The 67,340-nt window shown below is 30.1% G+C and overlaps 2 protein-coding genes across 3 annotated transcripts; both read left to right on the top strand.

The window, feature by feature from the left end:
• The first annotated feature begins 17,776 nt into the window (after positions 1-17,776).
• On the top strand, positions 17,777-36,381 carry LOC129906734 (uncharacterized). Its single transcript, XM_055982627.1, has 4 exons — positions 17,777-17,886; positions 35,719-35,850; positions 35,930-36,064; positions 36,159-36,381. The coding sequence occupies exons 1-4, from the start codon at positions 17,866-17,868 to the stop codon at positions 36,282-36,284; spliced, it is 414 nt and encodes a 137-aa protein (XP_055838602.1). The 5' UTR covers positions 17,777-17,865; the 3' UTR covers positions 36,285-36,381.
• Positions 36,382-56,781: 20,400 nt separating this feature from the next.
• On the top strand, positions 56,782-61,870 carry LOC129921465 (uncharacterized). 2 transcript variants are annotated; one of them, XM_056003300.1, is made up of 6 exons: positions 56,782-57,187; positions 60,303-60,471; positions 60,630-60,886; positions 60,965-61,126; positions 61,530-61,649; positions 61,712-61,870. In XM_056003300.1, exons 1-6 carry the CDS (start codon positions 57,128-57,130, stop codon positions 61,790-61,792), a joined length of 849 nt encoding a protein of 282 aa, XP_055859275.1. In that variant the 5' UTR covers positions 56,782-57,127; the 3' UTR covers positions 61,793-61,870. The 2 variants fall into 2 exon arrangements, with proteins under 2 accessions (XP_055859275.1, XP_055859276.1); XM_056003301.1 differs by lacking the exon at positions 60,965-61,126 and having other exon boundaries at positions 56,784-57,187.
• Positions 61,871-67,340: the final 5,470 nt, after the last annotated feature.

The raw sequence follows: 67,340 nt of genomic DNA, 5'->3' as shown, positions 1-67,340 counted from the left end.
TATCTGCTTGGTGGTAGTCCACCACTCTACCCACTCGGCTATCCTTGTATATTCAATAATGAAATCAAAAACTTTATCAATCCAAAAAGCAAAAAAATGTCAGAGTTTAATTATTCAATGTCAAAACCAAAAAGTGTCCGAGCTAAATTATTTAATATTAAAACCAAAAATCAAATACAAAACTTGGTAATTTCTGTAAAGCTTATATAAATTCATTAATCAGGCTTATCCGAAAAACAAGCTTTCTTCGGTTAAGTTGCTTTAACAGTATTTAAACAACTTTTTAGAAGTTGTTAAACAAGTCCGAACTTCTGTAAGCAGTTAAATTCTGAAGCAAGCTCAATACAAGCTGTATAAAAAGTAGAACCTGTAAAATTTCAATTTACAGAAGCTGTTGTTCTAGTTGGGCAGTTATATTAGAATAACTTTGAAGGCTTTTATCTGAGAGGTACCAGAGCATAAGGAAATATTAGAATTATTTGCCTTTTTGGATTAGATGGAATTTATTAAAAAAAAAAATTCGCCAATTTCCTCAGATTTTGCTTAAACTTAGTTTTTTTTCCAGAGAGATATTAAAAGTTCTGAAATATTTTTGACTACAGTAATATGTTTTTAATTTTTAGTCAGTGAATGGTCAATAAAAACCAATTCGTTCCACTATTAAGTCCAAAATTTAATAAATGAAATCTGAGGGTCACTGTGGCGTATGTGTAACTTTATGAGAAAAAAATTGATGACTTAGTATTGATCTATTCTTAAGTAATTGAATAGACAAGTTGGCATTTGTTAACCATTCTTTAAACGTATAAATGGTTTGATCGGAAGGTTCGCACTTGGACGCAGTACACAGAGAAAAATATGACCCGCTAAAAACTAACAGATTGCCATATTGTTTTACCGTCCATACATTTCATAAGGAAATCTTATTAAAATCAACGATTAATAAGGTTTTTTTAAGGAGATTTCTTATCAATATTTTCATGGCAGGTTGGTTCAGGTGGTAAGGTGGGCGACTAATGATTTGAAGTCTCCTCCAGTTCGATTCCCAGCCTGGTCATCGTTTTTTTTTATTTTTTTGCAGATTTTAAAACAATAAGGAAAACCCGATTGTTTTAATAAGGTTTCCTTCTTGGATGAAAACCATAGAGAAATCTTATTGTTTTTGTTCTATTTTATGTGGTCTATTTTTCTCTGTGTACTTAAGTTTGTGCAAAATATAATTTAACCTAAGACCAGCAATATTTGAAGGTTAATGAAGTCGTTAATTTTCTAAAAAGATATAAATAAAATATTAGAATAATCTTTTTTAAATGTCTTTGATTGTATTTACTAAAATAAGATTTATTGAAAAATAGTTACATATTAAAAAATTAATTTTCAAAACACAATTTTTTTTAAAAGAAATAGTTGAAATTATTTTTTGTTCAAAATTACCTCATTAAGGACTAATTTCTGCTAGAAAAAATAATTTTCAAACTATATCTTATTTAAAATCTTCCAGGATTCTGCCAATTTTATTAAAAGCAAATTTAAATTTCTTTTACTAAGTGACTCACAATAATAGAACAACAGAATATATTACTTTTCACCATTACTTATTATTTGTTTGGAACAACTATTTGATTGGTACAATTTACGGGTCAACGTTTTTCTTAGAAGTATCTTTATGGATCCATTTTTTTCATATTTTGAGGTATTTAAGAGTTTGCTTTTTTAAGTTTTTAAAAATGTAGCTAAATGTTAGGGAATGCAGGCATTACCTGCATTTCACATTTATAAAAATTAAATTAAATTTACAAAATTCTCAAAGAAAATTAACGGTTTTTTACCCTTAATGGTTGGGTTAGGTTTACCCTTAAGTCCATTATACCACTTTATAATCCAGTCAAATAGTTAGTAGAAATTTTTTTTGCTCAATATCTTCCTTTTGCCATTCTATAACATAACTCAAAAGTCTAGAAAAATCTCATGTCCGCTTGTCGCGATTTCAAGGTCAAATCGCGAAATGGAGATTTTCAAAATTAGCCAAAATAGGCTATGGTATAATATACACATATGATACATGAATTCAAGGTATTTTTTAATGCTGATTCCAAAAAATCTAAAATCAAAAAAGTTATACCTGTTTTTTATCTTTCAACCCATATTATTATAACAGTTGCTAACTTACTACCGAAAAACCCTTAAAAGTAATGGTAGCGGAATCATATTTTGCATGAGGGTTTTCATATCCATTATCATTAAGAATCAAAACAATGCAATGCAAAAAAACATTTATATCTATGACAAAATGGTATTTTTTGAGAAAAGGGGAAATTTTGGGATGTGCACTAAAAAACATCCTGGTACAATCTTATAATTAGTGCTGATAGGCTAATTTTTTTGTTTGTATCTTTGTTTGGATATTCTATAACTTATGTCAAAAATCAAAAAAAAAAATTTTTGTAATCAGCATTAAAAAATGCCTCGAAGTTATGTAATTCTTGAAATTCTAATTTTGAAAATCTCCATTTCGCGATTTGAGCTTGAAAATCTCGACTTGCAGACATGAGATTTTTCTAGACTTTTGAGGTATGTTATGGAATCCCAAAACGAAGGTTTTGAGCAAAAAAAATTCTATTAGCATTCATTCCGAGGTGAAACCCTTATTTGAATGGATTATCAAATTTTAGTAGCGATTGCAAGTGATTGAAAGGAGTTCGAGACACATAAGATTTTGTTTTTAAAAACATTTTTTTACTATTTGACGCAAAAAACCCGTGCCAATAACTGAAAAAAACAGTGGCATGCATACAACATATGTACATATCGCCTGGGAAAGCAAAATTATTGTAACTCCATATAGTATCTGTTAAGGACATAATATCATTTTGCTTTCCGCTGAAAATTTATGTTGCTATACCTTAATAATTGGAAAAGGTTAACACATTACAAAGCCAAAAATTGAAAATAAATACAAGAAAAATGCGGAACGAAGTCCGCCGGGTCAGCTAGTTAATAATAAAAATTATAAAAAATTAAAAACTTAAACATATAAGTCCATTTTCTGTATAGAAATCGTTTTACTATAATTGGATTTATTAAGTGATAAAAATAGAAATATATTAAAATCAACTTATTTTCATGAATAATCACATTTTCGTTGACCATCTTTCGAATGTTTTTAAGCCATACTCATCAAATGCGACTGAAAATAGCTTACAGTTTGTTGATAAGATAGATGTAAGTGAAATACCAATTTTAAGACTAAAAGAAATAAAAAGTATGTGTTTACATCAACTATCAAAAAAAAAATCACCAGGTTACGACCTAATTACTGCTCATGTTATGAAAGAAATACCATTGAAAGCCTTCATAAAACTCCAATACATAAGAAATGCATGCCGTAAGCACCGGTATGTCCCACACCATTGGAAAATTGCTGAAGTAATTGTCATACCAAAGCAAGGTAAACCACCTACAGAAGTGACGTCTTACAGACCAATATCGCTTATACCAATTATGGCAAAAGTTTTTGAAAAACTGCTTCTGAAGAGACTTAGCAAAATCATAGAAGAAAGAAGGTTAATCCCAAATCATCAGTTTGGCTTTAGCAATGAACATACCACGATAGACCAAGTTCATAGAATAACGGATGTTATAGAAAAAGCATTAGAAGAAAAACAAGTATGTTCAGCTATTTTCTTAGATGTTGCTCAAGCTTTTGATAAGGTTTGGCATGAGGGACTTGAGTACAAACTGCAAAGGGATCTTCCCAGACAGTACTATGAAATATTAAAATCGTACATCTCAGACCGATTGTTTAGAGTAAGGTACGATCAAGAATATTCGGAATTGAAGAAAATAGAAGCCAGTGTACCACAAGGAAGTGTTCTAGGTCCTACCCTGTATTTACTATACACAAGGGATATCCCAGTTGGTAATCACACCATAATGGCTACTTTTGCTGATGATACCGCAATTTTGGTACCCGACAAATTTGTCTCTAAGGCAGCAGTAAAACTACAAAATGCCGTCGACACAGTGCGAGCTTGGACCGAAAAATGGTGTATCAAACTTAATGAAACAAAATCTTCAGATATAAACTTTACAAATAAAAAGATAAACAATATTCCAATATTTATTAATAATCAAGCTGTACCTTACGTCAATGCGGCCAAATACCTTGGAATGACTTTGGATGCAAAGAGCACATCAAAAAGAAAAGAGAAGAGCTAAACTTGAAATATAGAAAAATGTATACTGGTTACTTGGTAACAACTCTGATTTATCAACCCAAAACAAAATAATGCTGTATAATCAAGTACTAAAGCCCGTTTGGGCCTATGAAATCCAATTATGGGGCAAAGTACAAAGAAAACAAATACCGAAATCATCCAAAAATTCCAAAACAAAGTCCTTCGTGGAATAGTTAATGCACCTTGGTACATAAGAAATAGCGATCTACATCGTGACCTACAAATAGAAACGGTTACAGAAGTTGTTAAAAAATACGCTGTATCGCATAATCAGAGACTGCAAAGTCATACCAATTCTGAAATGGTGTCCGTCTTGAATACAAGAAACCATGTTCGGAGATTAAGAAGAACCAAGCCTCATGAGCTTATGGTCTAAAAAAACATGGGAAAGTATTAAAAGTTTAAACTTCTCCCAAAGTGATTGTACAAAGTTAAGAAGAAAAATCTGATGTCGATCTTTCAAGATTGGTCCTGATTAAGAGGTGGTTTTAGTGGTTAAGAGTCCCACACTATTTGGTGTCGAATACTGCCAAGTGTCTTTTGAAGATTTCCTCCTGTCAAAAAAAAATTTAAATTAGACTTCTTAAAAATAAAAATATTAATAATAATGCTGTTTTGGGCAAATAAATAAGATAGTAAGAGAGTGGAAATATCTATCTAAATTGATCATTAACTAATTTTTTTTTCCAAAAGTGGACTTTCAGTAAAAACGGCTGAATTGTTGATGAGTCGGTTTCAAACAACAACTTGTACATTAATAAATGCCTGTGTCATTTATAGAGAAAGAGCTGAACCTATTAAACTTCAGTAATCTCAAAAAAAAAAAAAAATGTTTCTGTTTAATAGCTCATTTAAAATAGAGCCCACCTGTAGACTAAGAACAAGATCCAGAAGATAAATGACTAAAAATGTTCCAATCTTCTCTATCTATGTATGTACCTTAAACATATTTCTTACCATCAACAAACAAGAAAGAAACAAACCATTTGGTCATAATGGCGTATGTATATGACAACAAAAAGACTGACATTTTTTGGTGAGGGACAGTAGTTGTTATGTTCATCATTCATTTGTCTCTGTCACTTTTTCCAAAACCATTCTCACCAACCCTGCCTAAGTTTATTCAAAAATTTAAACATAAAACTATTTAAAAGTCGTATACAAAAACCTTATCAAAATCTTGTTATGCAACTATAACAATAAGTATAAGGACCAAGTGAAAGATTGTATAAATGGAGAACAAATCAAATGTCTCTCTGAGTGCATGATGCAAAAAAACCCCAAGTAGATATCTACTCTGCTGTCTCCATTACACATTATCATCACCACAAACACAGCTCAAGACCTATAGGAGGGTGCCAGGACTAATAACAAATATTTTCCATGTAAAGAAGGGTGTCGTGTCTTGTGTGTATATCCATGTGTCTTTTAAGGTGCTCTCGAAGAGAGGGGGGTTTATAAGGTGTAGATTTTTGTCTGTATATAGTTTTCGTGGCAGAAAAACAATATTCCCACAACCAGAGAGTCCATTCTTCATCATAGAAAAGATAAATTACCTCCCGAGAATTTATCCCTATCAACTGGCATGGCCACATGGGAGTATCATCGTGATGCTCGGTTCCAGAACTAAAAGAACAAACGAGGAGTGTTTCTGTTTACCCCCCCCCCAAAAAACGGAAAAGAGTCATACATGTTTCAGAGAGCTACTTGTTACCGAATAAAAGGAGATAGGTTTTCCCACCCTTCTCAACATCCTGTAAGATTGTATATAGCCACTATCATAGCTCGACTATCTGCTGCTAAACAAAGCGAATTTACGAGTATAGCTGAAATGGCGTCTATTTCAATAAATAAGTAAAACCGTCACTTTGAGTAATGAATATATGCTGTAGTAGTGTTGGATTTTTGGGGGATAAAACAAGGAACCTTTACCAGACCACATTCTGCTCGATGGTAGTACCAAATAAGGAACAAGATGGAACAAGAGGACACAACATCACAATTCTAGTTTGGTGTCGTTGCACAGGAAATCCATGCAATGTTGAAGTGTCTTCCGGTTTTTTGAGGGGGCTTCTGGCTTGGCAATGGAATAAGAATGACATTGGTACTTCCTTTGGCGTAGCCTTTCTTCTCCGTTGTTCATGGTTGTCTCTGCCCAGTATTGTGTCACTTTTCGTTTTCTCTATAGTTTTGTAGGTAGAGGAGGGATATATGTTCTGAGATTAGACACTCAACCAGCTGTCAGCGCAATGGACGTTGTGAGTATGATTTATCAGACCTCAAGTTAATTGAGTGGATGGTTAAGAAGAGTGAAACGAATAGTTTCAGCATTAGTTTCAGAGCCAGTAGAAGCAGGAAGGAGGAACTGACGAAGAAGAAGAAGAATTGTTTAAATGAAATTGAGTTCGGTATTTGGTTTGTTTGGTATACAAGAGAGGAAAAGGAAGACAATTTCTACAAGTCTTCACTTTCACATATTCTCATAGAAAACTTGATATGTGAACTAGGAAAGACTTCTTGCAAAATAAACGATTTGGTCAGAAATAAGAGCAAAATAAATACATTTTAATTGTTGAATTGCAAATAGTATTATGTCAAAGGACAAATATATTTCAATAAATAATTTAAGAAAATGTAGGACTTAGGTCCAATTTATTCACACTCCATTAAATTTAAAGTCGCCATTAAAAAAGGGAAATTTTAAAATTTGTATGCGATTTGACAGTTTTATAATTTTTAATGGAGCCTTTAAAAATAATGGAGAGTGAATAAATTGGGCCTTATAACATATAAGTGTCATTGGGTTCATTTGAAAATTGGAGATATTCTACACATAGCTACAACGTTTTGTCGGAGGTATTTAAAATTCCATTCATGAACAAAATTTTACTTTTACTGTGGTTCAATTTGGATGATTTTTTTAAAGTATTTATTAACATAACCAAACATTTATACTCGTTTGGAATGTACTTTGCATGTTTTTTGTTGAATTTGTTGTTAATTTTTGATGTGATAACGTCTTATAAATCGATGAACCATGGCAGCCACCACAAAAAAGTGACGCCATTTTCTAACGTTACACTCTCGCACTTTCGCAGTGCACCAATTGATTTGAAAGATAATAACCTAAAACTTAATTCAAATGAAGGATTTTTAAAAATTCCTCATTTAATAGGGTAAACAGGGGTAAAACGGAAAGATGAAATTTGGGCTAAAATCAAAACGCGAAGTCGTAGAGAATTTATTTTGTTTGCTATAGATAGATGAGATTAATTTAAGAATAACTGCATTTAAGAAAAAATTCTAAAAAATTTTGAAACTAAGCTATAACGTTTTGTTTGAACGTTGTACACGTGATGGGGCTATGACAAAATGATGATTTTGGGTAAAGGAAATTTTGTTTGACAATTCTAAAGATGCCAGGTGAAAGATGAGAGAAAAAAAGATTAGGGGTCTGATACGGATTTTTTTCCAACACTCTGCGTTCCGAAATATGAATTTTTGAAAAACACCTTGTTTTTAGGGGTATTTTTGGGTAATTTTTGATGTTTAGCTTTTTTTGGAGCGCTCAAAAAATCTTAATCTCAAAATTTCAAACTGGATAACGGAAGAAACAAGTTTTAAAAAAACACGTTTTTTGACCGTTTTTAACCGATTTTCATCGTTTTTTATTTTTATCTTTTTTTCTTTAATAGATACAGGAATAAAGTATATGGAGTAATGATAGTCCATGACTACGAATATGTGTGTCCGAAGTTTCAATTATTTTCGTAAGCACAATTTTGAGATAACGGTAAAATAAAATTTTAGAACAGGTTATAACTTTTGACCAAGAGCAGATAGAAATTTTATTAAACTTTTATGAGCATAATTACCTTTCATTTGGTATATAACACATAACGGTAGACTGACTACAAGCTACACAATGTTAAATCAAGAAACTTGCGAAAAACCTCAAAACACCAGTGGAGATCTGTTGCCCCCCGAACAGCCACCAGTGTGGGAAGTACCGTAATCTCAGTCTGGAAATTCGACATGGTTGACTTTAAAAAATTCTAACTTTTCTTGTAGGTCTCTTTCAAATGATACGTCATATGAAAGGTGAAATAATAAGCTTTCACATGGTATATATTTTGTATAGGTTGTCAAACAAAAAAATTGATTCCATAGCCTGAGAACATAAAAATAAATGTTTTTTTGTTTTTTTTTTTTAATGAAATTTGATCGAGTTCAAAAAATTCTAGCTCTTTTTGTAGATGTCTCATAGACCTGATCGATATATATATTTCTATAGGTTGTTAGTAAAAAAAAATGGAATTAATGACGTGAGAAGATAAAAATTCATGTTTTTTTGCTTTTTTTTGATGAAAATGATTTTTTTCAATAAAATATTTTTATACTTTTTGCGCATTGTAAAAATTTAAGAATGGTTTTTTTATTAAGAAGAAATACTTGGCTTTTAAATTGCATATTTTTTTTTTGTAAGATTTTAAAATAAAAAAATTAATATAATGAGAAAATAAAAATGTATTTTTTTTTTAGCTTTTTCTTGTAAATTATGATTGTTTGAAAAAAGTAAACGCTTCAATTGACTCATTTTAAACAAAAGCACACAACCTGTTTTCTGACGAAGTTATCACGTAAAATCATCGTCCGTCAACCGGCTTTACAGACAACCTCTTTTTTTTTGTAATTAAACAGAATAAAACAATAATTTAACTCTGCCCAATTTATTGACTCTCCATTAAATTTAAAATCGTCATTAAAAAATCGAATTTTAAAATTAAAAACACATTTAATTTATTCAGTCTCTTTTAGAGATTTTTTCGAAGTTTGACATCATTAACTAATTGAGCATTAAATTTAAAAGTCCTTTTAGATAAAACGCCAAATTCGACCTTTAAAGAGGGATTTTTAGAGCAAGGAGGTTTTAAACAGGATTTCTATTTATTCACTCTTCGTTAGCGTCACATGTCATCTGTCATCTATTTTATTATTTCTTTATTATTTTATTTGAAAAATGTTTGTTCGTCAAGGAATCATGAAAACAAAAACAAAATTATGCATAATCTAGACTAGAATATTTTTGTAGGTATACAGGGTGTCCGGTAAAGAATGGATAAGATTGAAATGGCTGACTGAAAACATTTCTATCGCAACCAGTTTAGAAAATATTAGCTTTTTTTCGTTCAGTGTATTTTAAATTTCATCATCTTACGTTTTCGTTCACTTTAACCACGAATGAATGAATTTTATAAATTTCTTTTTTTTTTATAGTTTTTCTACAATAATTGACACATTACATTAGAGGTTAAAAGTTTTTTTAACTATTGCACCTTTTCTTTAAAAAAAATTTGAAATTAGTTTTTCAATGCAAAATGTCAAAAAAAAATATCTTATGAAAAATTTTAACACCTGTGGTATAAAGCAATATATAGAAACGTAGATGGCAAACTTTTTAAAAAATATGCGCGTCAAAAGGAATTTCAGATTGGTAATAGTTTTAATCATATCTAGAGTTGGTAGGAAGTAATTGGCATTTTGGCTATAAAATACCTACACCTAAAAAAAACACCCTTTCACATGAAAAAAAAAATGTATAAACTTGTTTTATTCGTAATTCCTATGGTAAAGACAACATTTTTAACAAATTTCGTAAGGGTACCATTTATACCTCTGATTTTATCGGACTTATCGCGGATTTTCCCTATTTCCCAAAAAAAAACACCCTTTAACCTAAAATATTTTTATAGACTTTTTGGGTTCTTGGTTTCTTTTATAAATGAAACATTTTTACCTATTTGCATTAGTGTAACAATTTTTTCCCACTTTTTGTTGGAATTTCATCATTTCTTAAAAAAAAAACACCCTTTTACTCAAAATAATTTTGTACACTTTATAGATTCTTAATTCTTACTACAAACAAAATCTTTTCACCAAGTTTTAAAAGTTAATAAAATTCAAGTCAGCAATTATGATATCTTTCTCATACATGACTCAACCCATCAAAAAAACACCCTCTCACCAAAAATATTTTTAAGAACTTAATGAATCCTTCATCCCGAATTTCGTCAATGTAGCATGTTTTTAACATGGGTTTCAGTTATATTTTACCTGTTGAAGTCGAAAAACAAGCACCCTTGTTATTAATCGACAATAACTTTTCTTATGGCAATCGTATTGACTTTATTTTTATGTCAGCATAAAAAATACCTTAAAAACATGTATAATATGATGATATTTCACAAACAATTTTGTTCACTATATTTTTGACCTTCACCCCCTCCCTCTTGTCCCCGAAAAAACACCCTTCCAACCAACTTTTTCTTATAGACTATTTTTATGCTTGGTTCTTATCAAAAAAAAAAAAAACTTTTTGCCAAGTTTCATGAGTGTAACAATTTTTTTTTTATTTGTTGATTTAATGTACTATTTTGCCTGTACTAAATGGAAACTCAATAAATTGGCCCTAAATAAAATTATTATTTTAACAATTTAATTTTTTTTTTCTAAAAATTCTTTCTTATACAAGAAATAAAATTGCATGATTCGATTTGTGGTCAATCATTTAAAACGGTGTTTAAGTAATTATAAATGTTCCTTTGGGACATTTATCTACTGCCTAGTACTTAAAGGTGCTTTGAACTACTTTTTCAATAGAGTTATAGTAGTAAATTTAAATATTGTGTGCGTGCAACCAATAAAATTTTAAGTTAAATATCATAAATATAAAAATAAAAAAGATTTTACCTGCACTTTTTTACTATGTTTTGTTGATGAAGTGTGTTTTCAATGTTTATCGACTAACATATGTTTTTTTAACCTTGTAAGATTTCCAAAACCGCAAAATATGGGTAATTTACCGTAGGAAAATCAAATAAACTTAATTTTTGTATCATTTGCATTTTACATAAAAACCCCAACTACGTACCTATGCATAGGGATTTTCCGAAACGAGCTTTTTTTTTTGTAAATAAACTTGGAAACGGAGCTAACAATCCTCTGTTAACCTGTACCTATTTCTATTTCTCTATATTTTAAAGTTAAAGTTCTTGGGTCAATATTTCTAGAAAATCTTAATTACTTAGCTTTAATGTATTTTTTTTTTATTGAAGCACATTTTATTTAATATGTAAATAAGCAATTTCAATGTACTTGCTTTAATAATTTACCAGTACTAGAACTATTATTTGTTTTACTGATCAAATTAAAAACCAATAAAGAAAACAGCTATCACAATAAACTAAACATGCCTCAAGAGCAACAGCCTCCCATATCGATGCAGCAGTATAAACAGAAAAGTTACCTTTTACATGAGTCACTTGCATACAAAATATGACAAAAAGGTATGAAGTGAATGCCAGGCTACACAAGTTTAAGTGACTTGAAAATCTGAAACTATCATAATAACACTGATCGCCTTCATATTACAATTTTAACAGTAAAATATTGATGAAATATAGAAGTATTCTTCAGGATGTAACATTTTACTAAGGCTTAATTTATTCATAGCAGCAGTGTCTTTAAAAGTTAAACATACAATCCACATGCATATATAATAAAAGTTCGGTCACTGGGGTGTATACGTAACCTTTTTTTCTTTCGTTCATTTAATGACTTCCAAAATTCAAACAATTGATTCTAATTTTTTTTTCAATTCAAATTGGCCTTGAAGGTATAGGACAAAATTCCCAAATACGACATTTTGCTTATTCGATTAAATTTCCTTTGTAACTATTCAAAAAAAAGTTTACATCTTGAGTACTTTAAAAAAAAAGTAATTTTTCCAAATCACCTTCAGACAGACAATCATCGTGTCTATTGCTTAATTTTTTTTCTTCTTTAAATTACTCTACTCAATGATGCACATAATTTTTGTCGAAAGCCAACTGTGTCTGGTAGTACTTTATACGTAAAGAGACAAAAGCAAAAATAGACACACCAATACTTAATTCACTGTCCATTAAAGGTCCTAAGCTCTTTCACAGCCATCTGGCCATTTGGTTTAATATATTAATGCCTCATTTAGTCCCCGTAGGATCCAGACACACCAAAAGGACAAAACGTTAAACCTAAGGACCAAGAATTGAAAAATACAAAAAAAAAAGAAAAATGAAAAAAAAAAAATAAAACTGAAGGCCCCCAACTGGCAAATAAATGCAAGCATAATTTAACGTCCTGTGCCTTTTAGTCGCATCTCCGTTTTCCTTCTTTTTTTTTGAGAATTCTGTTTTTTTTTTTTTTTTTTTTTTTGCCTTCAGTAGTGGTAGCATAGCCACAATTGTCCCTGACACTTTTGGAGAATTTATATCCTTTGAAGAGTGTTTTAACCTACCACATTTCTAACTAGCTTTCGAGCAGCTGTGTGCATAGCAAGGTTCGACACCGCACAATGTTTCTCTCACTCTTTGCCTCTCTTTGTATATATATTTCTGTCTCATTCTTTAGTTCTCAAGAAATGTTTTTAGCTTTGTTAATTTTAATTTTTCAAATCAATTAAATCTCAAGCGGCAACACCAAGAGAGAAAGGATATTTATTTGGTTGCCTCTGCCAGGCTGTTTGTTAGGTTTTTAAGTTTTTTTGAAATTCGTCCAAGACACCATAGTTGTAGTATATGCATGTTGAGTTTGAGACATAAAAAGTCTTAAGAGAGTAAATTAGGAAATGCTTTTGGAATTAAGAATAAAAAAGAAGTTAAAAAACAGAATCATAGGTATTGTTGCTCTCTGTTCCTTGAACAGAGAATCTCCTCATTGCCAAAAACAAATTAATTCAACTTGGCAAAGGAAATACGATTGCGGAAATTTATTTGACAGATTAAGTATTTAGTGGTAGAGGATTAAACAATGAATTATTGATTTGGCAAACAAGTTTAATGCTCATTGTTGGTTAGTTAACTGCATTGTATATGTTGCCAAAAAATTAAAATTCCTTTCTTTGAAAAGTGCCTACAAGATCTATTCCTTTAATTCAAATTAAATCAAAATACTTGAGTCGTTGAATTTTACGAATAATTAAATTTGGTCACATAACCGTTTATTATGCTAGACTATTACTTTTTTTCTAAAGACATTTTTATTCAATAACCATTTTTATTGGCTTTTAATTTGAGCTGTTAAATAAATCATAGATCTAGTACTGGTAATTTATGCAGCAATTGACTTGTAAGTTTTAAATAAATCTACTTTATTTGAAAAAGCACATGACATGTTAACTTATAAAGTTAATTGAGAAACGTTGACCCAAGAACTTCAGGGAGAAAATATAGTGAGATGAAAATAGGTTCATGAATAATGTTAGCTTGGTTTCCAAGCTAATATTTGCAATGAAAAGCTAGATTAGGAAAATCCATTGTTGGGTATTTTATGCGGGATGGCAAATGGTAGAATAAGGTAGATCCAAATGACTGGATTTTTTTTTAATGTGAAAAATATTTTAGCAACATTTTGATGTTGAATTCTGTTTACATATTTATTTAATAGTGGAAAAATGTTAACTGTTGTCGTTAGAGACGTTGCGTTGTTAGAGACGTTGGCATCAAAAACTTTAAAATTTTTCTTAATTTTTTTTTTTAAGTTGACTATTTAAATTACAACTTTTGACCATCCATTTATTTTTTTTTACCACACTTATCATGGTACTGAAATAAAAATTAAAACATAATTTAGTTTCAGAATAGGCAAAAAATAAAAAAATAAAATACATTTTTTAAAAATATTTTTAAGAAATGCTTACACAAAATTAATAATGTTACACAGTGAGCCTGAACAAGTTTAAGGTTGACCTAAAATGACGACAAAAACTAAAGATGAGGCTTTGTTCCTGAAGGCCTCAGCAATAATAATCCGTTTTTACCAAAATCGGATTAGCTTCCTTTTTCGAGATACCCCCCTTAAACGTGTTTTTTTCGAGAAAAATTTATATCAACGCAAGGCTCGAGTACGATAACTTAGGCGCCGAGAATTGAAAACGGTTTTTAGTTGAGGTATTCAATACAATCATTTTTGGTCTTGGGAGGGAGGGTCTATGCCCCCCCTTTAGGCGGGAGGGGCAGTTTTCTAAAAAATCAAACAAAAAATTATTAAAAAACAATGGCAACACTTACAGTTAGGAATGATACCTTTTTCAAAAGCTAGAATTGTACACTTAATTATAGTTTTTAAAACAAGTTATTTTAAACAGTTGTTTTCGAAATAATCGATTGCAAAGTCAACAATTGTGAAAAAGAAGTTTAAAAAAAATACATTGAATACTATTTTGTCAAGACTTTGGGTTTCATTACGGGATAAATTGATAAAGTAAACTACCTCAATAAATTCTTTATCAAATACTGAAAACCATATGTTTCTATGCCTTCTAGTTTTTGAGAAAATTGAAAAATACGAAAACTACTTTCTTTATCAGGCTCACTAATGAGCGTTCTGGTACCACACTGGTACTAAGAAATTTTATTTTTAAGGTCCAATTTTAGATGGAAATAAAACAAATTCATGGAATCGAAGTAGATTAAGCACAGTACTTTTTAATTTTTGATAATGGCAAAGCAAAATAGCCAAGAAAATAAAAATAAGATAAAGAAAGTAGTTTTCGTATTTTTCAATTTTCTCAAAAACTAGAAGGCATAGAAACATATGGTTTTCAGTATTTGATAAGGAATTTATTGAGGTAGTTTACTTTATCAATTTATCCCGTAATGAAACCCAAAGTCTTGACAAAATAGTATTCAATGTATTTTTTTTAAACTTCTTTTTCACAATTGTTGACTTTGGAATCGATTATTTCGAAAACAACTGTTTAAAATAACTTGTTTTAAAAACTATAATTAAGTGTACAATTCTAGCTTTTGAAAAAGGTATCATTCCTAACTGTAAGTGTTGCCATTGTTTTTTAATAATTTTTTGTTTGATTTTTTAGAAAACTGCCCCTCCCGCCTAAAGGGGGGGCATAGACCCTCCCTCCCAAGACCAAAAATGATTGTATTGAATACCTCAACTAAAAACCGTTTTCAATTCTCGGCGCCTAAGTTATCGTACTCGAGCCTTGCGTTGATATAAATTTTTCTCGAAAAAAACACGTTTAAGGGGGGTATCTCGAAAAAGGAAGCTAATCCGATTTTGGTAAAAACGGATTATTATTGCTGAGGCCTTCAGGAACAAAGCCTCATCTTTAGTTTTTGTCGTCATTTTAGGTCAACCTTAAACTTGTTCAGGCTCACTGTGGTTATAAGTTTTAAAAACAAAAATTTTTTTTTAAGCAAAAATCCAAAGTTAAGTATAATAAACCCCGTAAATTTACTAAGCATACGATTTTAAAAATATGAAAATGAAATTAAATGAAAACTAAGTCGGGCGGGGTTAATATAAAGACGGGGACGAGATTTGTTTGAGGCTTGAGTGCGTTTTTGCCTTACAATTTTACAATTTTCAAAATAAGCGAAAACATTGTATACTGTTTTCAACTATTTAATTTAAATTTATCTTGTGTAAAAGTGGGACACTGCGGTGTATGCGTAACATTTTTTGTTCATAAAAAGTTTATCATTTAAGTTAGATACATAACTGTAACTAATGGATGTTCTGATGTTCTTAAAAGGATTCTCACAACTGATATCCTCAAATCTTATCTACATTAGACTGATTCAAAAAAAAATTTTTTTTTTTTTGTTCAAAGCATTACCGAAAATATTGTTGGAAATGACGAAAAAAAAAGTACTGTACATCACAGTGACCCACTTTTACATACATCTAATTCTACTGATGACAGATTTTCCAAGCAGCATAAAGTACCTTATTTTAAAGTAGATCAAAGCGTCAGCCGCACTCGGTTCTTTCAAAGGCTGCTAATAGTGCCCAACACGAAGGTTTTGTTCTAAATGTGTCATTAAATTTTTAAAAATCTTTATAAAAAAACCTTTTAGTTCAGACAAGTAACAGTTTAAAGTAAAATTTGAATTATTAGTGTCTTAAAACCATATTTTGAAAACAAAACTAATTTTTTGTTTTCAGAAAATTTGTTTAATGATATCATGATTGCCTAAGTTATTGAAAGAAAAAAAAAAAAACATAAATGGAAGTGAAGGACAGCGGTAGAAGCAATTTTCTCACAATTAAATTTTTTGAATAGAAGGGCAACATCAACCATAATTAGATAAACATTTTCAAAAACAACTTAAAAATGCATTTCGAAATCAATTTTAGTACGATTTGATTTTAGCATGAACAAAAAACTAAGTTATTTATTTTAATGATTTTGTTAATCTCGAAAAAATTAAAAAAATAAAAAAAAAAAAAAAATTAAAAAAATCTGTAATGGTTTAGCGTTTTAGCTTAAAAACTGCGGTCATCGTTATAGTTTCAGAATGCTTCTTACTCTGTCTACTTGAATTGATAAAAATTCTGAATTACCATAACATTTTCAACTTGTTATTACTACAACTAATGAACTAACTATAACTAGTATGAATTTATCACTTTGATCAGGTTAATGATGCGAGTGATAATAACCTTGACATAGAATCAGAAACAAAACAATTTAACATTTAAATTGGTAACAACAATATAATCATTCTTATTCATTTAGCAATGACACTTAAATGTGTGTCTACAATTATAAAAAAAAAAATTTGTCAAATAATGCATTTTGCCCTTGACTTACTTCCAAATTCATATAAAATATTTTTAGAAGCAATTGTTAAACAATTAAAAAATTAACTAAATTACACCATTAAACAAATAGAATCCCAAATCTGATAATAACTTTAAATAAATATCAGAATCATCCTCCAAAATTTATTCAGTCTAAATTCATCAATTGACACAGTTGACATTTTAAACTATTTGTTACAATTTGAAATTATTAACCCAAACCGTGGTGAATAAAACAAAGCTTTTAACCAAAAATTATACCAATTCACTTAAACACTAAGACGTGTTGTTATCGATACTAAGCTTTCAAGGAAATAAGTCTAAACAAAGTGAGTTAAACTTAAACCAGTTTTTGTCTTGTGTACTTTTTTTTTGTTTGTATATTGCCATTGATTTTACGGCGAATTCAATTTAAAGCCAACAGCTGTTTATATCCCCACTCTTAAAATAAAATAAAACTTAAATCTTTTTGAACTTTTAAACGGGAAACTTTGTGATCATCTGTTTTTAACCATAAGTCCGTTAAAAGAAAGTCAAAAGAGCCAAAAATATTTTTGTATCCGAAAGATGCATACTTTGTTGCTTAAATTTTTTGTTGTTGTTCTTCTTCCGTCTTTCTATCTTCGGTGTATCTTTATCAATATATTATTTCCAGAGTATCATCGTGATCATTTGATCAGTCCATTCAAGTTACTCATCGAATAAGCTCTTACCGTACGGAGCAAGTTAGCAAGTTAACGTTAACCGTGCGTATGCGATCTTTAAATATATTCCTAAAAAAAAGCAATTTATAGTTGCTTTTAAAATTAAATTTTTAATCACGACTTGTGTGTCTACCGGCTGTGAATTTTAATTCAATTTTGTGTCATTGAATTTTTTTAAGAAAAACAAACAATATTTTGAAAAATATTTCAAAGTAGTTGAATTTGCTCCTTTTTATCAAATAATTTTAGTTTAACCTAAATAAATTTTCTTCACAATCATGAGTACTGCATTGGATAAGGTAAGAAACTTTGAAGAGTCTTATTGTCGGTTAAAAAAAATAAAAGTTAAATAAAGTGGATCACTTTCCATTTGGTGTTGCACTTTCACAATTTATTGTTGTGCTTGCTGTAAAACTGAAAAAATACTTGAGAGTTGATTGAACTTAATTTGATGAATTACTTGTGTTTGTTTATTTACAATACCTTTTGAAGGATTTATTGTAATGTTAATTGAAGAGGTCAAGGAGTTATAAAAAGGGTTCAGATTTTGTTTTCAATAAAAGTTTCTCAATTCAATTATTTTTACTTTGCACTTCCGTATGATTTATTTATTTTTTTTTTTTCGGGAAGTGCTTTGGATCTTTGAAACTAGTTTTAGTCTAGAATTCTTTTTATTCTAGAACTAATAATGATAAAGATAATAATTCTAATTGCTTTTTAAACTGGCAATGATCTTGCTAGATTGCGAACCTTAAAAAAAAACATAAGTAGGTAGAAGGAATATTTTTAAGAAACATTACATAGCATGCCCAGGTGCATTAGGGTGGTCATTTTATTAGTAAAAATAGTTGAGAACGCCTTACATACTCGTTAGAAATAAAAAGAAAAAACCTTTAATTAAAAATGTGTGTCCATTACTTTTTAGAGTTAATATTTAATTCATATTCCAGCTTATTTCGTGAAAATGAGGTTGAAACGAACTTTATTCAAATTCGAAATTTGTATGGATAATTTTCTCATTTGTCTTCCTTAAAACAATTTTATAAATTTTGAAAAAAAAAAAAAAATGTATTACCTATTGTGCAACTAAAATTTATAGTGAAAAATTGTGAAAAGTTGGAAGTTTGTCAGATTAAACTTTGCCTAGTGCTATCTTGTCAAGGCATAGGGTTGCCACGCTTTTTTAGTTCATCTTTTGAGTTTTATCGACTATAATATTATTAAAAACCGATGCAATGATATACAAAATATGTGGTGTTGGTTTAGAACCTAGAATTCATAAGCTTAACAATTTCAAAAATAGTGTTTTTTTCCAATTTTTTTCAATTTTTTTTTTTTAATTTGGACATCGATTTTAAGCATATTTTTGACATGTATTTAAAAAAATTTAAAACTATATTTAATGGAGTAGTTTATTTTGTATGAAAGACTTTTGGAAATTGACAAAACTAGAATTTTGGCAGCGACTGCAAAGCGGTTTTTTTTTCCAAACTCCAGAGGTACGACTATATTGAAAAAAAAAAAACAAAAACAAAAGCGAGGTGTGAAGTTTTTCTATGTTCAATAAGTTCATAAAAACGTACTTGGTCCCGAACTGCAAAAAAAAATATTTTTATTTCTCATAAGATTGTATAATTGACAATGTCTTTTAATTTTGGCAGTATAATAATCTTCACAAACAATGAATTTACTATTTGTTTGTAAGGCTAATAATTTCTCAATAGCTTTAAAAATAAATACAAAAACCTTTTAAGCGATATATTATATATATATAATTGATATGTAGAGGTACCCACTATGTATTTGTTCACAAACAATAGGACAATGATTGTGACAAAAATTCTTTGTTGTGAATGCTTTGAAAATATATTTTATATTTTAATGATTAATTAACAATGTCAGAAATATTAAGAATCAATAACAGGTATTTTCTTTATTCTATTCTACTAAAGAAGTAAGGAGAACAAAAAACGCTTACAAATAATTATAGAATATAGAACAAATATTTTTTTATCATTACCTTTGAACTATTTCAGTTTTTTTGCCACACAAGTATTTGTTAAGTATTTCTATCTTTTGTTATTTAACAAAAGGCTGAGAGTTGAATAAATAATCCATTTCGAAAATTGTCACACAAAAAAGTAAGATTGACTTCTCAAGTATTTTCTGAAATACTTTTTATTGATGAGTCAATAGAGTGCCCCAGAATCCCCTTTGAAATGATTTTTAGGACTTAATTTAAAGAAGGTTGATTGAAAAAAGGGGTCTGCTTTTCAAAACAAGTTTGTAGTTAGTTGAAAAATGAACTTTGCAAAAATCATTACAAGAGTTACCTCCGTTTTTTTTTCTTCATAGTATCAAATTTTGACCTAATCGACTTATTTGGTTGCAAAAATTATTTTTTTATAGAGAGTACAAAAATCAAAATCAAAACTTTTAGTTTAAACCTTCGCTACATTTATTTATATTTTAGTCCGGTTCACAGTGGTGCCTTTGAGGAATTTTGCCGTCAAATCATACAACACCAAATACTTGACGAAAATTCATAGTACACGGAAGCTTATAAGCAGGGAAAGGATTTTTATGACCTAAAAAAAATCAAAAAAGGCAAATAAAAACAATAAAAAGGCAAAAAAAGGCATTTATAAAATAATTAGAAAAACATACATTTATTAAAAGAAAAGAAAAACAGTTTGATATTTAATTATAAAATAGCATTGAACTACCAATAATATTTTAAAGTTTTCAGGTAAGAGCCTCCTTCGATTTTTAATTACTGAATTTATTTGTTCGAGGATTTTAAATCAATGATTTTAGTTGAAAACAGTAGTGAACTTTTTCAACACTTCATTTGCAACCGGTCCATTCGCGTTTTCCAAATTTTCTTTTATAGTTATTCTTTAAAATCGGGAACACTTGCCCAATTAGATATAGGTAGATTTATGCGATTGTGTGTGGAGAAAAAAAAGTGTTGTAGTTCAAAGAATTTCAAAATACGTACTTACTCTATCTTCCAACTTTCTTTTTCAAATGTTCTCAGTGCAAAGAAACTTCTTTTCTTGCTGTCATGTTTTTAAACGAAGTAGTGTCAACTGAAGCTAAATGAATTTCATGGTGTTATGATTTGTAGAAAAAAGTTTCAAGATTTTTTCAAAAAAATTACTTAGGTTGGTACACCAAAAAGTGAAAAAAAAACAGAAAAAATTTGAAAAAAGACAAAAAGGCTCTGATGTGCAAAAAAGGCAAAATGAAATCAGGAGGACATGAATCGAATTTGTATAAAATCAATACTTTCTTACGATGACCCCAAAAAATGGCAAAGTTAGGCAAATCCGTTCCCTGCTTATAAGTATGGGGAATATGAAAAAGTTATAAACTTTTTTTTCAACATGGCGGCTCCAAAATGATGGACAGAATAAACGTTTGAATAAGAAATTTCACTTAGTTGATGTCTTCGCTTTCACGGCAGAGTTGCATAAATGACATCTGGATTTTGGGCCATAATCAAAAGTTACAAAAAGTAATTTTTAATGACATTTCTTTATGAGCATAAAATTCCTTAAGAAAATTATGACCAGCGATTTTAAAATAGGTATCTAAAAAATGACAAACAGATTTTAGTTTTTTTTTTCTTCAAACTTTTTTCATGGCTAAATTTAAATGAAATCATAGTCCAAAAGTATCATATAAAAATTCTCTTTGATGGCGTTATCATATTCCTCTTAAACATCACAAACATTGTATTACTTTTTAAACTACCAAAAAATTTAAACCTTCTGCCGAAACCCACGTATTGTTCTCACGTAACCGTTTGCTTCTATAAACAGAAAAAAAAACAAACATTTTTATGAATATAAATTCGTTTTTTTTTTTTTTCAATAATAATAAAAATTCTCTCATATTCTCACAAGGTTAAGGTTGCATTTAAAACACCTCATTTAAATAATTAAATATTGAAAAAAAAACTTTAAAACAAATAAAATTGGCATCTTATTAACCTCTAGGTACAATCTTTTAAATGCATTAAAATTGCAAGTTATAGAATTTACATCTTGTTAACCTCTAGAGTTTATAGCTTTGTTACTTACTTGCTTATTAATTAACAAAAAAACTTATTATAATTAAGGTTCTTCAATCACAAAATATCGTATACATCTTGATCTTCTCAACAAATAATTATATGTATCTGTTGTTTATTTTTGTTTTTTTTTTGTTTGTCATTCACACTATCATCATTCACCGAATACCTGAACAGGGCCGAAGATGATAGCCAGCGCCGTGCGCGGCCGATGTTAAAAACCAAGGTTCCTTAATTCTGTTCCGGTCTGCATATGATTTCCGTCAAATAATAATTATTCTATAATCTTCGAATTCGAAACCTCAGGTTGTCTTTTTAATGTATTTTGAATTTTTCCACACCAGATTATTTAATATTAAATAAACTACCGGTTCGTTTCAATTTCTGAGGCCATTCAACCATAGTGCAAGAAGATGTATCTTTGAGGTTAAAAAAAAAAAAACAACAACAAAAAAAAAGTAAATTATGCTGCGCTCTCTTGCGTGCTCCATCATTATAGTTTGTTGTGATAAATGCGTGTTTTTTTTAAGCCGGCTGACCTTTAACTTGAACTAGAAAAAAAAAAATAAAACATAAACAAAAAATGAAATAAATGATTAGCTCTGTCATTGAAGAAGATTGTTTATACTGTGGAGACACGATACTCTAACCCAACAGTTAATTAATCAATAAAGTTGGAACGTCAATACCACTATATGATTTTATTCTTAAAACATGATAGTTCGTTTCTATAATTAGGTAGAGAGATGCGATGGCTGAAGTATAAATAATATCTTGATTCAATGTTATTAAGGTTCAAGAATAAATAAAAAAAAAAAAAAAAATAACTAGGGTGACCGTATTTCTGAAGGTAAACAGCAGAATACAAAAATCAAGGAAATTAACTTGATTGCACCAAGATTCAAGATGCGAAAAAAATATTTATGATACAAATTTCGCTTGGCTGGTACTTGCCCTTAATTTAAGTTCTTCGGAATTTTAAAACTTTTTTCAACTTGCTCTGTAGGGTTCTATAGGGTGTTGTGTAAAAAAAAAACAATTCGAGGTCTTAATCAAAACCAACTTTACAACGATGTAGAATTTGTTTGTAACTACAAAAAATAAAAAAAAAAATTATCCTTTATTGTAGTTTGATTTATAAGATTTAAGAATTTTTATTTATTATTTACTTTCGATGACTTTAGTTGCATTACATTACAAATTTTTAGAAAACTGTATTTAGGAACCAAATAATGTATTGAATGTTATTGGTTCAAATAAAATGTTTCAAAAATGATTTAAAAAAAATATTTTTAAGAAATTAATTCAAAAAACAAAGAAACATTTAAAAATTGTTTATAAATGATGTTTCACTTCATTTATTTCGTGTCAGCAAATACATTGGGTCATATGCATAAAAAATAGTAAATGCTTTTACTTGAAAAATTGTAAAGTATGAACGTTTTTTGTCCACATTTTGTGCATATCAAACGTAGTTTATACTTATTAATTTCATATTGCTAGTATTTACTATTTTTTATGCATACGGGCCTTTGAGTATAGTTCTTTGAAAATAACATTTAAGAACAGTCACATAAAAAAATTGCACCGAACAGAACTAATTTTGCAACACCAATTTCGAAAAACCGCAAAATTTTTTGATTGTTTTTCAGTTTATAGCTTATATCATAGAAAAAGTGCATATTATGAAAAAACTTCAAACGAAGCAATAAAACACGACATGATTTGCAATAATTTCAGCGTAATCGTAGCTAATTAAACACTGAGGGAAAAAACAACTTAAAATTAACGAAAACTACGTTGATTCAACTATTTTTCGGAATTTTTTCAACATTAAATCAACGTTGAACATTTTACATTTTACGTTGCGTTTTTTCCCCCAGTGTAGGTCCAAAAATTCTTGTAATATGTTTTTTTTTTTAAACTAGTCTTAATTTCAATATAATAGCTACTCAAATGTTTTAGGACAAAACATTTCATTCAAATCGATTGTGTCCTTTAAGGGAAAGTCAGACATAAGAAAATAAAATGCACGACTGGGTCGCACGTACTTGCTCTTGTAGTTCACAGTATCTTTATCTTAAATATCTATTGGAAATTTAAGATTTTGTTTAGTGTCGAGAAAAAAAATCGAAAGTTTAAAAATTAAATTAAATTTTTTTTTTTCAAAAATGTTTTTAAAAATATTTTTTTTACATTATATACTTCAAAACGATGTCCGTAAATTTTTAATAAAATTGGCTTATGCTTTGATGAAATACATATATGAACCTAAAAAATATGTCAATTTTTGAAAAACAGCAACGCCATATTTAAGTTCTCGGCATTTTTTGCGAAAAACTAAAAACGCAGTTTCGTTAGAATCAATAAGTCTATTACTTATACCAAATTTAATCAAAATCGTTAGAGCCGTTTTCGAGAAAATTGCAATACCTCGAAAACGTTATATGGGAGATATGCGTTAAAAAGGAGATATTAAAAAAATAAAAAAAACGGGTCTAGGGAATAACGTAAAAAGCATCTGTACCAAGTTTCAAGCAAATCCATCTATCCGTTTAGGACCATTTCTTACTGGAACATTTTTACCTTACTATACTTACCGAAATAAAAGACTCAATCTACAAACTCACATTATTCAAGATGGAAGCCAGGCCTTGCAGAAAATGAGCTAGATAATTTTTTCCACGCAGAAAAATGATCGCTTAAAAACAACGTTAAACTCGTGAAAATAAACAGAGGGAAATTGTCAATATAGCATCTGCTATATATAAATCCACTCTCTACATTAAATATTCATTCAAACTGCATGCCGGTTAGTGTATATTTTTTTTATGTTTCTAAATAAAAAATAGTTTGTTAAATTGGTAATCCCCAACCCAAAACTATATGACCGAGTTGATTGACAAGTTCAGTTGGTTTGCTATTTGAGGTAATTGATCTTTTGTTTTGTTTTGATTTCATCATATTCGTTAATTTTAATTTTTGTAGTTGTAATAGGTCAATAGCTTTATGATAAGGGGTCTCATCACCCTCTTTCCCCTGTCTATGATTTCAAATATAATGAGTCCAAAAGTCTTTAGTAGTTTCTTGTTAATTTGCAACAACAAAAAGGAATATTCTTTTACAGACAAATTGGAGCCCATCAGAGTTTCCATTCAAGAGTTTATAATTATATCATTTCATTCGATTGTCTAACGAAATACGGGTAAATATGCTTAAATTCTAGCTTCTATTTTATAAAAATTATCAGGCTTTGAAAAATGAAGATTAGGTACATAAAAAAAATTAACTTCAAATTTGAAGTTCTACTATAGTAAACTTTTGCACTTTTTTTTTAAATTAACACAAACATTATTTAAAGACAACTTCAATTATTGTTTCTACTTTTCATTTACTGGTTATTGGTATAATTATGATCATTTATCAAGGGGCACGGTAGTGCCCAGCCAAGTTCTCTAGCAACTTTGGCACTACACCCTTATTTACAGGAAACAACTCAGGCCATTTTCGACCCCCCTCTAACTTCCACACCAAAGATGCTAGAAATTTCAAACTCACTACATTTGTTGAGCTCGTCAACGTCAAAACCAAACACCTCACAAAATTTCAGCCTCCTACGATGAGTAGTTTCTGAGATATAGGGCTTCAAAAATCGCAAAAACCGTAACTGACTCACTGACTCACTGACTCACTGATTCACTGACTCACTGACTCACTGACAGATCATCAAAATTATGGAGAACTTCCCGATATCGTAGAAACTTGAAATTTTACACGGTGATAGGACTTGTGGTGTATACAAAGGAAAAAATCGAAAATTTGAGATTTTCAATTCAGGGGGCGTGGCATCCGCCCATTTCCGCTGAATTTTCATCATATATTATAGAGCACTTCTGATTATCGTAGAATCTTGAAATTTGGTAGAATAGTAGAGCTGGTAGTTTATACAAAGGAAAAAATTTAAAACTTGAGAATTTCATCCAGGGGGCGTGGCAACCGCCCATTCCCGCTGAATTTTCATCAAATATTATAGAGCACTTCTGTATGTCGTAGAATCTTGAAATTTGGTAGAATGGTGGAGCTGGTAGTTTACATAAAGGAAAAAATTTAAAGTTTGAGTTCAGGCAGGGGGCGTGGCAACCACCCATTTTCACTGAATTTTCATCAAATAAAGAGATTTTATATTCTACAGCTATACCTTGCAAAAAGTAGTGAAATCACAACAAAAACATTACTGTTAAAAAAAGAGCCAAGTTATCCTATGTTGAAATTATGCTGGCACAAAAAGTACTGAGATGTAAAAGTGTACCAAGTTCTAAAGTTTGGGTTCAAATTCGTATCAATAAAATTTTGATTGTTTACTTGGCAATTTTTGAAATAACTTTAAAAATCGATGGTTAAGAAAAATTGTCAAGAGAACAATCAAAATTTTATTGATACGAATTTGAACCCAAACTTTAGAACTTGGTACACTTTTACATCTCAGTACTTTTTGTGCCAGCATAATTTCAACATAGGATAACTTGGCTCTTTTTTTAACAGTAATGTTTTTGTTGTGATACATAATTCAAGAAAAGAAAAACAATCAAATTAACTCAAGTGTTCATAATAGGTTATAATTACATATTTCTATATTTAGTGCCTCGGCCAGGCTCTTTCTACAAAGTGAACACAGGAAATGCATGAATTTAATTGAAAGTTCAGCATCGAGTTTGCCAAGTAAACTCTACGGTCATACGTGACTTAACTCACGTAAAGTCTCTTTTTTAAGAAATGTTCACTCATAGGTTTTAGTTGCAATGTTAACAAGATACCATAAATAGAATAAACTATATGACTACGAGTATAATGCTTCTTCTTTAAGTAGAACCAGTTGATTTGATTTAACGATACCAAAACATTTATACATAGATGTTATAAAAATAAATAATGCGTTCAGTGCAATATATTTAGATCAATTTTGCAGTTCGTACGTGAGATGCAACCTTAATCGCTATACAAAAATATGGATAGAAATTCCATCTTGTAGTCACACTTATAGTAAATGTAGTTCAAGGATTTCAGGATTTACTTATAAAGTGCAAGGTAATTCTAAGCTTTTTTTTTCATGCTTTGGAAAGAAACTAAGTATTAACTGGTCAACTAGAGTAGATTAAATTTCTTCAGTATGGCATAACTACTAAATTTTATTTTGAAAAAAAAAAAAAAATGTTTAAAAAAACACCTCTAAGATTTAGTAAATTAAACTGGTCTAAACGCTTTAAAAATATTTTTTTCGTAAGTAAAACCCTAATTGTTTAGGAGGAGTAACAATATATGTACCAATTTTCAAAGTTTGAACTCTAACGGTCACTGCGGCGTATGAGTAATATTTTTTTTTTTGCTAAAGAGGCATAAATTCACCTGGTGTAACGAAATGCAAAAACATTAGCATTCAGTATGTTCTAGAAGTGGAACATGACAAAACCGAACCCTACAGAAAATCATTAATATGATGCAGATACGTAGGAAAGTTAGGGCTTGTGAAACGGCGCACATAGGAGTATTGTCATCAAAAACCTGGCCATAATTATTTTTCGTGGTTTTTGTTATTATTTCTGTTTAAAATGAGTATTCCTACAAGAAAATACAATATAAACCTAGTTTTTGTTATTTTTATTTTTTTACCAAAAATTAAAAAAATTGATTAATGGCCCTTACTATCTGCCTGTCGACATTATTTTTCTCAAATTTTTTTCCTCATCCCTAGTACGCAATTCTCAGTTTCTTTTCTCTCTTCCCCAACCTTAATTAAGATCACCCAAAATAAAAAAAACTAATAACATCAGTAAATTTAATTTTAAAAATAAAAAACATTGCATAAAGTAAGGAGTATTTTCTATCAGAAAGTGAAAAACTAATTGACCCTCGATTCTCTAAAGAGCACCTAAGAGCACCCAATTTTTGTTGCATTGTGTTAAAGAATATATAAAATACCCATAAGTTTCAATTCATCGCAGAATAACGGGGTATACTAAAACAAAATCATTACCAAAAATATCAAGTTTTTAGATACTAGTTCTAAGCTCGAATTAAAATAGAAAAAACCATCTATCATTTGCAAAACTTAATTAATATCGTTAATAAATAACTGAAGAAGAATTTTCCATTTAAATTTTTTTAGATTTCTATCACAACACTTCGATATCGCATATAGAATAACACTTACCAAAATACTTCGCATTCAAATAAAAATGAGTTAGATGTAACAGTTAACTTTGAACTCATTTTTTAACAAGACACGATCGAAAAACAAAAAAATGAGTGCAGCATATTGACACATGTTTATTTTGCACCCACTTTGCCAAACTTTTTGGTGTCAATTTTGATTTTCAGAAAATCGACTTATACATAATTACATAATTTAAAAATGTCACGAAAATGACGTCGTTTAACGGCTACCTTAAGTTGGGAAACTTAAAATGACCCGCTCATACGTATTTTTATTCTATATTTATAAACTGCAAATATTTATAAGTTGGTATTTCTTTTTTTATTGGTTTAGTTTAATTATATTTTAAAAGCTCTTAAATTAGCTCGAAACGTGACGTATAATTTAATTTGTTTAAAAATATAATTAAAAATGACTCACTTTAAAACTTAATCAAGCTTGAAGTTATTGATATATTTTTGCACTCATTGAATGCAAGCACTTGCTTAATGACTTATTAACTCTGGTCTTTAACCTATCTCAAGTAAAAAGTTGTCAGCCTAGTGCATATAATAATATTTACTGGCCATCAACAGCACGCGCAACTATTTGCCTAATTTGAATATAAAAGAATTAATATGCGTAACAAGATCCTTTAAAGAAATCGTGTTTTTTTGGCTTCTTGAAATATTAAAATAAATTGTAGTAGAGCAAAGCCGTTATTACCAAAATTCTAAATTAAGTCGCACCACGTGCTGTAGGTTACACTCAGTGTCATTCGATTGGACTAATTTTTTCTGCTAAAGCAACTCTCTTCTGAAAAAAACCTCAGTGACGATAATCCGCTGAACACAATAAGTGTTCAGATATAGTCTAAAATTTCGTTTATCTCAAGCTCGGATTGAATAAAAATCCGTCTCTATTCAAACGATTCAAAGTGTGCATAACAAATCAAAAACATTCTAAAAAATGTTATTTTATTTATCATGAACTTCACCTCTGAACACAAATTAGTTCGAAACTCCTAATAAAGCAGGAAGCATTATCTAATTTTATATACAATCCCCGCCGTGAGCTTTAAAATATTATGAAATACTCAAATATGTTTGCATAAATTAAATAACAAAAAAAAAAAAAAAAAAACAATAAATACCAATTTTGGAATTTGGCATCATCTTCTTCTGAATTTGAATTCAAATAAATCTTTGGCTGGCAATAAGAAATATATTGACATAATGACTGCATGGCGAGAAGAAAGAAACAAAAAATTTTATTCAATGCGAATTTTTTTCGTCATTTTATTTTGATTTTGATTTTTTTTGTTTGCATAAGTTTTTTTTTTTTGATTATTTTTTATTTTGATTGAATTTGCGAAATATTTCACTTTCTTTCTGAGTGTTGTTAAGTCATCTGCGTTGGTTGATTTGAGTTTTATTATTTTTTATTTCTTCTCAATAAAAATAGTAAAAATAAACTTTTTTGAATGAGTAAGCCAAATCGAAATGGCATTTTTTTTTTATGATTTGCATGCGATATAACCTTTTTATAGGTTAATCGTTGTTTACATTGGTAAGAGAGAAGTTATTAAAAGGAAATAGATTTAATTTTTGGTAGAAAGATGGAAAGGTGTGAACTCAATACATTTTGTGATAAATTAAAAGTTGTCTATATGATGAATTTTTAATGCAGTTGAAGATTAGTACGAATTTATTTATTAAGTGCATTTTCATGTAGGCCCTTGAATGTTTAGAAGAAAGGAAGAAAAGCACAAGCGTGTTTAAAGGTTTTCTTTTAATAGATATTCCCAAAAGTAATGGTTCAAACCAAATACATATGCTGATGATAGGACAACTTAAGGGATCTCAGAATTTGGTAACTTGTTGATCCAAAATCGATTTAATGCAGTTCTTGTAAAATTCCCTACTTTGCAACTTTGCAACAGTATTTTACTTCCTCCACCCATAATTGATTCTTATTTTTTTTACATATTGTTCCTCTGCCTAATAGTTGGGAACAATTAATTTATCAAAATGTTTTTTATTGCCCTTTTATTACATTTATAAAAAAAAATAAACAAGTTTTGAAAACTTAAGTTATAGGTATTTCTAAAGATACTACAATTTGAATTTAACAAAACAGGTTTTTTTTCAGAGTTTTTGTGTCTGAAAAGAAGTGTTTTTAGTGATTTTTTTTTTGCATTTGCGTAGGGTTACCAAGTACTTGTCCGTCTTTTAGAGGTGGCACCTGACATTTTTAAGATAGAAAAGAGTCTGAGCTAAAATCTGATGTATATGTATTTAAGAATATAATTCAAATATTATGCACTTTAGCTAAAAAGTAGTGTTTTAGGAGTATTTTGCATTTTCGTAGGGTTTCCGAGTACCTTTTTATAGGTGACACCCGACATTTTATAGAAAGAAGAAGGTCTCAGTTAAAGTTTAATGTATAGTTTAGACTTTTAGTGTATAAAAAGTTGTACCATGTTGTTCAAAAAATTTTTCTACAGCTTACATTTTTATATTATTTTATTAGTTTTGTTCACTTTTGGTGGATTTTATTTTAAATTTCTTAAATTATCTTTATGTGACAACTTTTCCTTTTAAATAGGGTTGCCAGATAGAAGTTAATTTTTTCATTTTCAGAATCAACTTATCTTTCATTTGACACCAATTTTAACGTCTTACCTAATAAGCTACGTAACTCGAAGGTCGCCGCTTGGACTATAGGAAAAGTTAAAGATTAGTTGAAAAAAAAAAATCAATGTACCAATCAGATATAAAATGAAAAATAAATAAATTGCACGACTGGGGTCGCACGTACTTGCTCTTATGGTAAAAGTTACTCTAATGTTAAAGTTTTTTATTGAACAAAATTAGGGAAAATTTGACATTTTCACGGAATTTCGTTAGTGGTACAAAAAAAATAAAATCCGTTTTTATAAATAATAAAATACCGTTTTAAATGATCTTTTACAAAAAAAACAAAGTATGCCATTTTATTTCTAGTATAAAAAGGAATTTTTAGAAAAAAATTTTCGAAAATCGTTAGAGCCGTTTTTTAAAAAAATAATTTTTTATATATAAAAATTTTCAAACATTTTTCAAAAAAAAAGTTGATATGCAATTTTGAATAAATAATTAATTTACACATAAAAACAAAATTTCAAATTTTTTCACCAACTCGTTTCCAAAAAATTGATTTTTCAAAAAAAAATTTTGAAATATTTTTTAAAAATCCAAAAATGTGGTTTTTGAAAAATTTTAAATTTTTTTAAATAATGATTGATTAAACGTTTCTGTATTAAAAATTTGGTCGAAATCTGTTATGTCGTTTATGAGAAATTCATAAATCAAAAAAACCGTTCTATGGCAGGTACCGTTGATAACGGTACAAAAAATATTTTTTTTATTGTCAAAGAAGGCTCTTATCTGTAACAGTAAGCAGAAAAATTTTAATCAAAATCGTTAGAGCCGTTTTTGAAATAAATCAACTTTTCTGTTTCCGTTATATTACAGGTACCGTTAGTTTTGGTCCTAAAAACAAAACTTCAATTTCTCCTCTAGGGAATCACTCAAAACTGTTAACTACCAAGTTTAAAGAAAATCCCTTCAGTAGTTTAGGATGTAGCTCGAGGTTCTTACAGACAGACAGACGGACAGACAGACAGACAGACAGACAGACAGACAGACAGACAGAATTGCCGGACCCACTTTTTTGGCATTCTCCATCATCGTAATGTCATGTAAAATTGTTATCTCGAGTTCGATTTTTTTTACGAATCCTAAACTTGCCCTATAGTACCTATATCGCAAGTAAAAAAAGTGTTTGTATATCAGTTTGTTTCTATTATGAGCAACAGTTTCATCTACTGAAGAGATTTCTTTCAAACTTGGAAATTATTTTACTTCAGCAGTTTAAACATTCCAAGCAAATTTCGCCTGAGAGCAAGTTTGTGCATTATACTTGTTATTTATGACTACCTTGCGTTGTTTTTTCTGCAGTTAAGTCCTTAAAAAAAAAAACAATTATTATGAACACGGGAATCCTAAAAAGTTTCGGACCTAATTTTCAATACGGCAACACTCGCCCAGAAAAGCTAGCGTATTATTTAGTTGGGAATTTTTAAAAGCTACCTACTCAACAATTCGTCGTCGGCGGAAAGCAAAATCGTTCTAAGGCCAGGCGCACACATGCGATTTTGATCGCGCGATTATTCAGTCGCAAATTAGATGACAACAATTTCAATGACTGTAAACACAATTTTCAAATTTTTAAAGGCGGAAAGCATGTGTGTTCACAGCCATTGAAATCCTTGTGATGCATTTTTGCGACTGAATAATCGCGCGACCAAAATCGCATGTGTGCGCCTAGCCTTAGCCCTTAATAAATGCAATGGCGTTAGAAAAATTTTGCTTTCCGCATCAGGCGAATTGTTTTTGAAAGGCAATACGCCTACCCAAATCACTACCAAAGCTCATCAAATTCCCCTAATCAACTATAAAATTCTTTGCCGCCGGGTACAAAGGGGTTAAGTCACAAAATTGGACTTTTCGGGTTTCGATGAAATAAGAATAACCTCTTTTTTCTCTTTTATTTGGTATCAATAACATAAATTTAGAACAACTCTTTTCTTTAAAAATAAGAGGATCAATGCTCAAAAATTCATCGATTAGCTTAACTTTGCATTTTCTGGCAAACTATCATTTATGACTTAACCCCTTTGTACCCGGCGTCAAAAAATTAAAGTGAAAGAAAGCATGGATGCTATGAACATGTCCAAAAAATATATTTTCCATATATGAATTAAGAGTAACCATAAGAAAGTTGACTGGGTTCCATGATATATAAAAAAAAATATGTTCAAATGAATATTTCAAACACTTGTTACCGTTATTTAAATAAAAATTTTCGTGACAATATAGCCTGAACTTCTTGACCATTTCGAATTTTAGACGTTAATAAATTATCCAAAAATCAAGTTTCATCAGAGAAAAAATTACTGCTTTTTTTCTGACTATTCTAAAAATATTATTCCAAATTTTGGAAAGATAAGCCAAACAAATTTCTTTTTAACTGTTCTCGTTTAAATGTAGTGTTTATTTATTCAACACGTTAAATACTAACGCAGCAATCTCTTATACTATAACATTATGTACATTAAATATACTTATAAATACTTAAATCTATTTTATAAATTTAATTGTAATGGATGAAGAACATATTCTTAAAATTTTGCGATTTTACATTAACATTTATTGATTGAATTAAGAAATAGTTTTTATTGAAGATATTTATCAAAATATTGAGAGGACTATTGGCCCCATAATTAGATCTACTAAAAATATTACAAAGAGGCATTTGCCTTCTTAAGCTAGAACGACTAACACTAAAACTCAATCTACACAGAATCGATGAAGCCGTAACTGTTCCGCCAACAATTCCCACCATAAAACAGAATTGCAAGTACTCTCGATGACTTAAAAGAGATGGAAGATTTATTAGTTGAAGTCTATGTGAATAAGGTGGCAAATCAATCCTACTAGACCAGGGAAGAAAACGTAAACAAAATCTCATAAATCTTCTTTGAACACATTCTATTCTGTTGACATGAACCGCGTAATATGGGGCCCATACAATACAACCGTATTCCAGAATAGACCTAACAAATGAAACATACAGAATTTTAAGCACATAAGGATCACGAAAGTCACGAGCAAATCTTTTAATGAAACCAAGCATCTGATTAGCTTTTTTTATAATATAATTGTAATGGTTAGTGAATGAAAGTTTTGAATCCAACACCACACCGAGGTCAGAGAAACTTGAAAGACTACATAATTGAGACGTGTTCAACAAATAAGTATATGACAGGACATTGTGTTTGCGTGTAAAACGCATTATTTTACACTTGTCAATATTTAAAGACAGACGATTAGTATTGCACCATTCCCAGAATTTTTGAAGATCTTCTTGTAGAAGTTCACAGTCAGCTACTGAGTCAATTTTTCGAAATATTTTCACGTCATCGGCATAAATTAAAGACATAGAGTTACTTAAAACAGAAGGAAGATCATTAATTTTTATTTATTAATAATTTTTCGCTACAATCATGAATTGGTAACATGTACACATTAAATCAAAATAAGAATAAGATAAATATAAAAATAAAATCTTTTCTAATCCTCTTTTTAATGAAATTAAATTTGATTTTTCTTTTTAAGCAGGCAAGTAAAAATAATGTGCTATAATTATTTTTTTTGTTCATATATTCTAAATTTCGGATCGTTTTCCAAGATCGCACAATTTTGTGCTACAGAATTTACGCAATTTTTTTTTCCAGCAAAATTATAAAAACCCCACCACCCTGATTTTAGATTATGACATCTAAACAAAAATACAAACCACAAAAAGATACAACTAAACACAATAATGACCAATATCACACAAATAAAAAAACCAAGTCACTCAAAAAAAAAAAAAAAAAAAACAATCTCCCCCTAAAGCCTTTCACGCATGAATAAGCTTTGAAAGTAAAACCTAACAAAATTAGTACACAAAAATATCATACCGGCCGGCAGGTGAAACCCTAACGTATGTTAATTCGGCAAACTACAAAATTTCTGACGTCATATTATTTTAATATCCAATTATTATTATTATTGCATGTTAATAAAAGAATAGTTGAATAGTTAAAAACCTGGAAGTAGAAAGACATAAAAAGTCGATCCAAAAATAATCACGTAGACAAAAAGTACGAAAAAAAAACTGAGTAGGAACAACCTAATAAAATAATAACATCATCTCCAAAAATGGATTAAGAATTATATTTAATTATTCAAAATGCGTGTGTTGTCATTATATTGTTTAATTTTTATTTATGACTTTAGAAATAATTCTTAATTTGGTACAACAATAGGAGAATTTGGGGGCACATTGAGTCAAAAGAACGTTTATTGTTCTCATTTCTTTTGACTTTTTTGTACAGAATCTTTAATTTTTTTTAACGAAATCTATATAAGTAAAGTTTTTTACCTTCAAAACTAAACAAAATCTTGAAAGAATTTATGGTCTGCAATATTTTGTCCACAAGATACATTCATACACCTCCTTCCCCTGACAATTGAATTTATTATCATCACATTGACCCGGAAAATGAAATTAACTAAGGAATTTTTAAGCCCACGAAGACTGTGACTACATCAACTTGATGGACGTGACACACGTTCACTTAAATCAATTTCCATCTGAGCCATACTCTCAGTAAAACACAAACACACAAAAAAAAGTATCTATAGAATAAAATTTCGAACGATCAAAACTTTCGACTTCACTTCAGGCTGCGCACGAATGAATTAAGGTCAGAAATATCTTCAAACCAAACAAAATAAAAAAAAAAGACTCGACTCCATCAAAGAGTGCAACAGCTGGCTTAAGAACCAATTGATTGCTTATATGCATGGAGCTTTGGAGAACGTTTACCCTGCTGATCCCAATAGGTGCAGGTTTTTCGGTTTTTTCTTTCCCAGCTCCAAGCTACACACTCATGGCCTTGTGGTGTGTACTCGTCGTCGTCGTCGTAGATAGAAGCTGTTTTGAGAATTCTGACTTGAATCTTGTACTCTTTGCAATGTACATTCGCACAGTTGAGTTCATAGATGCAATTTGATAGTTTCTCTCTGTCTTTCAAAGTTCGTTCGAGGGTTTTTTTTTACTTTTCGGGGAAAATTATTTAAAAATTTATTGAATTTTTTTTTGTTCAACCAAAAAAAAAAAAAATATGCATTACAATGATGTAAATTTAATTGTATTCTTTAAAAAGGTTTTATTTTTTTTTAAATTGTTCTTTTTTTAATTCTTTTACAGTTTCTTATAACAGCAATGGATCGTTTTGTTTGGTTCATCTTGTTGATCGTGACGACCCATTTGGTGACAGAATTTACCAAAACCAATGGCTACACAAGAGGTGATCGTCGCAGCTTGATTCCAATAAATGAGGTGAGTTTTATTTTTTTTTGTCTTACATTTGACCTATTTTTATTTGGAGTTTTAACAAAATTTTTGTAAATTTTTTTAGTCAACTTTTCTTAATGCAATCGAGATACCATATTGGATTCAGACACCAAATCATAACCTAGATTTGATGCAACCATCCAATGAGGCTAATAAAGAAACTTTTAGTCTTCGACCTTTTATTGATAGTATTTTTGAGGTAAGTTTTTTTTTTTTTAAATGACAAAAATGGTTATTATGATTTTTTTAATTATTAATTTGTTTGTTTGTTTTTTTTTTTTTTTTGTGTACAGATTCCAATGTCAGCTTTGGGTGCAGTTAATCGTCTTGTACAAAGATTGACAGGAAGTTATATTATGAATCCAACAGGAACAACTCCATATCCGGAAAAATCTGCAATGAGACAGAAGAGTTCGTGAAGAAAATAGTTGTTTATAAATTTTATTTATTTATTTTTTATTTAATTAAGTAATTAATTTAATAATTTTAGGAGAAATAACTACTAAAAAAAATGTTTGTAAGGTTGAAAAAAAAAAAATAGTTTTAAGATGTTAGTTAGATAAAATTAATATTTATTAAGTTTATTTTAATTTGTTTTTTAAATGTGTGTGATATTATTTATTTATTTGTTGATTTAATAAAAATTAGTCTTAAGCAAATTTATAATTATATAAATATATAGCATAAGAAAATAATTATATTTTTTTCGAAGAAAATAAAAAAAATAATTCATTGAAAAAATTTTAATTTTTATAAAACATTTGGTATCAGGATGAGATGAGTTGTGAAGCCCCATTTCCTTGCACAAATATTTTCTGTGAAAATTGTAAAGTATAAACGTGAACAACTGAAACTGAATTCCTTTTATATTTCGGCAGACATAATTTAAAACATAGAGAAGTTATACCTTCACTATGATTTTCAATAAGAATCTAATTGTTATGAGGAGAGTACGTTAATTATGGCGCAAAAAATAAATGACATTTTTTGTAAATTACAATTTTTGGTATATGACGACAGATGTTGTTTATCCATCAAATTAATTTAAAAGCTAGAATTTTACACTTAATTTTTACTTTTAAATCAAGCTTTTGCATTTCAGTCAATATTGTAATAATCGATTTAAAAGTAAAATTTTGAGTGAAAAAGTAAACAAAAAGCACATTGAGTACTATTTTTGTCAATATAAAAAGAATTTGAGTAAAAAAAATTTGCCTATAAAAGGAAACTTCCTCTATTGATTTTTATCATACATTGAAAACCATAATGTTTAGGTATTTACATATATGTATGTCTTCCAGTTTTGAGAATTTTTGTACTTGAAAAATCAATTTTTTTTATAACAGATCAATGAGTTTTCTGAAACTTTGTATTTATAGGTAGGTATGTCAACTAATAATTTCTTAAAATTGGCATATCAATTTTGTTTGAAAAATTTTTCTTAGTCCTGATTTTTCAATTGTCAGATAGACTATCAGAGGAATAAATGTCAATATAAAAAAAAAAAATTTACTCCTAGGAATAAGCTCTATCTGAGGTTTATCTGATTATTGAAAAATTGGCCCTTAAACGACTTTTTTTTTTGTATTTGTTGAAGAAATAATATAAGCAGTTAATGATTTGATTTGGACTAATTGTAAGTTAACAATAATTGAAATTCCCTTAAGTTCACATTCACACAGACGGTACTGTATTTCGTTTACTTAGGAAGTTCATAAGGCGATAACTAAAGAAAACTCTTTTTGTTTATTAAGTTTTTCAAATGTAATTAAAATCATTGCAGCCGTTTTCGAAAAATTTTGTATGTGGGATAGATGGTTTAAGCGAGATAAACAAAAAAAATATAGCTTCCGAAGTTCTACATATAAAATGTTTTGTTCCAAATCCTAAGAAGAAGAATTCAAAGGCTGTCGAAATGTGCACAAAGAGCCCGGTCATTCCATCGTCCAAGTTAATAATGTTACCATCGATGAAGAGCATATTTCAAAACAGTAAGTTATACGCTCAATCAAACCAATACGATACTTTAAGTAGCTAGCAGTTATTGATAAAAGGTCAGTTAGAAGCTTTTGATTAGGAATTCAGAACAGATGCCTACAAGTATGCAACTTCAAAATCATTAGTAAAAGATTTTTGACTGCTCAATTTATTATTATTAAATTCACCTAAGTGAGTGCTTTAGATTAAACTGAAAGCTTAGCTTCAAATTATTATTGTTTAGTTGAGCATACATTTGGGCTTTTATTGAAAAAAAAAAAAAAAACAGTTAGATTTGTAACGAACAACTACAAAATTAAGCCGCAAGAGACCACTTATGCATAAATAAGTTAGTTTGAGCATTATTGCATTTAAATTTACCTATTTAATTAACCCATTAAGCTGATTTCTTGAACAAAATTAATGAAACCTCTCAAATTCTGAAATGAGAAATTATGTACACTGAGGGAAAAGCCACCATAAAACAACTTAAATCAATAAAAACCACATTGATTCAACTATAATTCGGAATGATTTTGCGTTGAAGATGAACATTTTAAAATCAACGTGGAAAAAAGGTTAATTTTTCATGGTTTCGTACCTTAAAGTCACATAAATCAAAGTAGTTCATCTTTAAAACAAAGACGTTTCAACTTTAATTTATTTTTTCCCTCAGTGTATGTATATCTCAGAACCGTGATTTCATAGATTTTTTTGACTTTTAATTCAAATTCAGCAAATCAAAATCTTTCAGAAAAATATAAATTATGGTTCTATGTATTTGTTAAGATCATTAATTATCGTGATAACCTAATGTTATCTACCCATAAAATTTTCCTCGGTTTTGCAAATTTCGGGTTAAATTGGACATTGTTTTAAAAAAAATTCTACCACTTTTTTGATATTGAGCTAAACTTCCAATTTATTTAATGATTTAAAAAAAGAAAATTAAATACATTTATATGCTCTTTTCTGACCTCAATTTTAAAGTCACCATTTTGTATTTTTAATTTTCTTTAAGAAATAGCGATGAAAATGATTTTTGATGCCAAATAAAAATAAAATGCACTACTGGGTCGCACGAACTTGCTCTTAGAGTTGAAGTTGCTTAAATTTTTAAGACTTTTTATATAGGAACTTGGGAAATGTAGGTACATAAAAACAAAAAACAAAACAAAAAAAAAAAAAAAACAAAAAAAAAAATAAAATTCATTTTTCAAAAAAAAAATAAAACAATATCTGAAATCAAATCGCCCCACAAAACAAGTATGCAGTTTTATTTGATATATTAAGGTGCATTTTTAGAAAAAAAATTTTCAAAATCGTTAGAGCCGTTTTTTAAAAAACTAATTTTTTATAAATAATTTTTTTAAAAAAAAGTTCAAAAATAAAATTGGTTTACCATTATGTAGAAATCACTAATCAACATCTAAAAACAAAATTTCAAAAAAATTCAATGTCCCGTTTTCGAAAATTTGATTTTTCAAAAAAAAATTTTCAAAATTTTTTTAAAAATCCAAAAATTATTTTTTAAAAAATTTTATTTTTGGCTTATATTTAAATTATATAAATGCTTTTGTATAAAAAATTTCGTTGAAATACAATAAGTAATTTTGCAGAAAATCCGATTTGAAAAAAGCGGTCCTATGGCAGGTACCGTTAATAACGATTTTCAAACAAAAATTTTTTCTTCAAAAGATAGACCTTGTTTAAAATCTAACATTGGAATTTTTTTAACAAAATCGTTGGAGCCGTTTTCGTGAAATTTAACTTTTCCGAAATTTTTGTATGACAGGTACCGTTATTTTTGGTCCAAAAAAATTAATTCCTAAAACCCCTCTGGAGAGTCTCCAAAAACTGTTACATACCAAGTTTGGAGTCAATCGGTCCATCCGTTTAGGCTCTATACAGACAGACAGACAGACAGACAGACAGACAGACTGACAGACAGACTGACAGACTGACAGACTGACAGACTGACAGACTGACAGACTGACAGACTGACAGACTGACAGACTGACAGACTGACAGACTGACAGACTGACAGACTGACAGACTGACAGACTGACAGACTGACAGACTGACAGACTGACAGACTGACAGACTGACAGACTGACAGACTGACAGACTGACAGACTGACAGACTGACAGACTGACAGACTGACAGACTGACAGACTGACAGACTGACAGACTGACAGACTGACAGACTGACAGACTGACAGACTGACAGACTGACAGACTGACAGACTGACAGACTGACAGACTGACAGACTGACAGACTGACAGACTGACAGACTGACAGACTGACAGACTGACAGACTGACAGACTGACAGACTGACAGACTGACAGACTGACAGACTGACAGACTGACAGACTGACAGACTGACAGACTGACAGACTGACAGACTGACAGACTGACAGACAGACAGACAGACGGACAGACGGACTTCCGGGACCCACTTTTTTGGCATTGTCTATCATCGTAATGTCATGGAAAAATGTTATCTCAACTTTTTTTTTTTTGTACGAATGCATAACTTGATATTATATAGTACCTATATCGCAAGTAAAAAAAACACTTTAGAGTGGCACATTACATTGACATTAAAAAGATACTGATTCTGAAAGAAAAAGTTGGGATTTATAGCTATACATTCTTTTCACATTAAAATGGACAAATAAAAGAATATAATATTTTTATTCTCTCCAAACGTGCGACTTAAATATTTTAATGCAAAACTTCACTGTCTTGTATATATTATATGTATATTTTTTTAATTATAAATCTTCTTTATCATTTGCTTAATTCAGAAAATTAAAAAAAAAAAATATTCCACTGCATAAATTGTTATTATCATATACCGGTTACCTTAAAACAGCATGCAAAAAACTAGCAGTTCGATAAAATTGGTTTTTTAATTAAGAACATCAATCCAACAAAGTACTATAGGTACAAATTACTAAAAAAAAAGGGTTAGATAAAATTTCAAATTTGTTTCTTTGTTTAAAAAATCAATTAGTATTAGATACTGGTTGTTTGTTAAATTATATTACATACCTATGTGTATAAAAAGATAATAATCTATTAGCTTTGATTAATTTTATTTTATGTAACTACTACTTTTAATAATTATAACAATGTTAATGTAGATTTAACTACACAATATCTTTGTCCACTATTCATTACGAAAATGATTCTGCAGATTAATTAACTCATAATTATCTTCTGAATGACAAAAACTCAACAAAAAAAAAAAAAAATGATTCACGATTCCTTGGATGGTTATCAATTTAGTGACTGTTATTTGACTGGAAAGAGAATAAAACCACAGAAACCCAAATTGCTTAACCAATGGTGTATACGTAGCTTAACCAGTTCCACGGCAACCGGTATATTTTGTTGATAACTTTTTGCTGTCGCATTGAATCAATTGAAAACTTTTTATTATGAGAACAAATCAAAGACTCATAAAAACAAAAAACAAAAACTAAAAACAAAACTGTTAAAAATTTGAATACAAAAAGTACGATTGAAAACTTTAAGAGACGTGACGGAATTTTTTAAAAGATTGTATTTGTTCGATTATGCTAATGAAAATTATACAAATTTTAGAAAGAAAATAAAATTTTAAATAGAAAAATGACTAAAAAAAAAAGATACATAGCTATAGCAAAAGTTCATTTACCTTTAAATGTTTAGAAGTAGAGCTGTTGTTAAGAGAAATTTTTGAATCTTGACCTAGGCAATTTATGATTATGAATGTATGTAGGTGTGTTTGGAAAGTTTGTTTTTACTTTTCTTGTAAGACAAATAATATCTTTTTTTTGTCAAAATATTATTCAAAACCACCAATACGAGCATGGCGGAGAAGGCAAAAACAATACAATTTAGAATTGAACGTGATATCAAAACAAATTAAAAACAACATCACATATAAAATAATACATTTACCTACTTTTATTTCCTTGATCAAGGCACGATCTGCCCATTTAATTTGTATTCCATTTTCTATATCTTTTGCTTGGAGAGAAACATCAACAAGCATTTATCACTTTAAATTAATTTATCTTGAATTGGGGTTACATAATTTTTCCAATACATAGTTAGTAAAGATATGAAGGGATTTGCTCAAACTTGGTATCTAAGAGTTTAAGTGATTCTTTTAGAGAAGAAATTAAGTTGAGGTCTGAAATAAACTGTACTTGCTATATAACCAATATGAAAAATCTTAACATCTCAAAACAGCTCCAACGATTCGGCTTTAGAAAAAATAAGAAAAAAAAGAAAAATAGCTCGGCAAAAATCCTTGTATCTAACCCTTCTAATTGGTGTCGGGCGGTAATGATCACCACAGTTTTTATCTTGTGTAAGATGGATGGGGATCAGTCAAGGTCAGGTTGCATAGATGTGTTTTTCTTTAACTCCTTAACAACTAAACAACCAGAAATGTAGTTTTACCATCGACACAAGGTTCCCAAATTTTCAGTGGTGGGGTGAGAGTTTTCATAACTTGTGCCTTAGAAATGGAAAGCTGGTTGACAGTTCCAAACGGGTTCTATAAAATTATTTGTCTTAAAAAGTACCCAAAGAGTATACTTCATTTGGGTGCAAAACCTTTTAAAAAAAGTTTTTGTAATTTAAATAAAGGTAATTTTTTACCCGTGTTTTTGTTAATTTTTAACATAATAATGAGCAAATTTTCCAGCAATACTCGACTAGTACCACCCAGTTTTATGTTTAATTTTAGGATTTGGTAAGCAAATAATGACTTAATTTATTTTAGGTACACATTTTTTGGACACAGAACAAAACGATTTTAATTTTTAATTAGTAATAAAATTTAATTTAATATGACTTAAAAGAAAAAAAAAGAAACAAATTTGTGTTTTGTGTATGACTGATTTACTAAGCCCCTAAATCATGAGTACCCTCAATTATATTGAATCCTAAAATCGTTTAGAAGTGCGAAAAAAGGTGGGTCCCGCAATTCTGTTTGTCTTTTTGTCTTTCCGTCTGCCCATTTGTATGTACCTCGAGCAATTTTTGAAGTAAAAAATGTTTTTTTGTACCCTTAATAACCGCGGTACCTGCCATATAATGGTTTTTTTAATTATGAATTTCTCGTAAACGACATAGCCAACGACATATCAACCAAAATTTTTGTACAGAAAAATTAAAATAATGGTTTAATAAAAATTTTCAAAAAACACATTTTTTGACAAAAAAAAAAATATTTCAAAATTTTTGTTTGAAAAATCAATTTTTCGAAAACTAGATTTTAAATTTTGTCGAAATTTCGTTTTTATGTGTTGAATAATATTTTCTTGAAAATGGCATACTAACTTTTTATACTTTTTTACGGCTCTAATGATAAAAAAATTTTTTTTTCGAACAATTCCTTTTTATACAAGAATTCAAATGGCATTCTTGGTTTTGCGTAAAAGATCATTTAAAACAATGCTAAATTAATTATAAAAGCTTGTTATTTTTTTTTTTTCGTTCGTCGTGAATTTTATTTATCAAAACAATAGCTGGTTTATTTTAAAAAAATCGCTTTAGCGGGGTTATAAGAAACGGGATTGCATTTTAAATGCGGTATTTAAAAAAAAAAGAAACGGGAATATAAAAAGAGGGATATCGAACATAACCCATGTTTTATTTGAGTAACTGTACACACTACGAAGAAAAAGTGGTTGTTCTAAAACCTATTCATAACTTTTATTACAATATTTACATACATAAACGTAGGTAAAATTTTAACAAATTTTGTAAAGAAAAAAATTGAATGTATTAGAACTTCGCTGAAAAAAAAAATTATGTAAATTTTATGGCCACGCTTTCACCTGTGTGGTGAAATCTGCTTCTGATTTAAGCTGATTGAACTCTTTATGTTTTTGGAAGCTGTTTTCTAATGATTGAAGTTGTTCGTATATTTTTTTTTTTGGCAATAATAAAATTGTGTTTTATTTAAGTAACAAGCTTTTATCTAGGCATATATTTTTTAACTTTAACATAATCAAAACTTTCTGACACTATCCCTCAAATAACTAATTCTGTTTTCATTTTATTCATTCAACAAATAAATTAAAAAAAGTTGAATATAAAAAATTATTTTACAAAATATTAACCTTGAACCACCTTATACGTTTTACAAAAATAAGAAAACAAAATATATTCTTTCCCAATTAGTTTTGTGTAGTCTAAATTAATAAGAAAAAATAAATAAATTAATAAAATAAATTAAATGAATAATCCTGTTTTGGTGTAGTTGCTTTTTACGCTCCCAAACAATTTTTTTATTTATTCATATTTGATGTAATTAAAACAAAAGAAAAATATTTTTTATCTAGGTAAAATATTGTGTTAATGGAAATAATTCCCAAATCAAATTTCTCCGGGTAATGCAGATATTATGTTTTATTCAGTGACTCAGAAGTAGGGCATATCTTAGCAGAATATTGAAGTAACATCTTGGGTTATTCTTTCCTTACTTTTTTATTGAGAAAAAAATAGTGATGTATTTCTATTTCTTGGATATCGAATTATGTAAAATAAAAACTGGGTTATTTTGTCAACAATCCAAATAGAAATTTGAATATTCGTAAAACCTTATACGTCACAAAATTTAATGGGTAGAATATTCTCCCAAAAAAAATATATTCTTAGCCTTGAACTTAATTGTTTGAGATTGAGATCAACAAATTTATAATATTATGGGTTTTTAAACTTCTTGAGGCATCAAAGTGGAAAAAAACAACAATTACATTTAATTTGAATCACAAAAGTTATAATTATTATTATTTTTCATGCTAATGATTTTTGAAGAATCTTTTCTGATCTGCTGAAGGAATAATTGATTTCATCAAATTAATTGAAACAAAACAAAAACAAAAACGAATCTCATCTTCAAAAGTAGTTTTTTTATTTATTTCCCCTACTTTTTGGCACAAATTTTTGTTTTGGTTAATCTGCCGCCGCACCATATTGAGAAATTCACCGAACCGGCAGTATGCACCTGCAAAACAAAAGAAAAAGAAACCAGACACACATGAATATTTTTGTTCACACTTCTATACGATTTTATCGTATCGCACAAAAACAGGGACGGATTTGAAAGAATATCAAATATGTAGAGTTTGACTTAACAGGGTTTAATTTTCTTAAGTTCCAAATTTCAAATACATTAAATCGTACCATACTCTGAAGAATTGTGTTCTTTAATAATGCATAGTAAGTTCCTACGTTTGTTGTTGTAAGAGCATGCGTTGTTATCTCGGTGATAATTTAAGGCTATTGTTCTTTAAACTTTAGAACCTTGAAAATACAAACACCTTTTTTTATTATTATTGATTACAATTTTTATTTGATGTTCACTTGAAAGTGGTTGGACAGCGAGTGCCCATTATGCCGATCATTTAAAGGTACTTTGCCAAAAATGACAAGTCAGCATAATGAACACTCAGCGCGTGAGACTAAACATTGAACTTTTATTAAATGATCTTATTTCGTCTGGTCTCACGCAGAAGTAGGAGTTGGGTGGAAATATGATATGGTAGGAAAGGTAAAAATGGGTGATAGAATACAAAAAAATACATAATTATACTTAAAAAGAACACTCAGTGGGAACTGGTAAGAAATCATTTCCCATCGTGTCAGCAACAATGCAATGTGATAATACTATTGGTCATATGGTTACTTAAAATGATACTAAAAATGTTTACTTAACATACTCCCCCCCTTTGAGGGATCTAATCCCTCAAAAAAATTTAAAATTGTGTGTCTATTTCAAAACGAGGAGCGCTTCTTCTAGGAAGTGGTTTGGGTTTTCTTTTTTTAATAAAATAAAAAATAATGAAGCCAATCATTGTAAGGAATAATATGAAGCTCATGCTATAATGATGGTAATCGTGCGTATTTATAGAATTTACCCAGGTATCATTATCTAGGTCTTTATCAACTTCACTAATTTTGCCTTTTAAATCTTCTATCTCTTTAAAATTAGTCTCATTGCTCGGGGATGTTATGATGTTCATATTTTTCATCGGAATTTTACCTTTAATTGACTCAGAAATTTTAATAGAGGGAACAAATGAGTTTTTTAAGGTGGTATTGCTAAAGACTCGACCATTTATCACTATGTGTGGAAGTTTTAAAATACATGGTATCAAAAATTCTATAAAACCACTGTCACTTAGTGTAAGACTTTTTGTTATTCCTTCACACACCAATAAACCAGTTACAGCCTCCTTAAGAGCAAATATCCAAGTATTGGAACTTCTTAGGCTTACCCATCGATCTTGAGAGATGGATCTCGTTAAACAACAGTGACTTAAAGCACTACTCAAATGATTCAGAATCGAGACTTCACAACTTATACCGCTGTCTCGATGAATCATTGTTGGTAGTTGTTGGTTACAGACAAAATTTTTCGTTGAGAGGAAGTGGCATGATGATAGCTGATTTTCTGTTAATTCAAAATACCTATCTCTTGTTGCAGTGACTGCTAAATAAGGGGATGATAATTCTATTATGAAACTTGAATCATTTTGAAATAGAGGAAACTGAACTAAATTAAAAAGCTGAAATTCTTGGTTATCAACCAAAGGGATCATCATTTCAAATACTATTGAGTCATTAAGACTTCGTCCTTTAATAGATGACAGCTTAAAAATATCTAATACAGATGCTGTCGGAATGTTAAGATGGGATGGAATGTTGTTCCGAATAATTTGGAGCTGTTTAGTAAATTGTGACGGCGAAATAAAATGAGGATTCATTTTGACATTATTAAGACTAAGAAGAACGTCAAGTAATGTGTCTTGCACTCTTTCGAGGTTTGAAATTGACAAAATCAAATATGAAGTTAATGCAGAAAAGCGCTGACTGACATCGATTATTTCTTGATGCTTTTCAATGCTGTTTAAGGATTTTTCGAACATGGTTTTAAAACCTTGATATTGCTGACTGAGTTGCAGATTATTTCGTTTAAGCAGATTTACGGTTGAATCTGCGATTGAGCTCTGCTTTTTAAAGAGATGCACGAGATGCTGTTCATCTTGGTTGACCAAAGAGATTTGGTGCTGTATGTCCTTAGCATCATCTTGATCCAATACCCCAAATAAGCTATGTGCCACGTTTCCTATAAAATCGAAAGGAGATCTAGCAATTCTTATCCTTTTATTGTAAGAAGTGTGATAATTATGAATGAGGTCATTGTTTGATTCGATTGCTATAACTCTTTGTTTGAGAGCTGTTACTGTAGGCAAACAGTACGGATTAATTTTCAATTCATCTAAACAAATATTATCCATTCTCTGTAAATAAGTTTTCACTTCTCCTAGCTCTAGCCAATATGATGATAAATTATAAAATATATAAATGTTCCAAAAACTATTAACGGTGCTCGCACTACCTATATCTTCAAAATAAATCCCTGTGGGATGGTCAAATTGGGTTATTCTTATTGGTTCGGTATCTGAAGAGGCAGCTAATGGAAACAATAGCAACATGAAGCATAATAATGATGTTAAAGAGTTAAGGAGGTATCTCCCACTTCTTAATCTCATCAGGGGTTGTTTTTTTATTGGGATTTGTGCAGCATCCTTTTGCTGCTCTTTATGGTCAATCGGTAGGGGACAAAGATTTTGAACAGCTCGTTGATATGTGCCGGTTTCAGTCTTAACATATGCCACTCGTACTAATCCGTCTGTTCCCTTGACAACTTCGATTACACGTCCGAGCTTCCATTTCATTGGAGGCTGGTGTGCATCTTTTAAAACAACCATTGTTCCAGGTTCTAGATTTTTGGATTCCACCTTCCACTTTAATTTCTGTTGAAGAAGATGGAGGTATTCATTTGACCATCTTTGCCAAAAATGCTGTTGAATATGCTGAATCTGACGAAATTTGTCTAATCTTGAGATGTTATGATCAGTTATGTCAGGTTCTGGAAGCGATGTCAACGGAGCACCAATTAAAAAATGACCGGGACTCAATGCCTGCATGTCATTAGGATCTGAGGAGTTAGGTGTAAGTGGGCGTGAATTCAAGATAGATTCAATTTGAATCACAACTGTGGAAAGCTCTTCATAAGTTAAAGACGCTTCTCCTAAATATTTTAACAACAATGTTTTTGCGGATTTAACAGCGGCCTCCCAAAGGCCTCCGAAATGGGGAGAACGTGGTGGAATGTGTTTCCAGTTAATTCCCATTTTTAAACAATTTGAATTAATCGATGATTGAGTTTCAGACGAATCAAGAAAATCTTGAAAATCTTTTAATTGGTTTCTTGCCCCTACAAAGTTTGTGGCATTGTCACAGAATATAGTATGGCATACACCTCGTCTTCCTATAAATCGTTTCAAGCAGTTAATAAATGATTCAGTAGTAAGGTTGCATACAACTTCAATATGAATAGCTTTTGTTGAAAAGCATACAAATACTGCAAGATACGATTTTGTTGGAGTTTTCCCTCGAATATTATAATGTGTTCGTATTGGCCCACAAAAGTCCACCCCTGAATAATAGAATGGGCGAGAAGGTACGATTCTTTCCTTAGGTAGATTACCCATTAATTGATCTATGGATTTGGGTTTCGCACGGAAACATTGGATGCATTTAGAAAGTACCTTTTGTGTTTCTCTTCCTACACTCAAAATCCAAAATTGTTGCCGAGAGATAGATACAAGTGTTCTATGGGAAACGTGTAGATGTTTTTTATGTAAGTGATCTAAGAGTAATGTGGTAACTATATTATTTTTTGGGAGTAATATTTGATTTTTTGCTTGGGAAGGAATTTCAGCATTTTTAAGTCTTCCACCCACATGTATTAACATTGTTGTTTTATCAAAATATGGGCTTAACGAAATTATGCTAGAGGTATTGCGGAGAGGTTTCCCTGCCTGAAGTGCCTTATACTCTTCGGGAAAAACACTTAATTGAACAATCCTCCATAACAAATGCGTTCCTTTCTGGATTTCTTCCGCGGTTAAAGAACCAGTTCTTCTGTTTCCTTTGCAGCGAATATTAAAATTCATCATGAATCTATAGCAATGTGCAAAAATTTTCTGCAGTGTAAAAAACGAGTTTTTATGGTTGATTGAATTTATTATATCATTTTGGATTGACATATTTAGCACTGTCTTTGGCCTTCGATGCCCAGAGATTTCTTCTGGAATCGAATACTCCATTTGTATACTTGAAGTTTGTCTTAAAAACTCAGGGCCATTGAACCAAATGGTTGATCTTACAAGATTGGGCATTCCTAACCCACGCGATATAAGATCTGCTGGATTTAATACTCCCTTTACATAATTCCAATGATTCAAATCTGATTTAGATTGGATTTTTGCTACACGATTTGCTATATATGTCTCCCAAGTATAGGAAGGTGCCTTTACCCATGTTAAAACCGTTGTAGAGTCGGTGTAATAACTGACTGATGTGATCGTCCTACTGATTATTGGAAGGATTTTTTGCACTAATTCCACCATTAGGACAGCCGCCTGAAGCTCTAACCGAGCTATAGTTGTCGCCTTTAAGGGAACGACACGAAATTTTGAACATAACAATTGAACAAAAACTTTCCCTTCATTATCAATAGATTTTAAGTAAATGCATGCGCCATATGCGCTTTCACTACTATCGGAAAATGCATGCACTTCTAATTTCGTAGCTGAGTCTATTAAGATAAGGCGTGGGATATTAATTTCACACAAAGAAGAAAATTCTGATAAATAGTTTACCCACTTATAAGCCTGTTCTTGAGGCAGATTCTCATCCCACAATATCTTAGATTTCCAAAGTTCTTGTAAAAATATTTTTCCTAGTAATATGGCTGGGCCTATCAATCCCAAGGGATCGAAGAATTTTCCCAAGTCGGCAAGAACGCGGCGTTTGGTAATCTTTAAATCATTGGGTGCATTGTACTTGTAGCAAAATTTGAATGTGTCTTCAATTGGGTCCCAAACCAAACCAAGGGTTTTAATGACCTCCGACTGATAGATTGTTAACATTCTTTCTCGATCTTGCATTGGAATATTTTCTAGAATGCGTGGATCATTTGAACAAAATTTGGTTAAATTAAAATTTCCTTGACTTAATAATTTTATTGTTTCATTGAGAAGCAACTTGGCTTCCTCAAGAGAATCTGCTCCTGTTAGGCAGTCATCCACATAGATATTTTTTGTAATAATTTTTGATGCATTAGGATATATATGTTGAAAATCATCTGCTAATTTGACCAAACATCTTGTAGATAAATAAGAGGCAGACGCCATTCCATACGTAACTGTGTTGAGCTGGTATGTTCTTAATGTGCTCTTAGGATCTGGCCTCCATAAAATGTGCTGATATGCTCTATCCTTTGGATGAATGAGTATTTGACGATACATTTTGCTAATATCGCCAGTGAATACATATTTATGTAATCTGAAATTGGCTATAACTGAAAATAAATCTGATTGGACTGTTGGACCAACCATGAGGGTGTCATTAAGTGAATACCCAGATGTCGTCTTTGCAGAAGCATCGAAAACCACCCTGAGCTTTGTTGATGAGCTCTCGGGTTTAATTACACAATGGTGTGGAAGAAAATAATTTGACTTTGGTATGTCAAGCTCTTGAATTGCAGTCATATGACCTAGACGCTCATATTCCTCCATGAAGTTTGTGTAACTTTCTTTGAGGTCTGCATTTTTTTCTAGTTTTCTTTCTAATGAATAAAAACGCTTCTTTGCAATTTCTTTTGAACCTCCTAATGTTTGGTTTGGGTCTTTCTTAAAAGGAAGTCGTACTATGTACTGACCCTGGCGTGTTGTTTCCACGTTATCATTAAAATGTTTTTCACATTCAAATTCTTCTTCGCTGTAGACCTTCGATTCAACTTCAAAATTTTCACTTTCCCACAGTGATCGGACCATTTTATCTAGTGTTCTCAGACTAGGTTTTGACACTGAATGACAATGAGAATTTTGGGAAGAATCTACAGCGCTTCCTGCTAAAACCCATCCTAATCTAGTATTCCGCAATAGAGGAAGATTGTTTGAGATTTTAAATTCTCCCGGCAAAAGAAGCTCAAAGAATAACTCTGCTCCAATTAACAAGTCTATGCGGTTGGAACTAATTGTGTTAGGGTCAGCAAGAAGAATATTGGAGGGCAATTGCAAAGTTTGCCTATCCAGAGATGCAGTTGCCATATAATCACTTATTTTTGGCATTATACTGGTCTCAATAGTTCTTTTATATGATGAAGTTCTGGATTCTAAATGAACATTTATTACGAAATTGGCCTGACTTTCCCTGCCTCCAATTCCGCTAATCGGAATGTCCTTTCTTCGCTTTATGCTCCCTAACTGCTGGGCTAGGGATGTTGTAATAAAATGTAATTGAGATCCCGAGTCTAACATAGCACGACAAGGAATACGCGTTCCTTTTGAACTCACGACGTTCACAATCGCCGTGGCGAGATATACCTCGCGACCCTTTAATACGACCCCTAGAGAATTGTTATTATGGGACCCTGAAGGAAACTCACCCACCCGACCAATAATATTATCACACTTACCGGATGCTGGGTTTTTTACGTTGACATCTTTTTTATTTGGATAGTGTAGTAGAGTGTTGTGTTTCCCGTTGCAAACCTTGCATCTACGTTGCTGTTGACACGATGGGAAACGATGTCCTTGCAAACAGTTGGTGCAAAGTTGAAGCTTCCGCACCTGCTGATTGCGATCCTCAACTGAAAGATTAATAAATTTTTTACAATTAAAGATCTTATGATTATTAGTTTTACAATATGGACAATTTGAAACTTCCCTATTTTCAGATGCGGTGGTTACCGCTTTCTTCCTTTCATCTGATTTCACCGTCTCCAGGGCTTGGAACCTGCATTCGACAAATTCCAGTAATTGGGTTAGAGTTGGTGTTATTCTTGGTGCTTGTAGGGATTCCTCGAAAAGCATTCGGGTGTCTTTGTCCATTTTTTCCAGCAATAGATGTACAACTAATGGGTCCCATCCACTGGTGTCATAGCCGAGATTGTTGATGGCTTGAATGACTTCCTTTGTTGTATCATGCAGCCTCTTGAGACTTCTGACAGTGTCTACGATGGTATTTGATTGGAACAATCGGCTTAACTGAGCGGATAACAGCAACCGCTTGTTGTTGAACCTGTCAACTAGAGTGTTCCAAGCCAATTCATAATTGTCATCAGTGGCATGGAAATGTTGAATGAGGTTTTGGGCATCTCCAGTAAGATTTGTCTTTAAAAAGTATAATTTTTGAGCCGGTGCAATTGGTTGGTTGTGCACCATTTGTTTGTATAGATCGAAGAACTGCGGCCAATTAAGATAGCTTCCATCGAATTTGGGTATCTCAATTTTTGGAAGCTTGATTGTTGTTGCTCGTCCTTGATTCATTTGAACTGTTTCAGCTGGCAATGTATTAGTTGGTAGCCAGGTGATCCTCAAATCTAATTCATCCTGGAGCTCAAAGTAAAGCTGTATATCTTCTACAGCTGCATCGCCTCCAAGTCGTCTATATGTTGTTGTTATTTCATCCCAATTGGTCATTAGGGTTTTTGTTTTTTGGTTAAATTCTTGCGGTAAAGTTTCCCGCAATTTCAATGGGCACTTATTAAGACCTCCTTGAAATATTTTGCAGAGTAATCGGAATTTGCTATCCGTAGTCATCCTGTTGACCTTTACACTGGTGTCATCTATTAAAGTGGGCTTTATTGTCAGCCCTGGTGGTATGTTAAATTTGGAAATTGCTGCGGTAACTACCTCTGAATGCCCTGCTGGGGGCTTAACGGCTGCTGGTCCTAAGAGGGCTTCTTTTAGCTGCTCCGGCTGAGGATGGACTGCTGCGGTCTCCTCTATAGCCCCATCAGATTTTTCTTCTTCCGCTACTGCAAACCGCTTGATGATGTCATCTTTCATTTGATCATGAATTTTTTTTACCCCATCGTAAAAACCTTTAGTGAAGTATTCGTGTTCAGTTACCTGCGGATAATTGTCTCTTATCTCGCTATCAACATTGTCGAATACTTCCCATAATTCATTTAATCTTGTCCACCGCGCATTTAAATAATCCAGGGTTTTCCTTCCTGGACCATCCTTTCCGTAATTGCGAGCAAGTGTACAGATTTCTTTTCCTACAGCTTCTTGCTGATTGGTAAGTTCTTCAATTGTAGCCACCATTTTAATTATTTTTTATATTGAATTGTTAGTAATTGAAAGGAACTTCTTTTCTTTTTTTTTTTTTCTTTTTTAGTCTTCTTAATAACGACTCACTTCACAACACTGTTTTCTTTTATTTTGTTTTGTTTTATTAATTTACAGGCCACTAAACTCTTTTAGTAGGTCCTGTCACGGTCGCCAAATGTTCTTTAAACTTTAGAACCTTGAAAATACAAACACCTTTTTTTATTATTATTGATTACAATTTTTATTTGATGTTCACTTGAAAGTGGTTGGACAGCGAGTGCCCATTATGCCGATCATTTAAAGGTACTTTGCCAAAAATGACAAGTCAGCATAATGAACACTCAGCGCGTGAGACTAAACATTGAACTTTTATTAAATGATCTTATTTCGTCTGGTCTCACGCAGAAGTAGGAGTTGGGTGGAAATATGATATGGTAGGAAAGGTAAAAATGGGTGATAGAATACAAAAAAATACATAATTATACTTAAAAAGAACACTCAGTGGGAACTGGTAAGAAATCATTTCCCATCGTGTCAGCAACAATGCAATGTGATAATACTATTGGTCATATGGTTACTTAAAATGATACTAAAAATGTTTACTTAACAGCTATTTTGATAAATCCTGAGGAGCGGTTGCAAACAAAAATGTTTTTTTTTTCCGAAGCCAATCTTGAAGTTGTTGTGTTGTAGAAATTCTTGAGTTTTTCTTTTTTCAGTATCAGAGTTGAGATCGCCATAATGTTTACTTTTCTTGAAAGTAGCTTCTGCTAAGAATAATGGCTACGTCAGCTACTCTTAGCGCAAGATTATAAGAATACCGGAGACATTATCTTTCTTTGCTATGCTAATAATCTGTTAATAATCTCGTATATCTCTTCGGAGAACTGGAAGTGTAGGCACCAGTCAAATGAAACACGTGCAGAATTAGTGCCGTCGAATGTTGCTCTATAGATCTGCATTGGTAGGGTCTGTCAGATCCTTTAAGTTCATTTAAAGATTGAATTTGCAAATGGATTTGTCACAAAGTGTCCATAAAGTTTTAAGGACATTTTGAATCAAGTCAGAGTTCAAAGAAATTTCTTTTTCGTTACACGTCAAGATTGTGTCTATCAGGAAGAAATTTGCTGACGGATGGTAATTTGTGATATGAATAGAAATTCAGAATATTGTTTTAAATGATTTTGTGATAGAGCCTTTATTCAGAACTGCCAAGTTTTTTTTGTTATTTCTTGCGATTTAGATATTCAAGTTATGCATTCGTACAAAAAAAAGTTGAGATAATCAGACATGACATTACTATGATAGAAAATGCAAAAGTCCTGTTAGTCCGTCTGTCTGTCTGTATATCGACCTACAGCCTAAACGGATGGACCGATTAACAGCATTGGAATTAATTGTTTTAGGCCAAAAATAACGGTACCTGTGATATACCGATTTTGGAAAAGTTTAATTTCCTCAAAAACGGCTTCAATGATTTTGTTAAAAAAAAATTCATATTTTAGTTTTAATAGAGTTGCTTTCTTTTAATGAGAAATGTTTTTTCGAAAATCATTACACTGTGATAGTTCAAAAAACCGACAGAGGGCTCTCATGTCTACTAAAGATAATTCGAGTATGCTGAACACGATGGCGTTCTTAGTTTTTCTGGATTAGGCCAAATAAGAAAGATTTTTGCGTTTGAAATTTTGTTTGCACATGCCAAAACTGAGGGTATAAAACACCATATATTTTCCAATTTTTGATTTTCTATCGATGGAAAATCTATTTTTGCGGAAGTATTATACGTAAAAGAAGTTATTTGAAAAAAAATCTGTCGAATAACTATTTAAATCATTATTTTATGGCAAAAAACGTCGCCTTTTCTTACACTTTTTCTTACATATTTTAACAATAAAGGTACAAATGTATGCGAAAACTCAACATTTTTGTGTACACACCTTGTATGTGTTAGTACTCTGGAATATTATACATATGTATGTAGATGTAGATATTTAATTACAAAATCAGGTATGGTATCAATATTTTTATTTAAATTTTTTTTTAAGTTCAAAAACTCATTTTTCTTTCAATTTGCTTTAAAATTAAAACATATTTACTATTACTGTTTCTTTTTTTTTGAAAATGGAATCTATTCGCAATAATCACACTCATGCTTTGTGGGACCATCTGACTCCTTCAACGGTCATCTATTTTTTATTTATTTTTTTAGCTACTTGATCCCATGGGCGTTTTGCCCCCTTCCGATCTTACCTGATATTCTAGAATATTTTTTTCTTAAGGTTCAAACCTTTAGGATTCATTCTTTCACAAAAAAAATACTCTTAAATATCCAACTCTCATTAAAGAATAAGTTAAAAACTTTAACAATCTCATGGTTAAAAGTGCAACTTACTTTTAATATAAACGGTAACGATTTGTTGAAAAATCACAAAAGTTGCCGTAACTTTTCGGCGTTTCAACCAAACATGCTCATACTTTCAAACATGGTCGATCATACCAAAAGCCACTTTTTCATATTGCAAGTTTTGCCAGTTTTATTATTATTTTTTTTTTTCATACAACACATTGTAATTTTTTTATTTTATAAACTAAACAATTGGAAAAAAAACCGTGTTTTACTAATACTTATACAAGATCAAATCGTTGCCACCGAGTGCTGCATTTTAATTTAATTAATAAGAAAAATATAAGAAAAATTGAAGAAAAATCGACGTTTTTTTGCCATAAAATAATGATTGAAAATGTCATTCGACAGATTTTTTGTTTTTCAAATAACTTCTTTTACGAATAATACTTCCGCAAAAATAGATTTCCCATCACTTTTCATCGATAAAAAATCAAAAATTGGAAAATATATGGTGTTTTATACCCTCAGTTTTGGCATGTGCAAACAAAATTTCAAACGCAAAAATCTTTCTTATTTGACCTAATCCAGAAAAACTAAGTACGCCATTGTGTTCAGCATACTTAATTACCTTTAGTAGATATGAGAGCCTTCTGTCGGAAAAAAAGTTCCATTTTCGAACACAGTGTTATTAACGGTACCTGCCATAGAATCGTTGTTTATTAAATTTTAATTTTCTCCTTAACAAATAGGTAGTTCGTACTTTGAAAACAGCTAGTTCCAAACTGTCGATTTCGTAGTTATTTCTGAGTTTTGAAGCTTCATGTTTATAAAGAATACGGTAAGGGTGAACCGCAGGCATCAAAAAGATTTTAAATCTTAGTTGCCAGTGTTGTTGAATTTTGTCACGTTTGTCAGTGTTGTTGAAATTGTCTCAAGAAAATTTGAATTATAAAAAATAATTGTAGAAATTGTATTCGTACTTTATTTTCTCGGCGATCTGTTATAAGGTAATGTTTTGTAATATGTTTTGTAATGTTTTATTGAAAACGAGGTCAAGCTATCGTTATTTAAAAAAATATTTGGTCCGTCCGAGGAAAGAAGTTCCTCTAGTCTTTACTTCTTTCTTTCAAAAAAAAAAAAATAAAATAGCCTTACTTATCTAAATCCAGCCCTGATGCGCACAAATCCAAAAACCAGCTTTAGATACTAACTCCATTTCATACCATCTCAACAGAATAAAAAAAAAATAGTCAGTTGGTTTATTGCAAATGAAAAAAAAAAAAAAATAAATAAAAAATGATCAATCGAGAATTGGTAGCACGGACTTCTTGGCTAAGTCAACTTTTGTTTTTTTCTCAATTAAGATAGTGTATCTGAACCGTAGCGTAGTCAGTTGAAGTTGATCATTCAAGAACGTAACACCACTTTATAATTTTTATTTGCTTAATATTCTGATCGGAGTCCTATAGTTTTGAATTTATGATTTCAAAATAAAAAGAATTTTATTTAAAATAAATAATTCCAGTCGCGTGTGACAGAATTAGGCGCAGTGTTTGAAATACAAAAAATAACCAAAGATATTTTATTGTTTTGAAGTCTTGAATTTATTAAGAATATTCTATTGTGATAAATCGATTTATCGAGATCTTCTTAGAAATACAAAAAAAAAAAAAAACAAAGAAATAATAAAATAATTAACAGTCAAGATCGAACAAGGCAATTAATTATGATTAAATTGTTTCTAGTATACGCCTTAGCTGTTGGCTCAATCTCAGCAGCGCCACAGGTAATAAACATAAATAAATTTACAAATTATAAACATTTATTAGAAACTTAACTATTTTCCGTTAGATTTTATGAAGAAGTTGTAAAAAAATTTTCATAATAAAATTGTTAACAAATTACAAAATTTTGGTAACAAAAATTAAGATCAATTATTATGTCATTATTTTTAATTTTCGGCCATTACTGTGTTGCGCACTTAAATTATTTTAATACTAATTTTGTTAATAAAATGTTTATTAACAATCATAAGTAGCACAAATAAACAAGTATAATTAAAATAATTCACTGTTTACCATGAATATCCAGCTCCAGTTGATAGATTTTGTTTCCGCTTGGAAAATTTTTGTTGTTAACTTTTAAAATGTTGTTCTACCAAAAAAAAGTTGTTTTAAGCTTAACTGCTTAGCTTAATTCTTTGTCAGTTTGATGTTATTAAATAAATTTAAAGTTAGATTTAATTGATACTTAAATATATGTAGTAACGAAAAGTCAGATTAGCTATACAAAAAAATATAAATAAATAGTACGGGTTCTTTGCGCATTTGAAAGGTCAAAATTAATAAAATATAAATACAGTTTAATAAACAGGGTGTTTTAGAATTAGTACAAATATTAATTAGAAAGTTGTAAGGGACCACTTTTTCTTCTTAGATTCACGGTAGTCTTTTAACGAAATGGTACAAAATTTTATCAAAATTTCTTCTTTTAACTTGTTTTAAACACGATTAATTTATTTAAGATTATTTTATTTTTATTATTAACATTAAATTAAATTATCTGTACCAAATTTACTTGAAAGTGGTTTTAATTTCAAATAAAAGTTTATTAGAAATTAGGACACTGAATTTAGAAATAAGTATGGATTAATTGTTGTTAATGGTACCAAATTTATGCAGTTATTTTTTAAAATTTATTTTAATTCAAATTATTTGATAAGTTGAAAGAACTCACTTCATTTAAACGATGAAACGTACACTTCTTTTTAAATATGTTTACAGTAAGAAACTTGTTAAGTATGTTCTTATAATGGAAGAGTTTTGATTCAAGCCTAATGAAGACCATTGGTAATTATGGATATGATTTTGGTATTACGCTTTTGAGATATGATTTTTCAAGGTTTTGGCACATTAAAGGTGTAATAACTTTTTTGAGTCATCTCGGATGATTATGAATCAAAAAATTAAAATAAAATGTTTGACAAAATTTAATATCTTTTGAATTCTCAAAGTTTTAAATGTTGTATGTGTGGTGGTCCCATTTCTGGCAAAAATGTACTTTTCTTAAAAACGATACAGAATTTCGTTCAAAACGTTGAAAATTTATATTAAGTCACTTTTTGTAAGAAATTAAATTTCCTATTAATATGAACACTTTTAAAAATTAAAAAAAAAAAATAAAATACTGTACAATTTAAGAAAAACTATAAAAAAAGAAAAAAAACTACATTTTTTATGTTTTAACTCAATAGTTTATTTTTATGCTTTGAGCATATTGAATATAATGCTTAGCAACCTAAATGTAAAATTTACAAACAAAAGAATTATTTTTGATTAATTTATGTTTTTGAAAAATTAGTTTTTTGAAAACGTATCTATGATTCTTTTGATATTTTGCTTTTGTTTGCCGATGAATATACAATCCTTTTTATTGGAATACCATTTTTTGTTTTGAAAAAAATTTAAAAAATTTTTTTTATAAAAGGTGTTGTTAAGATGTGTTTGAATTTCTAAATTTTTTAAAAATTTCTTACCTTAAAAAAATTTCGTATGTTATTTTGAAAGAAATATTAAACAACACTTTAAAAAGAAATTAAAAAAAAAAAATTTTCTTAAAAACAGTTTTCCAAAAACTAAAAATTTGAAGAGCTCTTTAAACTTAAAATTTTGTAAAATATTTGCATGTTGGTTACTTTCTTTGAAATCACCTCAGTCGTTTACTTGAAATTTCCAAAAATAAATCGATTAATTTCGATTCAAAAATTATTTTTTTTTCTTTTATTAGGAAGATTGAGTTTTTCCTAAATGAAACTAAATCGATTTTTAAGAACACTTTAACTAAGAATCATTTTAAGTGGGTGTAAAAATTAGAATTTATAAAATTTTTGTTTGAAGATACATAGTTTATAATTTTTTAAAATTCTGTTTTTAGACATTAATAAATTACATCTTAAAAACGCTATGCAAATACTTAAATTGTTTGACAAATTTTAATTTTTTTTTGGTTTCAGCTTATAAAAGTATTCAGAAGTTTATTCATTTAAGATGCAAAGGTTTAAACAATTCTGATCAATCGATTTTGAATTTTCAACTTTAATTGTTTTAGATTCGATATACCTTTGTATACATTATATTAATGTAGGAAAACTACTCTAATGAATCAGAAAAAGTGTAAACTTATATGTGAATTGACGAATAGAATAGACAAAACAAATCAATGATACACATTAGATACAAATTCCTAATCTGAATTTAATTATCTTCTTAGAATATTATTGATTAGTCACATCGCAGATCAAAATTCATTAAGAATAATTAATGAATCTTGATTTAAAATTAAAAAAAAAAACTACATTTTTATAATAACCACATTAGAGATATCATTAAAATATTAATTATACATATACGATATTATATACTATACATAGTATAAAATAAAAATAGATTTTGTTTTAAAGGATAAAGTTCAAAATATGTTAAATAAGTAGAATTGTGGTTAGTAATTATATTTCCATTATCATGCAAGATGCAAAAGTTGAATAAATGAGTAACAGTTTTCTGTATACGCATTTTGAATTGATTTAAGTTAGATTCATGTATAACCCCGGTACTTGCCTGCATACCTATGAAAATGAAATAATGCGGAAATCTTTTTTATATTTTCAATTTCTCCAGTTTTTCGATTATTTTTAAAGAAAATAACCAAATTGGCTACAAATCAATCCATGATGTTGAAATTCACGCACATACTTGGAATTCCACAAGGAAGTCATTTTGGCTCTTTAATGTTTATCCTGTGTTTTGTTAAAAATTCACCTATTCTCATTTTTAATTTATAGGTCGATTAAAATAAAATATTTTACAAATCCTTTCGATTTTTAATAATTTCTTTATTTCTAGTTTGTTGACTTCAGCAATGGAGGAATTGGTGTCAATTTTGGTGGTTATTCAGCTAGAGCTGGACTTGGCGGTCTCTTGACCGGAAATGCAGCTGATGGTGGATTGAGTGCTTCAGCTGGAACACCAAATGGACAAAGGGCAGCTGCTGGAATCGGTGGTTTTGTTAACGGTTAGTAGTTTTTTGTTATTAAAAGTATGAATTCAAGACTTGTAATTTCAAGATTTAAGTCTGATTTGACTGTTTAAAGAATACATTTTTTTAAAATAAATATTTCTTACACATGAACATTTTATTGAAATAATATCAAATAATTACTTTTACTAAAGGAGGAGCTGCTGGAGGAGCTTACGCTGGAGCTCAAGCAAACGATGCTGTCGGTGCTAGTGCAGTTCTAGGTGGTTCAACTGGTCCTAACCAATCTGGTTTCCTAGGTGCCGAAGCTCATAACAATGGAAATTCAGTCACAAGAACCCTTATTAAGGATTCACCCGCACAACTTATTCCAACAGATATTGAAAAAGTAACAACTGTTCAAAAAGTCAAGCCACCAAAGAAATATGTTCCACAACCAAGTATCACAAGTGTAAGTTACTATTTTTTTTATCTTCATTGTTATATTTTTTGTTTCATTTTTGCAAATTTGAAATATATTTAAAAAAAGCCAATAGAACAAAATCAGGGTACAACAGTTGTTGTAGATGTAGTTAAAGTTCCTGCAGTGACTGTGGTCAAAACACGTAACCGAAGAATTAAACATACCAGACCGGCAGCACGTCGTGTTGGTTTGTTTAAAACTATTTCTTTTGCACCTCTTATCACAAAGGTAGGTTTCTTAATATGGTGCTTTGGACTTTTGTTATTGAAATAAGGCTTTCTAACATCTCCAAGATTTACATTAATGAAAGAAAATTTTTGAAAAAGAAACTCCAAAAAATGGTGACGCTTGCTTGAAGGCTAAATATATAATTTCTAAAATTGCCTACTTACTAATATTTTCTGCCTAATTTAACACAAACAAACAATAGCTTCATAAAGTCGGTTAAAACTAAATTTGAACACATTCACTGACCAACCTGAATTTGTATTAAAAATTCGTTTGTTAAACTTTCCCTATTCCCCAATTTTCCCCTATTTGCAGCAGTATTATTAAAGATAAACCATATAATCCTCTTTGAATTGATTTTGGATTAAAATAAAATTAATAATTTAATTTATTTTTATTACAGAGATTTGGTGGAGATGAACCACAATTGAACGTTCCTCAAACTTCTTTCAAGACCGTACAGAGTACCGATTACCCAGTAGTAACCAAAGAAGTTACTTACAATCCTATTCAATTCTTAAACGTAATTAATAATAATATTTATTTTCTCACATAAATTTATTAAATAAAAATTCTCTTTTTTAGATCCCAATTGGAATTTTGAGATCTATTCAAGAAAGTTTGCAGCCAATTGGATATTCAAAACAAGTCCAAATTCAAGGATAGGTTTAAGTTTAAGTTTAATAACTCTGTAATGAAATTCGATAAATTAAAATTAAAAATCTAATACTCATGACTGGGTCATGTACAATAAGCGCCTTTATTCTTCAGGGCATACTTTAAAAAAATATTTAATTAAAGTTTTCAGCTTTTTGTCAATCTACCACTCAGTATTGAGTTTTTTGATCAGCTTATTTTAGATTGTTAAAAGTTTTTTTTTCTACAACTTTTCGCTGAAGAAGCTTCAAAATGCGTTTTTTACGAAATTCATGTCTGGTCCAATACCTACTTTATTTTATACTGGATAATTTTAATAACATAGCATAGGCTTAGGATAACCAATGGCAACACTGTCAACAGAAGTGTTGCTACTAATGTGCTGAATTTTAGAAGCTGACTAAAATGCAACCAATAGCTTGGTTGGTTGGCCGATGGACGACTGTAAGCTTGTCGCACTAAGGCCAGTAAATGACCCATTGTGATATCACATAAATCTGTTGAATCTTCCTATACGTTCAAACTCCTACAACAAATTTGTAGTAATTTTTGCTTATTGTTGCCGATTAATTCCAATTTGTGGACATTGTTCGGATGAATACTAGGTATCCGAAATTTGCTAACTTAGCTTGTTCGTACATGAACTTGATCAAAAGTGATCCAGGTCATTAAAAATTTGTTAAGGGCTGCCAGATAAAATTTTACTTATGTCGGTCATGCCAAATCGGGACAAAAAAAAAAAATACATGAAATCGAAAATAAAAAAATTGTAAAATACAAAGTTTTCTATGTACAGGACTTACTCCTAAATTTTTGTGGACTTCTTGCAAAAGTATGAGTTGGTTAAAATACCATTTTTTTTGTAAATCATCGTTTGAAAAAAAAGTCTTCATTCATAAAATATAATCACATTTATTGTAGAATGTAGACACATAGGGACTAGCTTAGAAACTTAATATCTATTGATGGATATTTTAGTAAATGTACTAAGCCACAATTTATGAATGTTTTCAACAGTTTTCTAATTTTGAAGAATGAATGAATTCGACCTAAAAGTTTTTTTTGTGACTTTTCTTATACACTAGCCCAAAAAATTAAGGGAACAAAAAAAAAATCGTGATTTTTTGATGATAAAATATTTTCTTTCTAACGGTAAAATAGCTAAATCGTTGAAACTGTAAAAAAACTAAAATTTTCCAATTTTTGTTTGTTTTTACTTTTCTCTTAAGAGAGTGGGAAATTTTTTTCTGATAAAATGATTATTATTTTTAGAAAGGTTATTTATTTGGCTTTTAAATTCATTTTGTTTCAAACTTCTACGATTTTTTTTGAACTGCAATATCAGTCATCAAACCAAAAACCATACTTTTGACTTTGACTATTAATATCTCAACAACGAATCACTGTACAGAATATTCAAGAACACATTTAAAAATTTCATTCAATTCTCTACAAAGAAATTAAGTTTGTTTTGTTAAACAAATTGTTTTCTTATTTTTAAGATTAATTTAGAAAAGCTATCAAAATAGGCATTTTTACGGTTTTTTAGAAAATTTACCGCTATTTAATTTCTATGGGTGATTAGATTAATCTGAGGCTTAATTATTGAAGCTTAATATACCTGAAATTAATATGCAAAGTTTCAGACTTATTCATCAAGCAGTTTTTCTGTTGTGAGGGTTTGAATTTTTGAGATGAAATAAAACACCATATTTCTGCAGGTCTAAATGACTTACTTCATTGAACTTTTTTAGGAGCAAAATCAAATTCTTTTGAGTTTATTTGAACATTTTATTGATAAATATCGTTAAAGTTAAGATAGACTTTTTAGACTTTTTTCTTCTCGGTTATTACACATTTTTAAGTTTTAATTTTTCGGACTTACCGCTATTTTAATTTGTTTATTAAACGAAATGAATCGATTTCGACATTGTTACACTTGTCGTGGTCATTATTATATTAATATATTACTCAAGTAGTAAGCAGTAGGGCTGTAAAAGTAACGACAAAACGAGTACCAGCATGTATACGTTACTTTTGATACTAGTACCAGCATCAAAAATATAGTTACTCGTTACTTTCGTATGTTTCGCATTTTTCGTATATTTCGTATGTTTCGTGTGTTTCGCATGTTTCGTTACTTACGTTACTTCCTCATGTTTCGTATGTTTCGTACATTTCGTATACATATTTCATGTATTTGATACGTTTCGTATGTTTGGTATTTTAAGTATGTTTCGTACGTTGGTATAAGGGTGTGCAAATTTTTTTTTTTTTTTTGAAAAAACCAAAAACAATTTGTATAATCTAAGCTTCATTTTAAGGCCATAAACATAAATTTAAGTTGCTTCGTTCTCAAGTTATAAGAGTTTGAAGGTAGCTATACTGATTTTTTTTTTCGATTTTTTTTAATCAAACGTGGAAACTTTTTTTTGATTTTTTTTTCTAAATTTTCGACAAAACTTTGGTAATTTTTTGTTTATATTCGTTCCGTAATCTTATCACAATTCTTAAGAGACCTTTATTTCAAAAGTACATCGTGCAGATCTCGGAATATTAACACTTCAATACAACCATGTCGAACAATTTTTCATTTTTTTTTTGTATTGAGAGTGATTTTCAAACCTCGTTTTCTCTGCTTTTTTTTTAGTTGAAAATTTTGCACTGGAAATAAACAAATCTTTTGAAAAACCAAAAAACTTTTGTACATTCTTAAGCTACATTGCAAGACCATTAACAAAAAGGTCATAAACACATTAGTTGCGGCGTGGGTATATTTCGGCCACATAGAGAAAATACCAAAAACGTCTCTTTTGATATTTCTGTATAAATTATGTATTATCGATAACACAAAGATACCTTGGCATTACTGTTTTTAACGAGACAAAAGTAAACTCCAGATAATTTTCTGGAATTAGCATTCCGACTACGGTAACGATAACGATACGAGATACTAAATGCGACAAATTGAGTGTATCACTTCGTTTCTTATCTCATATATCAGATGATTTAGGATTGAAATTGGAATGGGGTCGTTACTCGTGTGTTTCGTATCTCGTATGTATCGTTACTTCAGTACCCAGTAACGAAACATACGAGTAACGATACTGTTTAGAAAGTAACGTTTCGTTACTCGTTACTGAAGCAAATACCCACATTTTAGTAACGAATACATACGATTTGCTACAGCTCTAGTAAGCAGTTAATTTTACGCGTTTAGAATACAATAAACAATCTCAACATAACTCACATAACTTATGCCTCTTGGTAACTCGCGTTGGGCGCGAGTATTGGCAAATATGCTTCACAAAATATTGTTGTTTTAAGTTATTTTCTGACAATAGAGTCAGAAAATCCTTTAAAACCAATGAAATGAAATTGTTCCCACATTGGGCGCCATTTTTTCACAATCTTAAATTTCTCAGTTTTTTTTTGAAGGTGACAACATTAAATTAAGTTCTATCCTCTTTCTCTGTCACAGTTTCCATGAATCATGCTTCATGCAGCTGTTATGATCTCGATGTCGATTACAGCACTATTATCAGATTTTATTTAAAAATAGAAAAAGTAACTTTCTCTACCCAGTGTATTCGTTTTATTTTTCCGACTGTGAATCTAAACACTGCTATTGATATTGTTGTCAAATTTTATCAAGCAATGACAGAGATACGTTTTTGTCAAAAACAAAAAAAAAAAACATTTGTATCCATGGATATCTACCATTGCCGGGAGTTATGTCTCATTATAATCTAACCCACCAACCATAACCAACCACAACCACTTTCAAAAGGATATAAATCATAAGTCCTCTTTGGAAAATCTACGGTTTGCGATATGGGGGTAGTATATAATACGAATAGGCTTATAAGAGCACCAATTCATTCCATTTAGTCGTCTGGGGTTAATAGGACAATGGTTAAGGACCAATGGCTTAATGTAAATCCATAATCTCGCCACTTATCTTGCTTGCCACTAACAGGATATATATTCCCATGAAGCACTCTCTGCGAGTCTGAGTTGGTATAGATATATTTTTTTATTTTAATTTCTCCCGGAAATCCTTTCCTCATCCTTGTTCAATTTGTTCGGAAAATTAATTCTTCAGACAGACTAACTTGTGGGCAGTTTGAAAGGACTGCTGTGCAAAGGGTCGGGGATTAGATAAAATATGTGAAAATAGGGCGAGGTCCTTAAAATTTATTCGATGATTTCTTGTTGCTGATAAATCCTTTAGTTTTGGGAATGGAACATGTATGAAGTTAAATTTATTGTCTTGGCTAGGCGACATATCCCTTTTTCAATTAGAAAATACTCATACACACCTCCACTCGGATATAGTCCTTTTTGATACAATTGTAAGGATATACATTTATCTACAATCTTATACTTTCGGATGTATTTAGAGATGTGTGATGTTTTTTTTTTTTGTGAATGGCACTTCTCGTAATGGCCAATGGAGAATCACTTAACACTATCCAAGGATCCAAGGATAAAAAAGAGATGTAAGTGAATGGGCTATGAAAAGAATTCAAAGGACAAAAGACACAGGAAACAATGACACCTACAACGAGAAAAAAAGGATAATATGGATAAAAGAAAATATTCACATTCTTAGCGTTTGTGTTAGGTGTCACTATCTGTATACCACCAACACTCTCTTTTCTTGTCTTGATGTTTTTTTTATATTTTCTTACAAACCATCATGAAGGTATATATAAATGGAATGCAATGTGATGTGCCGCCTGGAGGGCGTACAAAGTGAATGTCCTCAAGGACCATAACAACGAATGTTGAACAGTGACATTTATTTGCAGATTGCAGTTGTAATGATTATGACCGTCATCACCTGGTGTGGAAGACATCGTTTAAACGTCACCATTTTCCTATTCAGCACATACAAAGAAGCAAAAGTACTTACGAAAACAAATGATCCAAGAAAGGATGTTGTAAGGAATTGTACTTGAGAGCAATAAAGTTGGCAAGAAAGTGCACCATTAGATGTCACTGTCATTGCTATATATAGTAGATAATAACATTTAGAAAAAAAGCTTTGACATATTTGTAGGATTGCTGAATTGCTGAATCAGTGGATACCGAAATGGCGATAGTAAATTATTTTGATGTTTTTTTTTTCTTGTTTTAAGAGGGAACATTTTTACACCTTTTGTCGGCTAAATTTAGAGCCCAAAGGAGATGAAATTTAATAGCATTGATTATTTCATTTCTGTTAAATGGCTTCATCACCCCAGCGTGTGGTCAGAATTTAATGAAAGTGAAAGAAGAACTCATCAGAATTGTTCCTAAAAGTTACTCCGTTACGCAGGAGAGTTAGAAATGAACTCATATGACCTTATGTATGTCATCTTGTAAGATGACATACATTGAATATTGAACGCTCTACAAAAAAGGAATTATAAACTTTTTTCAATTATTTAACCGTTTAGTAGATATTTGAGGTCCAAAAATCGAGAAAATCTTTAAAAATTCGTTTTTTGTTCTTAATTTTGTAATAAATTGAAAGATTATAATAATCAAACACGCATGACATATTTTTGTA

This window comes from Episyrphus balteatus, chromosome 1 (genome assembly GCF_945859705.1).
Source record: "Episyrphus balteatus chromosome 1, idEpiBalt1.1, whole genome shotgun sequence".
In the NCBI taxonomy this organism is placed as follows: Eukaryota; Metazoa; Arthropoda; class Insecta; order Diptera; family Syrphidae; genus Episyrphus; species Episyrphus balteatus.
The sequence above is the reverse complement of the archived record's forward strand: the minus strand, read 5'-3'. Positions and strand labels throughout refer to the sequence as shown.

Excerpts from the sequence above, each read along its gene's own strand:
- LOC129906734 (XM_055982627.1), top strand. The coding sequence starts at position 17,866 with ATGAGTACTGCATTGGATAAG. Across the intron at positions 35,851-35,929 it reads GCTTGATTCCAATAAATGAG|TCAACTTTTCTTAATGCAAT; the intron begins GTGAGTTTTATT and ends AAATTTTTTTAG. Across the intron at positions 36,065-36,158 it reads TTATTGATAGTATTTTTGAG|ATTCCAATGTCAGCTTTGGG; the intron begins GTAAGTTTTTTT and ends TTTTGTGTACAG.
- LOC129921465 (XM_056003300.1), top strand. The coding sequence starts at position 57,128 with ATGATTAAATTGTTTCTAGTATACGCCTTAGCTGTTGGCTCAATCTCA. Across the intron at positions 57,188-60,302 it reads CAATCTCAGCAGCGCCACAG|TTTGTTGACTTCAGCAATGG; the intron begins GTAATAAACATA and ends CTTTATTTCTAG. Across the intron at positions 61,127-61,529 it reads TTGCACCTCTTATCACAAAG|AGATTTGGTGGAGATGAACC; the intron begins GTAGGTTTCTTA and ends TTTTTATTACAG.